This window comes from Aethalodelphis obliquidens, unplaced genomic scaffold, assembly GCF_003676395.1.
Source record: "Aethalodelphis obliquidens isolate GAN/ISIS:26980383/991018 unplaced genomic scaffold, ASM367639v1 scaffold73, whole genome shotgun sequence".
Taxonomy (NCBI): Eukaryota; Metazoa; Chordata; class Mammalia; order Artiodactyla; family Delphinidae; genus Aethalodelphis; species Aethalodelphis obliquidens.
This window is the reverse complement of record NW_020838017.1, coordinates 1,511,463-1,583,551: the sequence shown is the minus strand read 5'-3', so window position 1 is coordinate 1,583,551 and position 72,089 is coordinate 1,511,463. Positions and strand designations below refer to the sequence as shown.

The 72,089-nt window shown below is 35.7% G+C and overlaps 1 non-coding gene across 1 annotated transcript; it reads right to left on the bottom strand.

Annotated features, from left to right (window-relative positions):
• Nucleotides 1–42,768: 42,768 nt before the first annotated feature.
• Nucleotides 42,769–42,893, bottom strand: LOC113612221 (U6atac minor spliceosomal RNA). The gene has a single exon (XR_003429780.1). It is a non-coding gene; the product is annotated as a U6atac minor spliceosomal RNA (small nuclear RNA).
• Nucleotides 42,894–72,089: the final 29,196 nt, after the last annotated feature.

The following is a 72,089-nucleotide window of genomic DNA, read 5'->3' as shown; positions in this document are numbered from 1 at the left end:
CCCAGATCAGTGAGAAGGCAGGTGGATGTTTCACACTAACAGAAAGAACACAATGTGGGAATCAACAGGAAATGGCTCCCAGGTCTCAAGTGTTAGAGTGAGACTTAGGAAGATGCAGATTGGTTTCTTCCCAACAATGCCTGTGGTGAGTGGAAAATCAGGGACCTAAGTTCTTCCTCTGGCTTTGCCCTTTTGTAAGTGAGGTTAGTATGAAAGTCGGTGTCTGCTCTGCCACACTTTCCTCATTTGTAATAGAGTAGGAGAACTAGGTACATTAGTCCTGTCACATGTTCATGAAGAGATTTGTGGCTTCTACCTCTAGATTGCATAGGATTACTCTTGGTTTCTAACTGTAATGTTTTATTTTCAAAATTAGAGTAGCAAAATAAAGTATCTCCCCCACACCTAAACGGCTACAGCATTTTGCCTTTCATGTATCTTGGATCAGCATCTTTAGACTTGTTCTTTTAAAATGTTCTGGTCTCTATTCATTTTCAAACATTTCCTTTAATTCTTAGTTTTTTCACACTGAACAAAATCCATTTTCCTACCCTTTTGCTAAATGTTTTTTCTAGTGCATATCATTCATTAATAAGAGAACAATTTCCAGGGATGTCTTGGAAACAAATGTAAGAAATGGAGTCAAAATATGGTGCTACTAGTTATCACAGCTGAAATTGACTTAAATTCCCTAATTCATAAGTAAAAGAAAATCCATATGCACTGGTTATATTTATATCATGTATTTTCCATTTCAAAGATAAAATAAGAATCAGGAAAATAAATGTCCTAATAATTTATTTGATTCAAAAGAAAAATCATTTAAACACCAAATAATTTCAACAGCAGCAAAAGAAATATCTTTTACAATGGAAGTATTGTTCAGGACTAGACCATTTGACTTGGGAGAAACAACTTGGGTAATGTGACAGAGAATCTTGACAGAATTTGTCCCAGTCAGAGTTTCATTTTAATAACTGTTTTAAGTTAAATATCTACCAAATCAACTGTAGTTGATTCCAGTAGTGCTCCTTTACTGTGTATATATATAGTATAAATAAAAGTATTTAAATATATACATATATATTTAATTTAGCTGTGTTAAATGGCATTATATGTATCTATCAAGCTTTTCTTAGAGTTTCTCTTAGTATTTTCACATCTCCAGTGTTGTGCACTTTGGAAATCAAGAGCAAAGAAGTAAAAAATGAGGCAGTAGGAACTAATTGGGCACCTTCTTTGAAAGGATGAATGAAGTCTTTGACTAGAGGCTAAACCCCAGTGAAATAAGTGAAAATAAGCAAAAAGTACAAAACTCTATATAAACATATTATTTTTACATTCCTTTGTTTTGGTGATTATGAGGAAAAGATACGAGTTTAATACATATTCCAATCCTTCAGATTGTATCATCCCAGTGCAACCACTTCCATCTTCCTCCTTTGTCTCTTTAAATATCTGTCCATTAGAAACAGTAAGCACCTCACTGTAAAAACTGTGAATCATTAGGTAAATGAAATAAAGAGAAGCATAAGTGTAAGTTGGATGCAGAATGAGCAAAGCAGTGAATTGCTAAACAAAGAAAAACAGAAATATTCTCTATTGCTGAATATCAGATCAACTCAGCCTCCAGGAATACTGACCCTTAAGCAACTCTTAGCAGAAACTCAGAAAGACAGACCGTGTGGTCATCCAGAGCACTCAGATGACTTCTAGAGTTGTCGGTGTGTTAGGTGGCCTAATACCAGTCTTGGTTATATTCTAGGAGGTCTGATCTTGTAGATGAAACAAAGGACCAGGACTCTCTGGGCAGTGACAACCCTTACCAAGGATTGTATCGGATTGACCAAAAAGTTCGTTAGGGTTTTTCCATTAACGTCTTTCAGAAAATCCGGAACGGACTTATGGGCCAACCCACTAACAATTGTCATTTGCTTCAGGACAGAACCCACCTACAGCCTGGTAATACAAAGGGAATATTAAAAAAGAATATCAGAGAATCAGCTAAATTATCTACGGCTGCACTGTCCAGTACAGTAGCCACTAGCTACTGGTGAATTTGAATGTTTTAAAACTAAATAAAATTAAAGATGCAGTTCCTCAGTAACACTCTCCACATTTAAGTACTCAGTGGCTGACGTACTGGACAGCACAGATACGGGACATTTCCATCATCTGGGCAGTGCCAAGGCAGAATATTGTGGTCCATGAATCAGCAGCATTGGCATCACCCAGTGGTTTTTATTTATTTTTTTAAATTTTAATTTAATTTACTTTTTAAAATAAATGTATTTATTTATTTTTGGCTGTGTTGGGTCTTCATTGCTGCGACAGGCTTTCTCTAGTTGAGGCGAGCAGGTGCTACTCTTTGTTGCGGTGCGCGGGCTTCTCGTAGCGGTGGCTTCTCTTGTTGTGGAGCATGGGCTGTAGGCACGTGGGCTTCAGTAGTTGTGGCTCGCGGGCTCTAGAGCGCAGGCTCAGTAGTTGTGGTGCGCGGGCTTAGTTGCTCTGAGGCACGTGGGATCTTCCTGCACCAGGGATCGAACCCGTGTCCCCTGCATTGGCAGGTGGATTCTTAACTACTGTGCCACCAGGGAAGTCCCCCAGAGGTTTTTAGAAATGCAGAAACTTGGGCCCTAGTACATCTTTATGTGATATGTGTGTACATTAAAGTATTAAAGAGTAATGGTCTAAAGCTCATTCCAGGACTCCAGTCATTAAAAGATAAATGGAATACAAGTCAGAAAGCTGAGACAGAATAGCTCAGTAGATTGTACAGGAACTATCTATGGACAAGAACTATCTGGGTTCATCCAAATAACCTTGGATGCATAACCTCTTTTTGTGAAGCTGAGATGACTAATATTCTGTCTATTTTGGTCAAGACTGGGTAGGTAACAAATATACTAGCAAACAAATAACAATAACAAATAACAAATTCCAATAGTACTTACTATTTGCTTGACACTCTTTGCTGGGTAAGTTAGGCGTTTTCTAAATTATTCCACATAAGTGACCTTTAAACAATTTTACTGATGATATAATTTAGCCTCAACAAGTATAAAAATCATTCCCATGATCACACAGCTAAGAAATGGCAGAGCCAAATTTGAAGAAAAGAAAAAAAAAGGCTTTTTCCCTTAGTCAACAGAAAATTAAGAAATATGTGCTGTTATTTTTGTTTCAAGGCTTAGAATTTTTAACCATAATTACTACTGTGGCAGAAATTAAATAAACCTTATTTGAGATTCAACTAAGAGAATATGACTAAGAAAGATTTTCTGCCCAGGCTCAGCAGTGGTGAAAAGAAATATTTATAATTTCCTTAAAAGCTTTTAGTCTTTTGGAGAGGCTCTAATCTGCATTAGCAGAGGTTGTACCCTTGATGTGACATTCAGTTTTATCCTCTGTGCATTTAGAAACCTGAAGTTGAGTTTCTCTCTGCCTCACTTAATGGAGGGCCACTCTTCTGCATGCATTAGTAAGTTTAACTCCTACTGTTGTCTCCCCAGAGTTAGACAGCACTATGATCTCCCATTAGCTATGAGAGCAAACTGCAAAGTTCTTAGTGATGCAGGCAAAATTGAATTATTTTACTGGGGAGCATAGAGTTCGGTAGTGCAACCAAGCAACCAAGCATATTAAGATAGTAGTTAAGAAAACGTGTTTTGAACAGTTTTTATACTGACCACCACAAGCAACTACTTTTTCACTTGGTTTATTGATAAAGGCTACCCTTACACAAGTTAAAGTAATGAATTCTTTAAACATAATCAGAATTGCAAAAGCAGCAGTCAAAGCTGGTCTTTTACAAGTGAATTTTTCTTTTTTTTTTTTTTTTGCGGTACGCGGGCCTCTCACTGTTGTGGCCTCTCCCGTTGCGGAGCACAGGCTCTGGACGTGCAGGCTCAGTGGCCATGGCTCACAGGCCCAGCTGCTCCGCGGCATGCGGGATCTTCCCGGACCGGGGCACGAACCCGTGTCCCCTGCATCGGCAGGGGGACTCTCAACCACTGCACCACCAGGGAAGCCACAAATTTTTCATTTTTAAGCAGATAATGCAAGCAACTGTTTTCTCAATGGAGATTTTAAGGAACTTAGAAACCTATAGAGTAAAAGGAAAATTTAATGAAGATTAGCCAAGAAATTCCCATCAAGTATAGAATAGTTCCTACTTATAGTTCTTTGATATCAACTATTTATTATTTAATTATCAATTTTCTCTATCTTACATTTTTGAACACATATTTCATATATTCTAAGTTGGCTTATATAATTAAAAATATTGCAAATATCTATTTAATATTTAAATATAAATATATGATTTTTAAACAACAAAATGATTTGATAAGAGATGGTAGCACACAGTACATTCACATTGTGTGGTGGAAACTAAATTTCAGAAACTGTCATTTGTCCACTTAAGTCAATCAGGTTTGCTGATGAGTTTGGAGAAGTGATTGGGAGAATCAAGTATCTTTAGCCTAACTAATAGAAGTTTAAATAATTAATGGACTTTCATGTGAAGAAATTTTGTGTAGCATCATAATGCAGATCTAGGGTCAGCAAATGATTAAGCAATGGTGGAGACAAATTCTAAAGCGATAATTTCTAACAATACGCTTTAAAAAAAATAATCTAAAAATAATAAAAAGAAATAAAAACATTGGGTTGTAGGTCACAGGCTAATCTCTTGGGTGAGCTCATTTCATTCCATCCTCAGGGAGAAGAGTTGTAGGTGGATCAAAGAAAAATTGAAGTTCTGAAAGACTTCGAATCAGTGTGCCAATGGGTGGGGCTTTAGGGGCCATATCAGTGGAGGTCTGAGTGTTCTTCCTTCTTATAGGTTTTGTTCCTTTCCTCTCCTGGTACAGTGCTGATAAGGTAGCCTGATGATTACTTCTGCCTGTAGGTGTTCTTATCTTTGGAAGGTAAACCAATTGTCATAATAGAGAAGCCCAGTGCACTGGAAATTAGTTTAGGCAAGCTTTGCTCCAGGCCTAAAGAAAAAGATGTCCGTAGCCATCAAGGCTTTCAAGGGAACTGGCATGGAAGACATTCCCCTAGCTAACATCTTTTTTGGGCCTGAAGATGAAGGCAAAGAATAACCATCCGATTTTTTTTTATATTGTCTGGCAATATGAAATATTGACAAGATAGCTTGTCAATACTCAAAAAATGATAAAGAATTAAATTTTTTCCTTTTCTATTAGTTCCTTACAAAATCTGAATTAACTTCTTTGGAAGGCACAATGTCGATATTCAACAAATATCAAAAATAAATTTTATTAACAAATGCTGGAGAGGGTGTGGAGAAAAGGGAACATTCCTACACTGTTGGTGGGAATATAAGTTGGTGCAGCCACTATGGAAAACAGTATGGCGGTTCCTCAAAAAGCTAAAAATAGAGTTGACATGTGATCCAGCAATCCCACTCCTGGGTATATATCTGGACAAAATTATAATTCAAAAAGGTATATGCACCCCTATGTTCATAGCAGCACTATTCACAATAGCCAAGACATGGAAACAACCTAAATGTCCATCAACAGATGAATGGATAAAGAAGATGTGACACATATATACAGTGGAATACTACTTAGCCATAAAAAGAAGGAAACAATAACATTTGCAGCAACATGGATGGACCTAGAGATTATCATACCAAGTGAAGTAAGTCAGAAAGAGAAAGACAAATACCATGTGATATCACTTATATGTGGAATCTAAAATATGGCACAAACGAACCTACCTACAAAACAGAAATGAACTCATAGACATAGAGAACAGACTTGTGGTTGCCAAGGGAGAGGGGGATGGGGGAGGGATGAAGTGGGAGTTTGGGGTTAGCAGATGCAAACTATTATATATAGAATGGATAACAACAAGATCCTCCTGTCTAGCACAGGGAACTATATTCAATATCCTGTGATAAACCATAATGGAAAAGAATATTAAAAAAAGAATGTATATATGTATAACTGAATCACTCTGCTGTATAGCAGAAATTAACACAACATTGTAAGTCCGTATACTTCAATTAAAAAATTAAAAAATTAAATTTATAACTTAACCTTAGGCAACATATTTAGTAGCTCAGGACAAAGTATTATGAATGTTACTCCTCGTTTCATTGTTTCACATACATATGGCAGTTACAAACAAAAAGTTATACTGTGTGTTCTACCCATTAATAAATGATTTACCATTTCAATTTATTTGCCTTAGGAAAATGTAGAAGTTTACGTGCATTTGCTTCTAAAATAAACACTTGAAATTACTAATTGTTGATTAGAGTCTCTGAAGAATTGATTAATTCATTTATTAAATCATCCTATGATTCATTAAGCCAAAGTTTTGACAGAGAATTAAATAAAGTAACTGTGTTAAAAATTTTTTTAAACATTACAGCCATTTTCTCAGTTGTTTTTCATCTGTATGTCTGTCAAATTTACTTAGACATAGTTGAGTTGGTGATACTTTGATATGCAAAGAAATCCCTTGTTTTAACAGCAAACCATCCACTAGAACACATCTAAATTCTCATTATATAATTTGACAGTGAAAAAACGGAAGGCAATAGAGTGACAGGTGTGAGAAAATAGAAGACATTTACAATAATGTAGAACAATAATAGGACTTATTATTGGGTGCTTACTATGCACCAGGTATGGAACACATTTCACATGTGATGACATATTTAATTCTCATAACAGCTAAAGGAAGAAACTACCATTAGCATCACCATTTTCAGATGAGACCAAAGTCACATCTGTAATATATGGCAGTGCTGGACTCAACCTCAAGTCTCTCAACACCAAAGTCCATACTCTGAAAAGAAACCTACTGTTTCTTTTGCAATCACTAATGTCGTTAACGGTATCATTAACAAATACGGACACTTTCAAGATGGGCAAATAAATGGGGCAAAAATCTGTGTAAATATAACCTTAATGTTGCAGAAAATATTACAAACTACCTGCTGAATGTATTAATAAATGTTAGAGATTCGTGTTTTGGGAAAAGGTTATATGGATTTCTACTTCCAATTAGGATGTAAGTACATAAACGAACTTCACTCATATGGTAGCAGCAAGACAAAAATATTATTATACTAAAATGTATAATTTTTATAAAACAATTGAAGAGAAGTGGACATTAAGATGTCTTAATGAACTAAATTCCAGAGAGAGAGAGAGAGAGAGACGAGCCCTTTATAGGTTATCAAAGTGCCACTTCTACACCTGAGGTCAAGCACCTCCTGTGGGAATAGGTAAATGGGAAAGTAAGCCCATCCCCACAGAGAGAGAGCCTTGTAGAGATAATGTAAAATTAGCCAGTTACTAATGGAAGATAGAAAATCAGTAATAAAAAATTTAAATATCTTGTCCTGGCAATCCTCTCACTTCTCTTTGCAGAATATTGCTGAGTAAAGGCAGTGGAGGTGAGAGTGAAAAGCAGAGTCTTTCAGCAGACGTGTGCAGCTACAGGGTGCTTAATATTCCAGGGATCAGCTAGAGAAGAATCCAAAAATGAACCAAAACTACCTAAAATTGCAATCTGAGCCACTTCCAGCTCAAACTCTGACAAGATCAAAGAGATTAGCTGAAGAATAAAAAGAGGGCCTTAATCCAATTTGAAACCACTGCTGAATGCAATCAATTTATGGTAACAGGCCATACAAACTCAACTGAACTCTTCATGGAATCTGAAAAATCATTCCTTTTTACTAGTTGTCCCCTGAGAAAGGAATACTACTGGAACTCCCTAGGAAAAATAATAACACAACAGCAACAAAATATTTTATAGTTTAATCTCTATATAATGTACATGCCCAGCATTAAATCTTTTTTAAAAAAATAAGCAAAGAAGCAGGGAATGTTACCATAATTAAGAGAAAAGATAGTCAATAGAGGAAGAGCAACAGATGACCCAGATAGTGTAATGAGTAGGAAAAGTTTGAAAGGACTATAACTATGTTAAGAATTGCAAAAACAAAAAATGGAAACAGAAAAGAAAAAAAAAATAGTTTGGGACAAGAACTGGAAAATTGTGGTATGGAAAGGAATATATGTAGTATATGAAAGAAAACTTCTAAAACAAATATATGATATTTTAAATGTAAAATTATTTAAAATAAATTTAAAGCAGTGTAGATCACTTACCCCCTCCTATCCTTTGTGATAATTTTGGATACAGTTCAGACACAGCAGAAGAAAGGGTTAGTTATCCTTATACAGATTAATAGAAATTATCCAAATCGAAGCACAGAAACAAAAATGAAACAATGCGTAGACAACCAGTGACCTGTAGAAAAACATCCAGTTTCTAACCTATTTATAATTGGAGTCAAGGGAAAAGAAGAGAAGAGAAAGAATATGCTAGAAAATTTTTTTTATGAAAAAATAGCTTAAAAGGTCCATATTCATTGTAAAAATTCAATATATATTTCCAAGAAACAAAGAAAATTTAAGCTCAATAAATACAAAAATAACCACCTTTAGACACATCAAAGCCAAACTACTGAAAACCTAAGATAATTTTAAAATGTTGAATGCAGACAGAAAAAAAGACACTGCACTGAAGGAAAAACAGAATGATAATTGACTTCTCATCAGACATAATAGAAGCCAGCAGACAACAAAATGAGACTTTTAGTGTGCAAAGAGAAAAAAAGCCAAACCTTCATTCAATATTCAACAAAAATATTCTTTAAAAATAAAGGCAAAATTAAGACATATTTAGATAATCAAAAGCTGAGAGAATTCATTGGCTCAAAAACCACCGTAAAAAATCCTAAAGGAAGGTCTTCAGATCAACAAAGGAATCCAAAAGTATCTTTTAAAAAAAATACTGGAAAGGCCAGGAGACATAAGGTCAATTTACAAAAATTATTTACATTTCTACATAATAAAAAATAATTGGAAAATGACAATTCTTTTAAGTACAATACAGTATCAAAAATATAAAACCCTTCGGAGTAAGTTTATTGAAAAATATGCAAGAACTCTACAATGAAATATAAAACACATTTTGAGAGATATTAAAGATGACTTAAATAATGAAAGCTATGGCACATTCAAAAAGTGGAATCAGTATTGGTAAGATGTTAAATCTCAAAGTAAACTAGTGATTCAATGCTATATAGATCAAAATATCAGCGTTTTTTGGTAAAATTGACAAGATGTTTCTGAAACGTATATGGAGTTCAAAAGGATCTGGCATAGCCAAAACAATCTAGAAAAAGAAAAACAGTTTCAGAGGGCTTTCACTACTTGATTACAAGGTAACATACTGTATCATAAGATACAATTACTTCCTGTTTGTAAAGCTTACAATAAAGCTACATTAATTTCAACAACGTGGTATTGACAGAAAGGCAAATAGATCTACAGAATAGAACAGAATAGGGAGTCATAGGAGCCAATGCAATTCAGTGGAGAAACGGTCTTTACAATAAAGGTGTTGAAACAAGTGGAACAATGAACCTTGACCCTACTTCACACTAAAAAAAATTAATTCCAAATGGATCATATACCTGAACAAAAAAATTAAACCATAAACCTACTAAAAGCGTACACAGGAAAATATTTTATCAAACTTGGGGTAGACAAATATTTCTTAGACTTGTCATAAGAAGTTCCAACTACAAAAGAAAGAAACAGTAAATTGAAATACTGTTTGTCAAAAGACACCAGTCAAGAAAAGGAAAGGAAAAGCCACAGACTGGGAGAAAATATAATACATAGGTCTAACAAAAGGCTTATATCTAAATTACACGAAGAACCCCTACAACTCAATAATATAGAGCAAATGATCCGAATAAAACTGGCAGAACACAACAGAAGATACCTGGATGGCTAATAAGTACATGAAAAGATGCTCAATATCATTACTCATCAGGGAAACTCAAATACACAATGACTTGCTTCACATCCACTAAAATGAAAATAATAAAAAGCCAGACAATACCCGCTATTGTTATGGAGATGAAGCTACAGGAACTCTCAACACTAGTGCAACCACTTTTGAAAAACTGATAGGCAATTTTATTTAATATATATCATTTATTTAATATATATCATGTCCTCGAAGTTCCACTTCTAGTATAATAAACACAAGGGATATGAAAGCATGTGATGACAAAAAAGACAAATACAAAAAAGTTCATAGCAGGAAATATCAGCCAGTATAAGAATGGATAATCAACTAAGGAGGATATTCTGTTCGGCAATAAAAAGAACAAACTATATACACAAAACATGGGTGGATTTTAAACACATTATGTTGACTAAAACAATGCAGAAATAAAAAAATATATACTGCACAACCCTGTTTACATCAAATTCTATAAAGAGCAATATTTAACTATGCTGACAGAAATCAAAGTAGTTTTTGCTCCAGGAGAGGTTTGAGCATTGAATGGAAAGAGGCACAAAGTTGATTTCTGGGGTGGTAGGACTATTCTGTTTCTTGATAAGGGTTTTAGTTACATATGTATATACATTTGCCAAAATTTATCAGACTGTATTCTTAAGATCAGTTACTTGGATGAAGGAAAAAATGATAGACATATAGGTCCCCAAAACCAAGAGTGCTTTCTTAAAAAATGTCCAGAAGTAGTCAAACCTTATTCTTTATTACGTGCATCCCCAGTCCACTTGTTTAAAAGTAATTTGGAAAAACAATAAACAAGTTAACAAATTATGGGAAGCCAGTATTTTTAAAGTAGAAATAGAAAGGTTTTCTTGTATTTTGCTTTACAGCAAAATCACCCAAACTATACGTTTGAGATCATCAGGCTTTCCCTGAAGGGCCAGGGTCCATTAGAGCTCTTGATTAGTGGAAATTTTATTTTTTGAGGAACTCAGTGTCAACATCATTCAATCTCTGATCGCAATTTGGGCTGGTATTGGTATTCTACCTATTTGTCTTTGACCAATAGGACCCGTCCCCTATCTTGCACCCTCAGTTTCTAAGCATTTACCCAATTTCTAAGTGACGACATTGATCTTCCCTACTTGGTGCTCAAGTTTCATCAAGACTGAAATTCTCTCCACAGTTCATGCAACAACTGTTTATTTTGAGTTTACCATGTATCAGACACTAAATGATAAGCACAGGATATACTTCAGATATTGCCTGGAAAAAAAAGCAGTATCACCATTTTCTACTTTTTGGAGGGAATTAGAATTGTGCCTTTGAATGGAGTGAATGGATGTCTATTTGAGTAATTCATCACACATCCTAGGCACATAAAAAATGCAATGACTCCTAATGGAGAGAAAATTGTAAAATCAAAAGTTAAACTTAAAAAAAATCTAGGAAAGAGTGGATATATGTGTAACTGATTCACTTTGCTATACAGCAGAAACTAACACAACATTGTAAATCAACTATATACTACAATAAAAATTAATTTTTAAAAAGCTAACCTTTATTTAAATATCTATAGAATGAAACGTTGTCACCTGTGATTGTCAGTTTGGTATTCACAAGAACTTAATTTTGTCAGGAATTTGTAGTTTAAATTTTTACGCTACAAGGGACTTCCCTGGTGGCACGGTGGTGAAGAATCCACCTGCCAATGCAGGGGACACGGGTTTGAGCCCTGGTCTGGGAAGATTCCACATGCCACAGAGGAACTAAGCCTATGCACCACAACTGCTGAGCCCACGTGCTGCAACTACTGAAGACCATGCGCTTAAAGCCCATGCTCCACAACAAGAGAAGCCACCGCAAAGAGAAGCCCATGCACTGCAACGAAGAGTACTCCCTGCTCGCTGCAACTAGAGAAAGCCCACAAGCAGCAACAAAGACCCAACACAACCAAAAATAAATAAATTAATTTAAAAGAAAAAATTTTTACACTGCAAAAGTTAACAGGTTTATACTATAATTACAGACACATTGCCAGTTGTATACTAAAGGTGTTCATTTAGACATATTTTTGAAATCATAATTGTAAATATCTTTTTAAAAGTTCATGGAAACTATTTTAATATGGAATCCAGGTGTATTTTAACATGTATGATGTATGAGTTGGGATAGACTATGCTGGAGTAACAAAGAGACCCAGAAATAGAATGGGGCAACAAAATAGAAGTGTTTAATTCTCACACATTTAACAGACTATGGTGGGTCCATGTCAGTGGAAGGTGGTGCTGGGAGGAGTCTACGTTCTACTTTATTTCATAGAGCAGAGTGGGAAAAATAAGCTAGGTCATGTCCATGAGTATTCTTTATGGCATCCATTACTTTGACCCACTTACCACTGACTAGAGCTCAGTTATATGGCCATGTACAAGTGGGGACTTGGAGACTAGCTAGAAGAATAGAAAATAGAGTATGGTGGACCACTTATCAGTCTCTTGGTCAGGGATGCCTTAGAGATAAAGAAGTTCATAAGATTCGCCTACTGTTTGTTACCACTACTTTTTAAATCATGCATTTGCTTATTACCTATTGCCTAAGGGTTAGAAGTTTTCAAAACTTGTCAGAATTGGTTCCAATAGAATTTTACTTTAACTGAATGACTACAATGACTGCTTGTTTTATAGCATAGATATTTTTTCCAACTCTTCTTTATAGCAAAAGTATGTCATTGTTTTTGTTTTCCTTATTGAAAAGCAGGAAACTTAATTTCTTCAAAATAGTTCTTTTATATTATCAGTGAGTGAAAACAATTTAAATATCCTCATAACAATGAACTGAATATATCAACTTAAATTCATGTGGGTATGAAATATGACTGCATTTTCTACTTGCATTTTCTCTTTAGACTCTAGCATGGGACCGTGTACCCATATCAACTGTTCTTCCGTGTTTGTTAAACAAGTTAGAGTTGCTTTGCCTGATAAAAAGCAAGCTGTGTGGTGTATTCCAGGATTTTATATCTTTCAAAATTGCTTTGAAAGATTTGTTGGCCATCTTAAAGAATGATCAAATATTACTTTTCCTACACAGTCCCTTTATTTCTTGTTTTCTGTAATGTGAAAGTCACCATACTTGGTACTATGAGGATTACAGATATTTTCAAGATGCTGGTCCTAGATCTCAAGATGTTCACCCTGGAAACAAGGAAGAGTAGGGTGATTATGACAGTGAATGAGTATTTGATCAAGCTAATTAGAAATTGGACAATTGCAAAGAATATTTTTAAAGAAGACTATAAACTACCTACCTTTGTTTTTTAGTTATTTGTTTCTCTGGAGGTCCCAAAATAAAACCAGTCAGTTTGTGAATAGATCCTTGACTTCAAATATCATAATATGCTGTTTCAGTAATACTTTTAAAATATATTTCCCCAACTGTTCTATTGGTTGTAGTATTTTAATGGTTAAACTTACAAACCCATTCACCTCAATTATTCCATTAACTTTAAACCTATAAGGGCTAGTATAGCTAACAAAGTTATCACAGGAGGCTCTATTAATGGAGCAGTAGTTCATAGGAATGCTTTTGAAATTATTTCTCATTTCTTAAAGTGCTCATTGACTTCAGTTAGGGAGGAAGAAAATCAACTCACACGAGTGGCCCTCATTCAGTTTATCCTTAGTAGTATTCCATTAGCAGTAAGATGTGTGTGTGTGTGTGTGTGTATTCTCAATAGCTTAGTCACTTCATGGATCCCCTTAGAAGCCTACTTATGATCTGTTTGTTGACTCTAGGTAGTATTAATTGATACAGTTATACCTAGTCTCATCACAGATGCAACTAAAACTCATCATGTATGTAGATTATAGGTGGCTGCAAATTCTTAGTCATTTTCCCCATCCATAGGTGGAGTCTAGTTCTCTTCCCCTTGAATGTGGACTGGCCCTGTGATTCACTTGCCTGATAAAAAGCGAAAGAACTAAGTAACAGTGTATGATTTCCATGGCTGACTTATATGAGTAACAAAATCTCCTGTTTGGTTCCTTTAGAATGCCTGCTCTTGGAACTCTTCTGAGACCCCAAATGTCATGTATAATCCCAAGCTACAAGGTGAGCCCTTGTGTAGACACTCCAGTCACAGCCACAGCTGAGCTCTGTCTAGAACCAGCATCAAATTCCAGTCATTGGAGTGAGCCATGTTCCACATGCTTCCAGTCAAGGCTTCAGCTGACTGCAGCTTCATCTATGAAATGGAAGACCCCAGTGAGAACCATCCATCTAAGGTCAGTCCAGTACAGTACTAATTCCGTAGTATTCTCAGGTGACTGGTTTCAGGACCCTCCTCAGATACCAAAATGCAAGGATACTCAAGTGTCTTACATAAAATGGCAAAGTATTTGCGTATAACCTATGCATATCCTCCCATATACTTTAAACCATCTCTGTTACTTATAATACCTAATACAATGTCAATGCTATATAAATTGTTGTAAGTATAATGTAAATGCTGTGTAAATAGTTGCCCAGCCTGGCAAATTCAAATTTTGCTTTTTGGAACTTTCTGGATTTTTTTCCAAATATTTTAGACCTGCAGATGGTTGAATTCAGGGCTCTGGAACTTGTGGATATGGAGGGTTGACTGTAGTCCACAAAACTGGGAGAGATAATAATTGAAGCCACTGAGTTCGGTGGTTATTTATTATAAAACAATAGGTAACCACAAGCCAGTGAATTCAGAAACCAGTGTTTCAGTCTAATTTTGTTCTCTTTTCCAAACCCAGGATAACTATGATAAAAACAAAATAACTCATACTTCAAACAGGTACCTTCCTCTTCTGGGGAACAGTCATCTTGATATAATTTTACATGGCCAGTGATAGAAAGATTCAAATGATATTTGAGTTGCTTCATTTAAGTTTGGATTCTGCATTATAAAATAGGTTTGCATGCAAGTACTTAAAAATTTGGAACTACCTTTCATTTTTAAAAATGAAAAACTTTAAACATTTATTATTAATGGATTAGTTAACTGGTAAAATTGAGAGTTTATTATATTTTCTCAAAATGTACCCTGTATATATATAAACAGAGATGCCCCTTTGCCCAAGACCTAGACAAGGTTGATTCAAATCCCCGTCTATTGATTAGTCTCCTTCCCCCACATTTCAGTGTGAAGTAACTGGGCTGAAGAAGGGTAGCTCTTATATTCTCAAAGCTGCTTCTCATTTTAAGCTCCTACCTCTGCTGAATTTCGTCCAATTCAGCATCTTATTCATATAGTCCATCTAATTAATACAGTCCTTACATCGATTTCTGTAGACTAGGTAAACACAGTCCAGTTCCTTAATTTCCCCCCAGAAATTGTATATAGATTTTATTGAGGGCTTACGGGAGATATAGACACATATCAAAAATAAACTAAACAATAGGTATTCCTGTTTCTTAAGAGCAATAAAAATTTGGGCATACTAGAAAATGGATGATAGTAAAGTCATGGGACTAGGTGAGAGTACAGGGTCAGTGTAGATAAGAAGTCTAATGCCTGATCCCTGGGGCATGGTAATAGAGTCAAGAAGATGAGGCAGAATCAACAAAGGAGGGTAAAAAGGGGCAGCCAGTGAATTAAAAGAAACCCAGAGAAGTGGCTATCCTGGAATAAAATGTCTCAAGAAAGACAGTAATGTTTTTTGCGTGCTACTGAGAGACCAAGTAAGTTGGAAACTTACAATTGTGTTTTATATTTAGAAATCTGTAACCAAGATGAAAGTAATAGGGATCTCCATGAAATGATATAATGAAAATCTTATAGAGTAATTTAAAAAAGATTGGGAAGTAAGGAGGTGTAAGTACAGTGAAGGTGTTTTTTTCTCTAGTTTTATTGAAATAGAATTGATACAGACCACCATATAAGATTAAGGTATACAGCATAATGACTTGACTTACATATATTTTGAAATGATTATCACAAATTTAGTTAACATACACCATCTCATACAGATACAGAAAAAGGGAAAATATATTTTCATCTGATGAGAACTCTTAGGATCTATTTTCTTTACAACTTTCAAATAGGCCATACAGCAGTGTCAACTATAGTCATTGTGTTGTATGTTACATAATATTAAATATAAAATAATCAGATTGTTTGCTATTGTTATATGAGTTCTTTATATATTATATATTTAACAACTCATCAGAAATAAGATTTGCAAATTTTTTTCCAATTTGGTATGTTATATTTTCATTTTTTTGATTGTTTCCTTTCCTATGCACAAAGTATTTAGCTTGTGTTTAGCAATAAACACTTGTTTATTTTTTATTTTGTTGTCCATGCTTTAGGTGTCATATCCAAAAATAACACTTCCAAGACCCATGTCAAGAAGCTTTTTTCTTATGTTTCCTTTTAGGAGTTTTATGGTTTCCAGACTTACATTTCAGTCTTTAATCCATTTCAAGTTAATTTTTGTGAGTGGTATAAGACAGGATTCTAGTTTCCTTCTTTTACATGTGAATATCCAAATTTTTCAGCACCATTTATTGAACAGACTGTTTTTCCTCCATTGAGGATTCTTGGCTCCCTTGTCAAATATTAGTTGACCATATATGCACAGGTATATTTCTGGGCTCTAGATTCTGTTCCACTGGTCTGTGTGTCTATTTTTTATGTCAGTACCACACCATTTTGATTACTCTATCTTTATAATACAGCTTTAAATCAGAAAGTATGGTGCCTCTTGCTTTGTTGTTCTTTCTGAGGATTGCTTTTGTGGGTCCATATAAATTCCAGGATTGTTTATTCTATTTCTGTAAAAATATACCATTGGAATCTTGATAGGGGTTGCATTGAATCTATAAATGGCTTTGGGTAGTATGGACATGTTAATATTAATTCTTCCAATCAATGAACATGGAATATCTTTCCATTTATTTCTGTTTTCAGTTTCCCTTATCAGCCTTACAGTTTTCAGTTTAGGTATCTTTCAACTTTTTGGTTAAATTTATTCCTAAGTATTTTATTGTTTTTGATGATATTGCACATGGGATCATTTTCTTTATTTTTTTTCAAATAACTCATTGTTAATGTATAGAAATTCTACTAAATTTTGTATGTTAATTTTATATCCTACAACTTCACTGAATTCATTGATTAGATCTAAGTTTTTTGGTAGAGTCTAAGAATTTTCTATATATAAAGTATGTTATCTGCAAATAGTGACAGTTTTACTTCTTTCTTTCCAATTTTGATGCCTTTTACTTCTCTTCTTGCCTGATTGCTCTGACTAGGGCTTCCAGTACTATGTTGAATAGGAGTGGTGAGAGTGGGCAACCTTGTTTTATTCCTGATCTTAGAGGAAAAGCTATTAACCTTTCACCATTGAGTATAATGTTAGCTTTGGGCTCCTCATATATGGCCTTTATTATATTGAAATATGTTCCTTCTATTGTTAATTTGTTAAGAGTTTTTAACATAAATTATGCTGAGTTTTGTCAAATGCTTTTTCTGCATCTATTCAGGTGATCATATGATTTTTTTCTTTCATTCTTTTCATGTGATGTATCACAGTTATTGATTTGCTTATGTGAACCATCATTGCATTACAGGGATAAATCCCACTTGATCATGATGAATGATCCTTTCAATGTGCTGCTAAATTCAGTTTACTAGTACTTTATTGAGAATTTTTGCACCTATATTCCTCAGGGATATTGGCCTGTAGTTTTCTTTTCTCGTAGTGTCCTTTTATGGCTTTAGTGTCAGAGTAATGCTGGCTGCATAAAATGAGTTTAGGAGTAGTCCCTCCTCTTTTATTTTTTGGAAGATTCTGAGAAGAATTGGCATGAATTTTTATTTAAATATTTGGTAAAACTTTCTAGTGAAGCCATCTGGTCCTGAGATTTTTTTTCCACTGACAGATTTTTGATTACTGATTCAATTTCCTTACTAGTAATTGGTCTGTTCAAATTTTCTATTTGTTCCTGGTATAGTCTTGGTAGTTTGTATGTTTCTAAGAATTTTTCCATTTCTTCTAGGTTGTTTGGTTTGTTGGCATATAGTTGTTCATAGCAGCTTCTTACGATCTTTCATATTTCTGTGGTATCAGTTGTAATATCTCCTCTTTCATTTATAATTTTGTTGATTAGGCTTCTCTCTCTTTTTTCCCCTTGGTTAGTGTAGCTAAAGGTTTGCCAATTTTGTTTACCTTTTCAAAGAACCAACTCTTAGTTTTGTTAATAGTCAAATCATTTTTAAGGGTCATTTTTTTTTAAGGGGAAAAGACACTAGATCAATATGTACAGTGCCAGGAGTTTTTGGGTTTTGTTTGGTTTTGTTTTTATTCTAGAGATATCATAGTTGTTTTGAATTTACTCACCACTGGCTCATTTACATTATTAGTGTGAAAGTAAACACACACACACACACTCAAAATCAAAATAAAATCATAACTATTTGTGAACTGTAAGACTTCTGTTGCCTTACCTTGTCCAATCTATTCTACACTTCATTTCTTATCTTACTCATTCTGTGATTAAGCAGGAAATGAGTTTTCCCTTTCCTTTCACTTGTCTCATCCTGTCAATGAGTCAACAAATCAAACACAACTTGTCAGGCTCCCTTGCTGACACAAAAACCAAGAAAAGGAAGTGGTAATTATTTTCATCTACTGAAGTCATCAAGCTCTAGTAGCTGAAACTTACAAAGTCCTTGCTAAAATCTTATTTTACAGCAGAGCACAGGCATCACGGTTAGCAGCATGCAACGAATGTCAGACGAGAGGGAAGGGCTAATAAGATAGATGAGCTCAAGAAGAGAAGACAGCATAGGAAGCAGTGGTTCATGCATGCTGTTTCTCTAGTCATTATTACTAATAATTTCTGGTTTGGCCTTTTTATGTGTGTGTGTGGTACGCGGGCCTCTCACTGACGCAGCCTCTCCCGTTGCGGAGCACAGGCTCCAGACACGCAGACTCAGTGACCATGGCTCATGGGCCCAGCCACTCCGCGGCATGTGGGATCCTCCTGGAATGGGGCACGAACCCGTGTCCCCTGCATTGGCAGGCGGACACTCAACCACTGCGCCACCAGGGAAGCCCTGGCCTTTTTTAGTTCAGCCTCATTACAGGTTATCAACTTTATTAATATTTTCAAAAAATCAACTTTTGGATTTGTTAGTTGTGTTTATTATTTATCTGCTTTGGGTTTCATTGTTTTTGTCTTCTTTTTATTATTTCCTTTATCTACTCTGTTTTACTTTAATTTTCTATTCCTTTTCAAACTTCTTATGGCGGAAGTTTTTCAAACTTCATTAATTGAAATTTATTTTCATACACACATATAAAGCTATAAATTTCTTACAAAACACTGATTATGATGATGTAGTCCACAAATTTTGATGTATTTTATTTTCATTAACATTCATAATTTACAATCACTTGAGATTTTGTTCTTTGTCTATCAGTTTCTAAAATTTATGTTATATAATTTTCCACTATTTGATATTTTCCAGATAGGTTATTGTTATTGATTTCTAGTTTAATTTTGTTGTGATGAGAGGACATATTCTCAGAATTCAGCATTTCATGTACTCCTATGTTTTCTCTTAAAGTTTTATAGTTTTATCTCTCACAGTTTTTTATTTATTTTGAGTTAATTTTTTATATGTTGTGAGAAAGGGGTCCAACTTCATTCTTTTCATATAGATATCGAGTTTTCCAAGCATCAATTGTTGAAAAGTCGATTTTTCTCATTAAATAGTCTTGGAACTTTTATTAAAAAATGAACTGACCACAAATATGTGTTAATTTCAGGGCTATTTTATTAATCTCTATTTGTATTCTCATTTCAGTAGTACACTGTCTTGATTACTGATTACTGTAACATTTTAGTAAGTTTTACTATGTGGATGTTTGAATCTTCCAACATTATTCTTCCTTTTTAAGATTATTATGGTTATTCTGAATCTCTTGCAGTTTTTGATAAGAACTGTGTTGAATCTACAGGTCAATTAGAGGAGTTATAGCATGATAACAATATTGTTATCCCTATCTATGGATATGGAATGTCTTTCCATTTATTTTGACCATAAATATTTTATTTTACTCCATTTATTTTGAGATATTCCAGCTCTTTTTTGGTTACAGTTTCCTTGGTATATATTTTTTCTTTGATTTTACTCTTAATTTATTTGTATCTTTAAAGTATGTCTCTTACAGACAGCACATATATATTGTATCCATTCTTCCAGTCTTGATTTTTATATGAAATGCCTGATTCATTTACTTTTAATGCAATTACTGATAATATAGGATTTATATCTGCCATTTTGCTATTTTGTTTACTATATATCATATATATGATAAAGATTTACTGTATATCATACATACACATTTACTGTATATCATATATAATAAACAAATATATCATACTTATTGTTCCTTCTTTTCCGTTACTGACTTATTTTGCATTAACTAAATATTCTCTAGTGTACCATTTTAATTCCGTGTTTCTTTTACTGACTTTTTTGACGTATATTTTTAGTAATTTACTTGGGGACTATAATTAAAACCTTAATTTATAGTCTATTTCATATTAAAACCAATTATATAAATTTCATATTAATTTCAATTATATATAAAGATTTCCCAAAAGAGCTTGATCCAATCAATCTCCCATTCTGTGGAGTGGGACTCTTGTACGCTGTGGGTCATACCTTCAGTGCTCTGGCAGTTAACACCTCCACCTTAGGCTTCTCTCCCTACTTCTGCATAGCCTGTGGGTCAGCCAGATGTAGGACACTGGGGCCTTCTTAGGGCTTCCCGGAGCATACACACAGACCTGTATACATGCCTCATGTTGGAGATTTTCAAAGCCCTTGTGAATCTTTCACTCCCCAGATATTCCTTTTTGTTTTTTGCCAGCCTCTTTTTTGCTCCTATGGGTATTACTGCCTCATGCAGCTGCAGTGTTAAACATCTGTGTCTGTTTTTGGTGTGTGTGCTGTATGTGTGTATGTGTTTGGTTGTTGTTGCTGTTGTTTAACTCCCTGGGAGTAGGGCTTTTCTCACTGAGTGAGTGCTGATTCTGATCAAATAAGAACAAGCCTTGCAAATGGGTTTTATGTCAGGAGATCAAATGGTGACAGTTCTCTCAGGATGGGCTTTTTTGTGAGCTCCATACCCAGTTTGACTCCTCCATTGGCTGCAGGGATGCTGGTTTTTACAACTACCATGGAGATGGGGAGAAGAGGCTTGGGATGGGACAAGATAAAATGCCAAAAAAACTCCCTGTTCTCACTGAGATTCAACCAGTTTTCTTGAATAAATGCTCTTTTGATGATTGCAAGTCGTTGGTTAATTTCCTGGGCTCTGAAAAACTTGAATTTGACTACAGTTGACGCTTGAACAACATGGGTTTGAACTTCAGGGGTCCACTTATATGCAGATATTTTTCAACAATAATTACTATAATGCTACAGGTTGGTTGAATCTGTGGATGAAGAGGAACCACAGATACAGAAGGCCAACTATAAATTATACATGGATTAATCCCTGCCTTGTTCAAGGGTCAACTGTACTTTTTTTGCCAGATTTTTCTACTTTTATTGAGTAGCAGATTCCATTCTAAATGTGCTGCTGCGTGATAATTTAATCTTACGTTCACTGTATATAGCTAAACTTTATACTCTCCTATTTTACTTGAATATTTTATATATTTGAATTAATGTCTATCATATTATATTTTTACTTACTCTCTCTTTTATTTTTATTCTCCTTTTCTGCCTTCTATTAAGTGTTTTTTGTGTCCTGGAGTAAAATTTTTACATGTTTTAATTCTTATAAGTAAATCTTAAATATTTAATATGTACATTTGACTTTATTAAGTATATTATCAATCATGATCTCCAACTTTCTCCAACTAACAGCAAGATCTCAGAATGCTACATCTCTGATTACCCAACTACAATTTTTCACATTATTCTAGTTTTATACTGTATTTATCCTCTTGGTTATTCATCTTCCAGAATAGTTCATATTATCATTGTTTTCTTGAGTCAATGATAATTTAATTTTATACTTAACAACTAATTTTTTTAACTTTTTATTTTACATTGGAGTATAGTTGATTAACAATGTTGTGCTAGTCTCAGGTGTACAGCAAAGTGATTTGGTTATACACATGCATGTATCTATTGTTTTGCAAATTCTTTTCCTATTTAGGTTGTTCATAATACTGAGCAGAGTTCCCTGTGCTATACAGTAGGACCTTGTTGGTTATCTGTTTTAAAAATAATAGTGCGTACATGTCAATCCCAAACTGCCTATCTATCCCTCCCCTCCCACCCTTCTCTGGTAACTATAAATTCGTTCTCCAAGTCTGTGAGTCTGTTTCTGTTTTGTAAATAAGTTAATTTGTATCAATTTTTTTTTTTTAGATTCCACATATAAGAGATATTCTACAATATTTGTCTTTCTCTATCTGACTTACTTCAGTCAGTATGACAATCTCTAGGTCAACTAATTTCTTAATGCACAATTTTTTTATCCTACTGCAAATTTATGAGATAGATTTCCATCCCTCTTTCTGAAGTACAATACATTTTAGTACTGTTTTTGGTTAGTATCTGGAATTGGTAATATCTTTCATTATTGTGTATAATGTCTTTATTTCCACCACACACAGTGATCCTTGGATTACAGCTTAGCTAGATATATAAATTGACAGTTGTTTTCCTTCAGCACTTTGGAGCTCGTTTTCTGCTACCTTCTATCTTGTATTATTGTGTGGTGAACCCTAGTTTCAATCTAACTATTACTCCTTTGTAGGGAATGTCTTTTCTTTCTAGTTCCCTTATCTTTGTTCTTGGCTTTCTGCAGTTTTCCTGCACTTTGGCTAGAAGTGGATTTATCTCTATTTTCCCTAATATTTCAGCTTAATCATACATTTAATTAGTCCTTAAAAAAATATTGGCATATTATTTATTACCCATTATCTTTATTTGCTCCTTCTCAAACTATTGTTAGACTACGTATGTTGAATGCTCTCATTCTACTCTTTCTGCCTTTATCTCCACTTAGTGTCTCTCTTTATCTCTCTTGACTAAACTGTAGGCAGTTTCCTAAAACCTATCCTAATGTTTAACAATTCTCTCCTCATTCATGTATACATGTTATTTAACACATTCTCTAATATTTTCATGTCAGTTGCTCTATTTGTTTTTGGTTATGGAAGTTCTAGTTCTGTCTCAAACCATGTTATTTTTTGCCAATAGTGTTTATTTTCCTTTCCAGAATTTTTTATTCTTTCTCTTATATCTTTAAACTTTTAAAATATAATTATTATATAGCTGTGTGTGTTTGTTTCATCCGTGCTGAAGCTCTTAGGATTGAATCCTTCTGTGTGCTGGGTTCACTTGTTCACATTCATATAAGATTTTTTTCTTATATTCTCTGCAATTTTGTTATTACATTATCTATAGCAGGGCTTTTTTCTTCTATGGTAATATCCCAAGGACTGGTTTTTGAAAAGTCCTTCAACTAGTTCTGTGTTTGCTTCTACCAGATGCACCAAAGTTCTTACTTTGATTTTAGAGAATCCTGACACACGGTTAGCCTAAATTTACTCAGTCTATGTAAAACACATGATTCTATTCTTCAGAGGATACTTTTTTAACACTCAATACCCAGACAGCTTGTAAACTTCCTGGACCAAGAGATGGCTTTGTTCTACTGAGGGGACAGCTGTCAAAGGATCCCACATTAATATGTGGTCACAGGTACAATTCCGGCCTAACAAGTACCAAGGCCTCGTCTTCTTTCCTGGCTACTGATCAGATCACCTCCACCTCTTCTCTAGCCCTCTATGACCATGTCAATTCACCTCTGATTGTTCTGGTTTCTGTTTTTCGCCTCATCTTTGTCACCTGGATATTTCCTATCCTTATTTTCTTGGCTATCATTTACTAAGTGCTTCTAGATGTCTTAAGTGAGAGTTTTAGCTGAGTCCACCAATTTGCATTCACCATATATTTTCCTAACCTAACTTTTAATTTAATTATGGCAGCTGTGTGGGGGAATGGATTAGATCAAGGTAAAAAATAAAATTTGCAGGGATAGGCATTATTCCTCAATATGAATGAAAGGTCAAATAATTCTCAAAGTTACATCTTTTCATGCAATTTACATTCAAGGCAATAAGTTTGCTATTTTCCGAGTCCTCTGGTACTTAATAGTGAAAAAGTAAAGGCATATGTTCCCAGGTTTTAGCCAAATTTCATAACAGCCAATTTAATCATACTTTACCTGTCCTTTTTATTTCCTGGACTTGAAATAATGCACTGCTTTGCTGGAAGCATGACAGATGACAGGATCAATTGGAGCAGTGCATCCATTATTAAATTAACTCTGCTTGGTAATCAACTTCTTAAAACACTCCTGAGAGAATAAAAGTTGTGACAGTTGACATGTAGTCCAAAAAAGAAAAAAAACAAAAAACAAATGTAAAAGGCCCTTTTTAAAAAAAAAATGCTTCTTTGGTCAATAGCAATTTAATAGGATTGTTAGGGTGCTGTCCTCATGTTTCTGGGCTGCTGGTGGACATCAAAGTCATTATTTTTTAAAGCCTTTTTATCTTCTCTCTATGCCTGCTGTTTCAAAGAATCATATGGTTTCTCTCATGTCCCTGAACTCTTTTTTCATAGCAGGGAATGTCCTTCAAAGATAATATGAGCTCTACCTCCACGAGCTGGAGTAATAGGATGTAAGTTTTTCTTTTTGTAGCACAAGGGAAATGTTCAGATGAATTCAAACATATGTAGGTGGCAAGCGCTTCATATATTATCCAGAGCAGGGAATTACAAATAAGTAGTTGTGAGGTTGCAGGAAGTCTACATGTATATTTTGTAGGGTATCCCAATTAAAGGAAAACATTCACTAAAGGAGTTAGACACTTACTGTAGAGATTTTCAACAGAGCAATGATTTTCTATCAGTCCTTGTGAGTATGGTTTATGATTGAGGATAATCACGTATAACAAAGAGGTTATAGTATGACTCCCATTGATAACAGAGAAAATCTCACCAGGTAAATTTGAAATCGAACCTTGGTTATCTTATATTAGGTATGAGGTTTATGGATTTATACTTAAATTCATTAAAAAACACATCTATTAGCCAGGAATTATTATTAGTTCCTCAAAACATGATGAAGGTAAGAATGTTCTCCTATAACTATAGTATTTAATAGTACAATGGTAATAAAAATACATTAATATGCTGCACGTGCAGGCAAAATCCTGCCCAAATTGATGGAGCTGGTACTGTTTATGGACAGGGAAAAAGAGAATTCCTTGATTATTAGTTCAGTGGCTTAATCTCAAATAGGTTTCACTAATAACCTTATTATAGACTGAATATTTATGTCCCCTCAAAAGTAATATGTTAAGCCCAACTCCCAATGTGATGGTGTTTGGAGGTGGAGCCTTTTGGAGGTGATGAGGTCATGAATGTGAAACTCTCATGTATGGGACATGTGCCCTTTTACAATAGGCCCCAAAGAGCTTTTTTCCCCATCCCAGAATGTGAGGACATACATAATTAAAATAGTCAAACAACTAAAATGAATGAAAATTCTGGAATTTGGCCAAGATGCTATTGAGAAAACTGGTACTAAATAAGAAATAGCGTTCAACATGGGACAGGAGGGGAGCAGTGATTAGATCAAATAAAACCTTTTCTTCTTTATACCTCATCACATTGAGATCCCTCATTAAACAGAAACTTATGCTACAGGGTGATAGGGGGAAAAATCAGAAGTTTTACACATCAATGTGTGATCCTAAGTAGGGATGGACTTCAAGAAAACAGAGAGTTTTGTTTTATTTTATTTCTTTAACCGGATATTACTACAAGCAAAATATGCTTCACTCTGCTGTAAATGCATCATTTAATTTATTGATATTCTTTCCTACTTCACCAACCAAAGACATATTTCATAATCCTTTCTCCATTTCCTTTTCAAAATACTTGATATTACTACAATACAATAAGGCATAAAAAAAATTCTCAGATGATTTAAGGAGTCAATCTCAGTATTTTATTTTCATTCCTTATTTTTTTCACCTTGGATATAAGTAATGATTCTAATGCATTTTTTTGACTTATGAATCATAGGAAGGACTTAGCTAGAAGGACTTTAGATTTTACTATAAAATATCCAAAAGCCAGTTAAAAAGTCAGAGTTGGTCACTTATTTATTTGTTCACTGAACAGATATTTATTCACAAACCAAGTATACTCTACTAGACCCTGTGGTACCTTCAGTGACAGAGAAGGTGATGTCTAACAGATTACCACAAACTTAGCGGCTTAAAACAGCACAAATTTATTACTTCACAGTTGCCATGGGTCATGATGGTAGTTACGAGTTAGATGGTTTCCTGGCTTAGGCTTCCACCAGCTGAAATCAAGGTGTCAGTGGGGACTGTGTTCTCATCGGGGGCTCAGGGTCCTCTTCCTCATTCACTGGTTTTGTCAGGATTCAGTTCCTTGGAATTGTAGGGCTGTATTTTCCATTTTCTTGCTGGCTCTTGCTGGGGTTGCTCTTAGCTCCTAGAAGCTGCCCTTGGGTCCTAACCATGTGACCCCCTCCTCCCACAGTAGGACAGCTCATTTTTTCAAGGCCAACAGGAGAAATTCTTTCCTGTGGAATCTATCCCTGCAGTCTGCTAAGGCAGTCTATATAACTCAACCTAATAGAGCGACTGCTCCATGTTCATAGGCCCCACCCACACTGAATGGGAGGAAATTATACAGAGTGTATACTCCAGGGGCCAGGAATCTTAGAAGTCTGCAACTACACCTGCTCTCAAAGATTTTTTCTAGCAAGGAGAGAGGATGTGTTTCCAAATAGCTATGATACAAAATCCAACCCCTCTATTGATACATGCTTCCTATATTTTCAATTAGAACATCTGAATATTAGGATTAAATGTTTTAAATCTTTTACTATGTAGTAAATATACTATAGTAAAGTTGGGGTTGACATATCTAATTAGTATACCATTTTTTCAAACTGAAAATTAAAAATGCATCTTTTACATAGTTTGCAAATATGATGTATGTATTCTGGTGAACTCTTTTTCTCATTTGACCTATTATGAACATTTTCCATTGTACTCTATTGCATTCACTGTTATTATACTTACAATGCCACATAGGAACTTTTTAGATTGATTTGTCATCACATTCACTTTTCCTCACTGTTAAACAAACAGGAAGTTTTTCCCCCCAAAATGTTACCATTATCAATAATATGATTGATATTTTGTGTTTAGATACGCTGTATTTGAAATGCAGTTTTATCTTATAATTTAAATATTCACTCAGATAAATTTTCATGAGCGGTTTATGGTTATTTATATATACTGATAAATTGCTTCACAAAGGCAGTACCAATTAGAGCCCTAGTTGCTATTTAAGAGAACTAATTAATTGTTGTTATTTAAGTTTGAAAAAAATACACTGAAACTTAATGGGTTTTTAAAAATTACAAAATGCCTACCTGCTAAGCCCCATAGAATCATTGAAAGATATCTAGAAATTCATCAATTTGTAAATGTCTTAATTGTACAGATGAGGAACCTGAGTTCTCAGGAGGTTTCTTTGGGACTCTTGAAGGTCACACAGCTAATACTTGTCAGAAACAGATAAAGAAAAAAACCCAGCTCTCACATCCAGCTCAATCCCTTTGCACTGCAGACATGCTTCTTAGAATTTGGTGGTCTCCAGATCATTTCCTGGGGGTTTAAGAAAAAGTAATAGGTCCACTCTTGTGGATTCTGAACCAATCTATTTTTATTCTATAAAAGCACTCATTTGATTCTGATACAAACTATTTGGAAGGCCATTGTACTCAGCAATCTGCTAATAAATCTATTATATGTATAAAGAAATTCCAAAAAAAAGATACAATAGAAAAAAAATACTAAGGTTTGGAGCCTTCCCTTCATTTAAGCTTAACTTTTTTTCTTCCTTAAAGAGTCTGAGACACACAGACCCAATATACTTATTTATTATTCTTGTTTTTAAAGGCAATAAAATTTCTAGTTTTATTATATAAAAGTAACACATCAGTTATAAAAAAAATTTCAGCACCATAAAAAGATATAATGTGAAAAAAAAAAATCCCCTTCCCTACTACTCCAAGGACACTTCCTAAAGATAACCTCAGGGAATTGTGTATCATTTCTTTCTTCTAGGTATCATTTCTTTCTTCTAGGCATCTTTTTCTCAGTGAAATTTAAGCATAAATTTACGAATGAATTTTTCTTATATGAATGTCAATATACTATATGAACTGTTCTGCAATTTCCTTTTTCCACATATATCAGGCTTCATCCCAGTATATCTATATATTTTCTAAATGGCTTCATAGCATCTCATTACACAGTTACATCAAAACTTTTTAAATCAGTGCCTACAACAACATATTCAAGCATTTGTCCTACTTTTGTGTTTTTACAAACAATGCTTTAGTGAACATCACTTTGGATATTTACTGTTTCATCTTTCTACAGCTATTTTTTTAAGGTAGACTATCTAGAGGTCAAAGTGTTTATCATTTAAAATTGCCGTTCAAAACAAAAAATCCCTCCACTTTCAGTAGAATTTGAGAGTGTATTTTTCTTTCATTTTTACCAGTACAGTATACTGTCAGTCTCTTCAATATTTATCATGATTGTAGATAAAATATAACATCATAGTAATAGATAATACATATGCAGTGCTTACTGCGGCTGAACATCTCACCAGTGCTTAAGAAGGTTAACTTATTTAATCCTGGAAACAACTCTGTGAATTGCTACTATCCCCATTTTTCAGATGAGGAAATCGAGACACAGAAAGGTTAAATGATGGGTCTGAGGTCACAAGACCAGCCTGGTTTTAGAGTTGAGATTTGTACATAGATTGTCTGATTGTGTGACTCTACAGTCCTCATTTTTAAGAAGAGCACTATAACTATTTTGGGTTTCATAAACTTTAGGGTACTATTTAATATTCTGTAAGTTTTATAAGGTTCAATAAATATGAATTTACTCATCGAATTTTGTATTTAAAATTCTAGGTCATGTCCTAGCCCAGCAAGCTATTGTTATTTATCAGAGTTATCTGTAAAAAAGGAAATTAGAGGGACTTATCTGGCAGTCCAGTGGTTAGGACCCTGCGTTTCCAGTGCAGGAGGTGTGGGTTCAATCCCTGGTCAGGGAACTAAGATCCCACAAGCTGAGCAGCATGCCCCCCCCCAAAAAAAAAGGAAGTTAGAAAATATGTTCCCATTGTGTTATATCTCTTTTTCAGTTTATTTAAGCTAATTTTCTGCAGTACAGTCATTTTAATCTTATTTATCAGTCTTTTTATTTGGGCATCTGGGTATGGTTTTACATTATAAAGACATTCATTTATATATTCTGTTAATATTTTTAGAATAAATTCTAATTTGGTTATAAGTAAACATTAAAATACATATTTGTGTGTTTTAATTTCTATTAAATTTATTGTTAGTAATTATTTTTAAATGTGTTATAAAATGTTATTATGGTCAAATATTGGTGTTGTTATGACCAAAAAGAGAAATTGATGTAAAGTAAGTAATATTCCAATAGCAAATTCAATATAAATTTGATCTAATTTAATTTAACCATGTAAGGTATATTATTGAGAAAAAATTTTTAGAAGAATATACACAAACATCATAACTTCTTAGAGTGGTAGAATTATGGGCTCTTTTTACTTTCTTCTTTTCTCCCACAAACCATCTCTAATATTTTAAAATTCTCTTGACTTTTCAATTAATTTTGCACTGTAATATAGGTGCAGAAAAAAAAGAGATTGTTTTCCTTAGCTAGTAGTAAATGCAATAGAAATATACGTGGGCTTCCCTGGTGGCGGAGTGGTTGAGAATCTGCCTGCTAATGCAGGGGACATGGGTTCGAGCCCTGGTCTGGGAGGATCCCACATGCCACGGAGCAACTAGGCCCATGAGCCACAACTACTGAGCCTATGCGTCTGGAGCCTGTGCTCTGCAACGGGAGAGGCCACAACAGTGAGAGGCCCGCGCACCGCGATGAAGAGTGGCCCCCACTTGCCACAACTAGAGAAAGCCCTCGCACAGAAACGAAGACCCAACACAGCAAAAATAAATAAATTAATTAATAAACTCCTACCCCCAACATCTTCTTTAAAAAAAAAAAAAAAAGAAATATACGTACTTACTCTCTAATACATGAATCTAAAATAACTAGTTTTTTCTTAAAATGTCTGGATATGAGAAATAGTGTTGTATAATTTTCTTGTTATTTTTCTGTATTCTCTTAAATTGAAAGTCTGGCATGCCTATTTTTAAAAATAAAACATTTCCTGAGAAGGAAAACATAATTAATAAATTGTAATTTAAAGTAATATATGAGCTGCATGGCAGAGTGAGGAATGCAGCAGATCTGGCTTCCAAGTGAGACCCAAGCGATGGTGTATAATGACGGTGTGTCAGCCTTGATATGAGTTGGCCGACACCACACACACAAGCAAAGGAGGGAGTTTAAAACAACAATGGTGAGACTTCCCTGGTGGTGCAGTGGTTAAGAATCCGCCTGCCAACACGGGGACATGGGTTCTAGCCCTGGTCCAGGAAAATCCCACATGCCACAGAACAACTAAGCCCATGCGCCAAAACTCCTGAGCCTGCGTGCCACAACTACTGAAACCCTGCACGCCTGGAGCCTGTGCTCTGCAATAAGGAGAAGCCACTGCAATGAGAAGCCTGTGCACTTCAACAAAGAGTAGCCCCCGCTCGCCACAACTAGAGAAAACCTGCACGCAGCAACAAAGACCCAGTGCAGCCCCAAAATTAATTAATTAATTAAAAAAAAAAAAAACAACAACGATGGTAAAGCACAGTGTAGCTTTCCAGCATCACTGAATGCCGTATTCTGTTCAGGAAGACCATATTTATTATGAAGTAGGAAGAGGCCCTCCCATCATCAAAGCAGCAACTCTGTATTCTTAAAGATGCAGGGATCTCCAAACATTAGGTAGGGCATCGTCATTTTAAAATATTTTACACATACATGCATATATGTATATGGATACAATTTTAAGTACAGACATGAATAAAACCCTTGGCTTCCCGTGCCTGCCTTTGTTTTATAACTCCATTTTTGTATATTCAAGGAACTCCTTCCTCATCTATGAAACTCTGTGTGTGTGTGTCTACTCTGAATTTTTAGTAATTTTCCTTATGTGGCCTTATTAATTTTTTTCCCTGTGCTCATTGGCTCTTACTATTAAATAGGTTACCTATATCTGTGCTAAGGTGAGAATAAAGATCAGAAAATTTAGTGAAACAAAGCAAAGCAAATACTAGTGCAATCACTACCATTGTATTTTTCCATTTATGTATTTCCCATCTGACCAGAGAGTTAAAAGTTCTTTTACAATCAATATACATTTCCTCTGTCACTGGAAAGAACCATAAGACTTTGGATTTACCTGTTTTACAAGAAACATACTTGGAATACAGAAACCAAATCTCCTGGCTTTAAACTAACCCATGTCAACATGATAACAAATATTCTAGGATGGCAAAGTAGCAACTGCTTATTTGGCGAAGATGGTGAGAAACGTTGCAGATCTCAGATCCCTCACATATGTCTTGCTTCATTAAAATTTAGCTACTTTGCGTCTTAAGTCCCCTGGTACTGTGTGCCTCAGTCATTTAAGTCAACTTGACATCTGCTCAGAATTAGTCACTGTGCTCACCAGGTCTAATGAGATTCACTCATGTGGAAAGTAATCGGCCCTCTTAGGTAGACGGAGAGCCTGCTCTCTTCTCCTGACCAACCTACAGGGGAGAAATGCCTCCCAGTCGCAGAATATACCATTCCCAAAGGAAATGTGCAAGCCTACAAGTTGGGTGAGTAAAATTGCAATTTTCCCACAGGTGTGTCATATCGTGAAACCATACTCCATAACAAAAATTTTAAAGATTTTCTTCTCTTACCAAATTCACTGAAAATAGTGAGAAGTGAAAAAAAAATCAGAAATAAGCAGAAACCAAATAACAGACAGATGCTCCACAGCCAGACTAACTAAAGCAATCTTGCAGACTAGTTAAGTAAACCAACAGAGCATTCAGCAGTCGGAAGCCTTTACCTTGATGTAGTTATTCATTCCATTGGATACTATTATAGGCTTTGGCTTAAAAATTTCTTTGCCTACAATGATTGTTTCAATTATTGGTCAGCGTTATTGCTTGCTTTCTTTGAAGGCTGGACATTATCAATTCCTATGGATTCTTTACTGAAGAGGCATGGAATGCAAACTTAGATGAAAGCAAATGTCTTTAGGATGGAGCAAAAGTTTTGAAAAACGGAGGAATCAGTGGTAAACTGTACTGACTATGCAAGTTGCCTGGATATGTAGCTTGTATGTGATCCCACCCTCATATCTGGGAGATTGGAATAATTAAAATCTTCTCAGTCCAGGTTGCTACACATTTCTATATATAGTTGCAGTGTAGCTAGTGAGACCAGGAGGTACCCAAAAGGATCAGTTGGGTTCCACAGATATTTCTCTCTGTCCTCATTGTGTAAAAGCAGCCCTACTGCCCTCTGGTAAGGGTCAATTATACATGGTGATATGACATTTCCTCTTCACCTACTGGTTCTTGAACACAAGGTGTTAAACATTTCCTGAGGGCAGTCCTAAGACACAGTTCAGTGGGACCCTTGCTGTGTCCCCTGGCAAGAGTGTTCTCCCTTTGGGGGCCAGGGCTTCTAAATCTTCAGAGTTTAGAGTTGCAGGCCTGAGAAAGACAAAATATGCCAGTAGGTCATTGGGAAGGATGGTGAGCATAGCCACTCCTGCTTCAACTCCTTGGTTCCTGGACCGACCTATTCTCCTTATTGAAAAAAACAAAAAACAGAGCACCATATACCGCTCTTTAATTAGAAAGGTCACTCTGTCCTGAAGTTTGGTACTCCGTGCTTTCAGCATGTTTCCTCCGTGCTGGCACTTCATTATTCTGAGAAACTGGCTACCTCTAGATGGTGGACACATGTGATGACTAATGGGTCACATGGTCATAGGCTCAGTCCTACCCCTCCTTCTTTGGCCAAAGCCTATGCTGTGCAGGATTCCATGTCTATAGATCAGTCACTCTATTAGTCCCTGCATCCTGGTGATGGCTGATGCTCTGCAGGCAGAAAAGGTGACTCCACACCAGGAATAGGTATCTATTCTTGTGAAGATAAATCACCAGTACTTTTAAGATGCCAAAAGGCCTACTGTATTCACCTTGATACCAAGTTGCCGGTTGGTTTTCTCAAAGAACAGGGTCTCATCAGGGGCCCAGGGTTGGTTTTGTTGCTGACGAATTGGACACTCTCAGGAGCAGCAGTATCTATATTGATAAGTGGGGTTCCATCCTGTAGGGTCTATGCACAGGGTTTTTCTCTGCCTCTGCTTTCACTCTGTCCATGTGATTATGTTGTCAGTTATGGAGTGGCCAGTGATGGAGGTTGGCTAATGTCATTGGCTGAGCCATTTCTTCTTTGGTATTTCAGTGTTTTTTTTTTCCACGAGGGATCCTGGGTTTTGATAACACGTGATAGAAAAATCTTTACACTCTCTTGTGTCCATCCACATGCCTCTTCCCCGAGTCTCCTTGTTTCTGATGCAACTGTCCTTTTTTTGTCCAGGTCACTGACCACATGGGCTTTTATTTCGTGTATATGTTAAGCAGCACTTTTCCCGACTGCCCATCTCTTTTGTGCTTTATTAATCATTTCCACCATTCCCCCTTTCAAGGTCCCTTAGCTATCCCTTGAAGATGGTTATGGTAATTGAGGCCTCCTAACTTCTGTTGTTTAAATGACTCTATTCCTCTGGGGTTCCATCATCCCCATGGTCATTAATGAGCTTAGATCCATGACTAAGATTATAGCTTCAGGAATTAGAGACACAGTTACTCACTGTAAGTTAAACTTGAAAGGTAATCACCTCAAATTTCTCTTTCATATACTAAGTCATAGTTTTCCAGTAGTAAAAATAAAATGCATATCCTGTCACACTTTCTGTGAGTAAAATTCTAAAGTCTTATGCCCTGAAGGGTCCTCAGGAGACGTATTTTCTCTACTTTTACTTCCAGCGCTCCTGTGCTTCTGAACCTTTTCCATGTAATGGCACACATAGAAAATGAAAATACTCTAAAGATCACTGAATATAGTAGATGGAGAAGGCTGTTCATGGCCTGATGTTACAGAACTACAGCTCTGAATCACAGATCCTGGTCAGCTGCCCTGATAGTGAGGCAATCAATAAATGGTACATGTAATCTGTATGTCATGGCACTGGTGATTGAGAAACTGTGTTAAACAAGCCCATACCAGTCACTTCACAAATACCAAGTGACACGTTTTAAAGCTGTCTCAACATTGTTAATTGAATAAATGTTTATTTAGCAGGCACTGTCGTACCATGGACGGTGACAGTGATGCTGCTGTGGGCCTGTGTCCCGCTACCTGGATCTCCCTGAGGACCATACATGTATTTCTCCAGCCGCTGGGAAAGGTAGCGGTTGGCAGCTCACAGATGAGTCTGTCTTCAGGGATTGCCCTCAGCAGAAGGGGCTGCCTCACTCACAGTTATGTCACTCCTTCCCTAGAGGCAGCTCATATCCAGTGTTTGTTCAATAGGGGAGGAGGCTAAGAAGTTCATGACTTGAGCCAACTCTGAAGAGTCATCCTAGCTCCCGAGCTCTCTGAGGGATCAGCTGAGGGCTCTGTTATGACTGCTGCCCAGACTCCTTTAGGGAATTTGCTGCAGAGAGTACTCCCCAACAGACCTTTTAAGTGGGGGTCTCTGTTTCAGTGTCTGTTTCCTGGGGGATAAGCCTAAGATGGAAATAAAGATAAGTAAGGCTTGGAGTGAGCCCCAGGGAGCTTAGAGTACAGAGGAGGGAGCAGCATGCAAACAAGTAAATATTATCATCATGAAGGATGCCATAGTGAACGTTTAAATAGGATATATTGAGGCAGATGACAGAGTGAGCAATAATACCCAGGTAGACACAGTAGGAAAGAGGGCCCTGAGGGCATCTGGGCAGCAGAACACAGCGTTAACGCTCTGTGTCGTCATTCTCCCTGGCCACGATATGCCAGTGAAAGCTAAATAAATATTTATTGAATCAATAATGTTGGCATAGTCTTAAAGTTTATCATTTTATTATTTATCATTTAAATCACATCATCAGTTTAAAGGAAAGGTTGACAGTATAGTAGATGTTGGTGGTTGGTACAGAACGTGTAAAAGGCCATTTCAGTCAGGGAGAATACATTTTCAAAACCCCAGATGGCTATATTTTCAGAGAGGTACAAGTAGTTTGGTATGACTCCATCAAGGAGAAAATGAAGCTGGTGTAGGAGGTGAGGGTTATATTGGAAATATTGGCCTATGATGTCAATTTACATGCCAAGAGGTGTTTTTTTTTAAAATTATTTCCTTCACAAAATTTTGAAAATATATATTAAATGAGTTACTGTATTAGTTAAGTAATCGTTTTCTGAAGCAACACAGAGTTCTCAGAATAAACTGGCTTAAATAAGATTGAAACGTTTCCTTCTCATTATCAGTTCAAGGTCAGTGGTACAGATTGGCAGGATGCCTGGCTTTCAGAGACACAGCTTCCTTCAGTTTTTTGCTCTGCTTTCCCCTAATTTACATTCTGGAAGCTGGGACAATGCCATATCTGTGATCTATCACAGGAAAGAGGAAATAGAGGAAGAAAACAAATTCAAAAATGTTTTAAGGTTAAACCTGAAATAGGCAGTCATTTTTACTCACACGCCCTGTGACATTGAACCCAGTGGTATGACGTGTATTTATAGAGAGAATAGGAGTTGGATGACCATGGCCCTAGCTTAGTAAGGGAGAGACAGGGAAGGTTTTAAATTTTTTAGCTAATGGAAAATGAGGACAGAAGACACCAGTGCACATCAGTGGGTTCCATCATAGCTGTCAATGTTTTAAAACTTGTAGATTTCACATCTTAAGCAAGATACCTGGCCTCTATTGAAAAATTGGGCCTGTGTTTTTATCCAGCATAAGTCAGCTAGTTCTGGTAGATGTTAGCAACCTCAGGGTACAAAGTTCCTGGATCAACATTGGCATAAGCAAAGAAAAAAGTAGATAAATAAAGAAAACCTTTAATTAAAAAGGCAATGTATATTTTAAAAAATACAACAGAATTTATTTATAATACATACTGTAATTAAAATTGTGATAAATAAGGAAATTATCTTTAATAAAAATTTATGAATTAAATAAAGACTCATTCCAAACAAGTGCTTTAAAATGCAGTTATGTAGTAAGTAAAAAATACATGAAGCAAAAAATGAGGTGAAAATACTTTTTTTTAATGATGGAGCTTTTATAGTAGTATTTATTTAGTCCCAAAGAAATTATGTATCCTTAGCAGGAATGAGCATTTGTAAATATAAGTTAAATTAGAAATACAGTTGCTCAGAATGTTAAGATATAGTTGGATTTTTACTGGACATGTTGGTAAAACATTTAAACCATCTGTGTCATTTGCTCTTGCAAACAGTAATGGTATAGGTAATATATACATATAGAACTGTCACACCTACTCCACCTAACGTGGGAGATAGTTTCGGGTTTGGATCGGCATTTTCCTTCACATAACTATGGGGCATAATCTGGCACATGTTCACTTTAGTTTAGTGCAGAGATATGGGCAGGAATCTCAACATAACTGACAGCTTCAGGAGCATTGTCTTTAAGAGGAATCCTTATAGGATTTACGAACACATTGTTCAGGCCACCCAAGCATCAGTTCTTTTATAAGGTATGAGACCGTGTATGTTGAGGAAGAAACCACCCCGGATTTGATTAGTCTCACTCAACATTGGATCACTATCTCATAACATCCTTGAGCAAAACTTTCAGGTATCCTAAGGAACAATTTGATTAAAAGCTGTCCGCCACGCGCAGGGATCTGAGACCTGTGCCTCAATAGGTTTTAATAGCTCACTCCCAGCCCTGCAAGCCCAAATGCAGTTAACCAAATATGAATCACTTTTACAATAAACATCATTTCTTAGTAACAGAGCTTATATGCCACATTTAACTTAAACCATTAGGTTTCCAGGGAAACAGTGCTAAGAGAGGTAATTCCGAGGTCATTCTTTCCACAGAAAAAGCATGCAGACTTGCTGTTAACCCTTCACCTCAAACACCCATTTAACTATGTATGTACAGTTGTAGTTTTGATGAGACTTTTGATGTTAAAAATACTTTAGAAATGGGACCTAAGACAGTCTGAGCAACATGAAGCATCTTACAATTCTGATGACAAGAATCTTGAAAATATTAGGACACATTGGTCAGTATTCTGGTTTTGCCTAGATAATACTCCGGTGTTCCTCATTACCTCATACCACTTGTGCAAAATCATCATCACAGACTTTTTTGTTTTATTGTGCTTGGTGGACAGTAATCATCCTGTTATTTAGGATTAGGATCAGCGTACATAACGATTCTTAACAGTTGACATTAAAGCCAAACCATTTTATTTTATTTTATTATTTATTTAATTTATTTTTTGGCTGCATCAGGTCTTAGTTGCAGCACGCGGGATCTTTGTTGAGGTATGTGGGATCTTTCGTTGTGGTGCATGGGCTTCTCTCTAGTTCTTTAGCTGTGAGCAGGCTCCAGGGCACGTGGGCTCTATAATTGTGGCGCGCAGGTTTCAGAGCGTGTGGCTCTGTAGTTTGTGGCATGTGAGCTCTCTAGTTGTGGTGGCATGCAAGCTCAGTAGCTGTGGCACGCCAGGTTAGTTGCCCTGCGGCATGTGGAATCTTAGTTCCCTGACCAGGGATTAAACCTGCATCCCCTGCATTGTAAGGCAGATTCTTTACCACTGGACCACCAGGGAAGTCCCAAGCCAAACCATTTTATTCTCTACGTACTCTCCTTCTCCCATAATTGTATTGCCAGGGTGTGTGTGTGAGTGTGTGCATAGATTTATGTGCTTAGCAAATGAAGGTAACATTTAATCAAATAAAGAAGATTCAGGAGTTCTCAAATGTAGTTTTAACTCTTCTTAGACTTAGAAGATGACTTCTGGCAAAATGGTATCCCTTCTTTTATGGACCTGGGATCAGTTTTCAGGAGAGTTGATTTTGGGGCCAAGGTGCTGAGATGAGTGTGAGGTTACTAATGGAGCTAGGAAAACCACCTGGAACATCCTCCGTGTTATGACATAAATTTAACCTGCATTAACTTAAATACTTTATGTACTGGGAGGGTTATAGAGACTCATTTCTTGAGCGTGTTTGCAAGCCTGCACAAACATGGATACACATGCTTCCACAGTGTTCTGTCTTCTTTATTACATTTTCTGGTCCGTATGGGCAGGTGTTTTATGCTGAGGTCAGTCCCTCCCTTGCAAGACTGCTGGAACAATTTTTTTTCACTGATCTGACATCTGACAATGATAGTAGCTGGCTGTTTCAATTCTTTTTGACTTTTGATATTTCAGAACTCACTAACCCCCAAAAAGGATCTGCTGCTAACCTACGTACCACTTTCAGAACACAGCACATAAATGCAGGGAATAAGGTACCCTGTGGTACTTGTATGTCTGTGAACTCCTTCTTAAAGTGAATCCTGATAAAGGAGAGGATACGCAAGGGTGATGTAATTGGGTAAAGAGGAGAGACTATGTGGAATCTAGAAAAATGGTATAGATGATCTTAGTTGCAAAGCAGAAATAGAGACACAGACATAGAGAACAAATGTATGGATGCCAAGGGGGAAGGGGTGGGGTGGGAGGAATTGGGAGACTGGGATTGACACATGTACATTATTGATACTATGTGTAAAATGGACAACTGATGGGAACATGCTGTATAGCACAGGGAACTCAACAAGTGCACTGTGGTAACCTAAATGGGAAGGAAGTCCAAAAGGGAGGGGATATCTGTATGTGTATGGCTGATTCATTTTGTTGTGCAGTGCAGGCTAACACAGCATTGTAAAGCAACCATACTCCAATAAAACTTAATTAAAGAAATAATAAATACATTTTTTTTAAAAAAGAGGAGAGATTAATATTATAACAGTTTTCCTTCCCCCAGTGCACCCAACTTTTGAGACTTGCTTCACCCTGATATAGAAAGGGAATCTCATTGATCACTTTACTTGATTTCAGAATCAGTCAGGTTATGCTAACTGCTGTAAAATATCAACCACAAAATCAAATGAATTTATTCAGTAGAAGTTGTTTTTAATTAATTAATTTTGGCTGTGTTTGGTCTTTGTTGCTGCACACGGGCTTTCTTTGGTTGCAGTGAGCCTGGGCTTCTCTCCACTGTGGTGCGTGGGCTTCTCATTGCAGTGGCTTCTCTTGTTGCAGAGCACGGGCTCTAGGCGCACGGGCTTCAGTAGTTGTGGCACGCAGGCTTGGTAGTTGTGGCCTGTGGACTCTAGAGCGCAGCCTCAGTAGTTGTGGCACATGGGCTTAATTGCTCTGTGGCATGTGGGATCTTCCCAGGCCAGAGCTCGAACCCTGAACCCATGTCCCCTGAATTGACAGGTGGATTCTTAACCACTGCACCACCAGGGAAGCCCTATTCAGTAGAAGTTTATTTCTTGTTTGCATAAATTCTCAACGGTGGTGAGAGAAGGGAAGAGGCTCTACTCCACACAGTCATCCGGGGACCCATTGTAGATGTCAGTGCTCAGAAAAAAGGCCCCAGATAAGGGAGAAGAAAGAGCATGGAAACATGCAGGAAAGGCTTTCCATGGGGGCTGATTCCCAGACCACATGCCACTGTGTGTGTACAGCACAGTCACTGTGAACTGCAAGGATGCAGGGAAATGTGCTCTACGTGGTGCCCAGAAGGAAAATAAGATGTGTTTTGGTGAACACGGAAATCTCTGCTCCAAATTTTTGACAGCAGGCTTTCTTAAAGCTCCTCCTCAGTTAATGCTTACTCCTTCAGAGTGTTCTTTGATGGCTGCTTCTTTGACAACCTCCTCTAAACATTGATTACCTAGAGGATAGCCTGGACCCTCTTCTCTTTGCTTACAACTTTTAATTATAGTTTTGAAATTTTCTTCTGAATCACATATCGTGTCTTTCTTTCCTTTCTTCCCTCCCTCCCTCCCTCCCTTCCTTCCTCTTTTTCTTCTCTTTGTTTTAAATGTCTGTCTTATATGTAGAAGGCTTGCTCAAATATTTGGAAGGGTAAGTTACTAAAAACCAGTTGGATTCTGTATGTGCATGGACCATTAACTGGGAGCCTATCTGTAAGGTAGTCTGTCAGAAAACAAACATAACCGTGTATGTTTATGCATGTGCGTCTGTGTGTATGCACACAGTGTATGTATACGTGTGCATTTAGGAAGGAGGGTTTTGTGGGCTTCCATCATACTTGGAAAGATGTGGAACAAATGTGGTAAGAATGGGAGTCTCATCCTCCTATATATAGACATTTTCTAATCCTCCTCTTGCAAGTATGGCTGCTTTCCATCTACTATACCTGTAAGGGAAATCACCCTGGCCATTTTAAACTGAGGGAATTTAACACAGCAAGTTTTATGTTAGAAAAAGACATTGGGAAGATTGGAGAAGTAGTTCCAGGTAGGATTCTCAAAAATTATCCCCAGAAAAACACTCTAGAACTGGCCTGTGAAAGGACCCACAATCACTGTCATGCTTAAGAAGGTCAGGAATCAGGGAATTGTAACTGGCTCTGTTGATCCCAGGAATAATCTCTCTTACCAACATTCCTGGGATCAGGAAACCAGAGCCCAGAGAATATATTGTGATATCAAGAAGCAAGAATCAAGAGACCACCTCACTGTTGATTCTAGAACAAACCATACCTGCTAGATAAACATGGCAAATTTGTATGATCTGCTGCTTGTCTTTTGACACTCACGCAGCTAGGGACTGGACATGGAACCTTGTTAACAGTCTTGGAGAATCCCTACTCCTCCTTGCTGATGTGTGTCATCAGAGGTGAAGAAGCGGTGTAAGTGTGGCCTTTACATTGAGCCTCAGCTGCAAGGGAGTCTAGCAAAGGTAGTTTCTCGGCTTCTGAAATGCAAGATAGTATGGTACTAACCAAACCCTTCTTTAACTCTCTGTGATCTACATAGTTTCCTGGTTAAACTTTTCTAGAACAGGCTGAGGAAGGGGATTTGAAGTTCTAATTCCTCTCCTATCCTGAAGAATTCCACCAATCTTCTTATTTTCAACTCCCTACCTCACCTGTAAATTTTGCAGTAAATAGTTCCTCTGATATTTAAGCCTTCCTAGAGTTTTCCAGAGGAATAAATTGCTCTTATTGGCCTCACCCTTCAGGCACTTGGTATCCAGTTTCCCAGTCCTCCTACCTCCTTCATGTGCTTTCTAGCTTCCAGAAATTATTGACTGCACTTGCACTTGCTGCTTGCTATTTTATCTCTTGATAGCATTAGTAGGGAGAGAGAGTTTTAATTATGTTACCCTTATTTAGTGGGGCTTTAAGAGAAAATAGAGATAAATGTGCTCAACAAAACAAGTTTAATCTAAAATACACTCACAGGGCTTCCCTGGTGGCACAGTGGTTAAGAATCCGCCTGCCAATGTAGGGAACACGGGTTCGGGCCCGGGTCTGGGAAGATCCCACACGTGCAACAACGAAGACCCAATGCAGCCAAAAATAAATAAATAAATAAATAATACATTCACACTTATCTTTACTTTTCCCAAGGTGACTTATTTTTAGTCCACTGGTCATAAATATCATACACATGCCAATAGCTCCTAAATTTGTATTTTCACCCTGAGTTCACCACAGAATTTCTGATTCATATATCCCACTGTTTACTTGGATGCCCTTTTGAATATTTAAGAGATATAATGGATATAAACTGCACCAAAATAGAATTCTTGATTATGTTCTGTTCTTGCCTGTTTTACTTCCTAACATCTAAAAGATGTACAGATAATTAAGGAGGTATAAATTCCAGCTCTTTGGATAAGAAGAAAACTCACTCATTACTCAGTATGAATCTTCCTGTTTCCCAATGGGAACAATATTCATTGTCTTTCAGCTTGAGCCATTGATTTTAGTGTTTCAAGATTCCTCATAGCCACTCTTCAAAACACACACACACACACACACACACACACACACACACACACCCCATAAACATTTTGCTTTTGCTTTTCTTTCTCCAGGTAAAAGAAGTCTTCCACATTTATCAAATAAGTCACAATCCTGTAGATAATTCAGAATCTTTACAAGTTATTATTATACTTTTTTAGTTAAAAATCTAATTTGTTTATCTGTTTTAAATATTCATTTGTCATTTATTTAACTGTCGAGGATGGTTTGGGATTTTTTTAAAAACTTTTATTGGAGTATAGTTGATTTACAATGTTCTGTTAGTTTCTGCTGCACAGCAAAGTGGATCAGGTATACATATATCCACTCTTTTTTTTTTTTTTTCCCCAGTACGCGGGCCTCCCACCGCTGTGGCCCCTCCCGCTGCGGAGCACAGGCTCTGGACGCACAGGCTCAGCGGCCATGGCTCACGGGCCCAGCTGCTCCGCAGCATGTGGGATCCCCCCGGACCAGGGCACGAACCCGCGTCCCCTGCATCGGCAGGTGGACTCCCAACCACTGTGCCCAGGAAAGCCCCACTCTTTTTTAGATTCTTTTCCCATATAGGTCATTACAGAGTATTGAGTCGAGTTCCCTGTGCTATACAATAGGCCCATATTAATTATCTATTTTATATATAGTACTGTGTATCTGTCAATCCCAATAAAAACAGTGCTTGATGCCATGAAGTAGGTGGCAATGCCTTAACCATATGCATATTGTCAGGCCCAAGGGCCTTTCCATCCTTGTCAAGGGGAGTGCTAACGTTCTTTCCTTTCATACAATACTAAAATCTAATTTTAAAACAAGTTTGTTTGTTTATCTTCTGTTCAGTGTTGCAGAATGATCCCTAGATTTATAGTGAGGACATGTGTTTTATTGCTCTAATTTATTTTGCTTCTGATTTCCTTGGGAATGAGACTTTGGGTTGCAAGCCTCAAGTAAATATTGCGTAATTATGTTTTATTACATAAAATCATACCATCAATAAACAGTATTCACATTTTAAAAATATGCTTAGAGTCAGAAAAAAATCCAAAAATGATATATTTTGGAGGTTAGGTATACTTGTAATTAAGATATGAATTTAATAATTTAAATATAATACAGATATATTAAGGAGCATAACATAAATTCATATTTTGGAAAGAATGTTTTAACTAGATGTTAAAATTACCTACATGTTAAAGATGTTATATAAATAAGTTTGGTTAGAATTTCTTCATGTTACTAAAAAGCAAAATAAAAAGTACTAAAATATTACAGGAAGAAAATCAAGTCAAATGAATAGTCAAGGTTATAACATGTTCAATATTTTATCTGAAAATGATGGCTATCTAATTCAAATGGTGTGTGTTTAGCAGGGCCACATCAATTTTCTCTAAAATTCTAATTAAAATTCTTCTGCAGACATGGGAGGAGGGAGACAGAATTTTCAAACTATGGAAAATAAAAATTGGCAAAACACCTACTGGTAAAATCTTGGAAGATTTGACAGTAATTATGAGGCAGACAGATATAGATTGAGAATAATCTTCTAAGACTTGAGCACAAAGTGCACTTTGAGTCTGCTTTTTGAAACGAAGTGTACCTGAAACAGGTAGGAGAATGTTGAGTACCTCCCTCACCATATATTATCAGGCTTAAATACACAGGGTAAGCACTCTCCTGTGTTTCTCACCTATGGAAATAATTTTAAATCCAGGCAAAGAATAAGAGGCCCATTAGATAACTAAGGGAATAGTCAGGTAAACTGGTCGTTTATTATGGGAGTACAGTCTCTTGAGAAAAGGCAGGCATGTGCCTTCAGGAAAAACTTTGATAGCAATGCATGCTAGGAAATTATTATACCTATCCAGAGGACTGGGGTGTCATGCAGTGGGAAATGAGGCTCATTGGAGATAAGACTCTCAGAAGTTCCATTAGAGCAGGATCTTGTTTTCTTCACTGACCCAGTGCCTCAAACAGTGCCTCCTACATAGTAATTATTGACTATATGGATACAGAGAATTGACAGGAAATGTGGTCTTTAGCTTCATTCCACTGTAAATCTTAAAGTAAATCTAAAGGATATGGGACAAAACATACAATCATTATCATAATTATTATAAGCACCATAATGTAGTATAATTATATCTAATATTCATAGAGCTCTGTACTTAGTGCCAGACATCTTCTAACATTATTTTATGTTCTTCATATGACAACCCTGAGGCTTAGGCAATAGCATTATCCTCATTTGAAACAAGCTTGCCACCGGTTACTAGAAGTAGCAGACCTAGGGTTTGAACTGAGGCATTGGCTCCATAACCCAAGCTCTTGTTTGCACTAAAAACAAGGTCATCTGGTAGTAGATACTGCTCTTTGAATATTTTTCTCCTCAATTATAGTGTAATAGAACCCCCAGCCTTTCTTTTGGCATACGGTTGCCAGAAATAAAGCCAACTTTTGACTGGCTCTGTTAAAGGTGGGTGTAGTCATATGAATATGTTCTATCCGATGTAATGACGTGCAAGTGATATGTACAGTATTAGAAACCTTAAGGGAAGAGATTGCAGAAAATATTCTTTGCTCCTTCTACCCAGCGTTAGCTCTGTAGTTGCAGCCTCAGCAGCTGCTACCTTTCCTGTTTAAGAGTTCCTTTCCCCTTAAGCAAGTCTTCCAAGGGAAAGACAAAGTTAGTGTATTGTCTTTCTACCCAAGGCTATTGTTTTGTAAATAAATGATATAGCTTCTTTGGGAAAAAAAAAAAAAAAAGGATAAGAAGGGTTCAGGAGTCAGTATGTGTAAGATCAGCTTTTAGGCTTAAAAACTATGTCTAGGCAAAAATACTTAGCTATGGTTTCTTGTATATGGAACCAAGCAAACAAATCAAATGGCTTCTAAAAGGGGCATTGAAGGTAGCAAGAAATTCCAAAAATTTGTGAAAATTCATCCTTTAAAATCAAACTGTGGGGCTCCCAAATCTGCACCATCTGTAACTTTGGACACTCTAAGGGCATCTTTAGATGGGGCCATGGAGGATAATGGACAGGGGACAACTTCTTAAGGACAGAGACTGGGACTACAGATGACAAAGGAGTTTTTCCCAGAAAGTAGAATCAGGGGCTGCCAGCTGGACAAGCTTAAGAACTTACTCTACCACCAGGCTGCTAATTGCTTATTATTTGGAAAATTGTATTGTGATTACCCTTATGACTTTCTACCATTTTATAAATAACTAGGCCATTGGAAGTCATATCACAGCTTGATGGAAAGAAAGGAACATCCCTAGACATCCTGGGCTTGAAGTTGGGTACAGTATTTGGATGCAACTTTGGAATTGCTTCTTTGGGGGTGAAAGTCAGTATGTTCCATATGCAAGGATGGGTGTTCATGGATGTATTGTGTCAGAGACTGATGATTCTTCCCCAGTTTCAATTTATTTTTATTTACCAATAGGACCTTTGAATATAAATTGGGCACATGATTACCTAGCTGGTATTTTCTAACATACCTTGAACCTAAATGTTGCAATGTGGCAATGTTCTAGTATGTATAACTTCTGAAAGGTTGTAACAAAGGTAGTATGTATAACTTCTAAAAAGTCTTAGCAAAAGTCCCAATGTTATCTTTTTGTGTTGGGTTCAGTGCCAGTGTGACAGTTGGAATTAGCACAGCCATCCTGGACTGTGAAGTAGAAAGCTGGTGCGGAGAATCCTAGGTCCCTGATGATATTGAAGCCAGCATACCTGTCTTAGAATGACTTTGTTACGTGAGAGAGATAAACTTCTATCTTTTTTAAGCCTGTATAAACCACTGTTCTTTGGAGTTTTAAAAAAAAATTCTATCCAAATTTTATCCTACCAATTCATGTTGAATGACAGTTTAATGAAAGAGACTCATCTTGATAAACCCTGGGAAAATGTGAAGTCAATAATTAGGAAATGTATAAAAAGAAAAATATATGAGTAATTTTGGATGCAAAGAACTAAATTAATTTGCTGTTTTTAAATACTGTGTACTAAATGATCAGAGGAACTTTTCTGGGAACGCACCTAGAAATACTGGTAGAGGCTGAGCTGATGTGAAAGAAAAGAAATTCTTCAGAAGTGACACACTTTAAATCCATTGGGGCAAAGAGAGTCTTGGGGTTATTGGGACACATTTGCTCATTCCTGTTGGAACCACTGAAAGTCCACATTCACAGTGGGCTGACTAGATTCAAAAAAAAAGAACTCTACAAAGGACAATAGTGTGATCTATAATTATGTTGGCCTTGAATAGAGTGGAAAAATATTTCATTTGAAAACCTCTAAAGAAACGCCTAATCTTACTTGGATTTAGGGCAATTCATATTACCTATGAGGCCAGAAAACGTCCAAATTAAAAAATATATTTTAATTGTCCCCATGTTTAAGTGCTTTTAGAGAATTAGCAAAAGAAAACTAAAACTTCTTTAGGGGATGCATTTTAATTGCAGACCTGAAAATTTTTCTAAATAAAGTGGTAAGAAACTTAAACTCATGATCAAAAATCTTTAAATATATCAGGGAAAAAAATGATCATAAACAAAACTAACAAAATATACTGTCACAGATAAGAAAAATTTTTATGTAATGAATATAATGGTGACTTTTTTTGTTGTTAAACTACAAAAAAAAGGAAATCAAAATTATGCTTAAAAAATAAATATGTATCAATATGACCAGGCATATTTGATTAAAATCAAACAGAACTTTAAGAAATTAAAAATGTAAGAATTGATTTTAAAAAATCAATCAATGGATGAGGTAAGCCAAAGATAAGTAGGAGAGAGTAAACTGCATGACACATCTGAAAAACAAGAAAACCCAAAATAGGAGATAGAGAAAAGGCTGGGAAATGTGAAGGAGAGTAAAACTGGAATAGAGAAGAGAGCAAGAAATATTTTGCTATAAAATGCAAAATATACATATAAAAGATATACAAAAAGCCAAAAGAAGAGGATAGCAAGAATGGAAGACCCAGAATTTTGGAAATGTAGAACAGCCGATACTAGTCCAGTATTGTTGAAAGACACAGATTCTTAGTTTCAGGAAGCCTGATGAGTCCCAAACAGGAGTTAACAAACACAGATCTATACCTAGAGAGGTAAAAATGAAACTCAGAAGATATTCAAATCAAAGAGAAGATTTTAAAAGTAGCCAGAAAAAAGGGCTAAACTGCCTACAAAGGCAGGGCAATTAGTGTGATAATTTCTTGTTTCTTAGTAATAACAAAGGCAGCCAGAAGACAGTGGGATGATAACTGTACATTATGAGAGAAAATTGTCCTCCACTTAGAATCTTATACCCAGGCACACTATCTTTCAGAAACAATAAAGACTTTTATGAAAAGTGTATTATTAAAAGATCCTCTCTAAGGGAACTTTTAAAGATTTGCTTAAAAAAGCAGACATTTTTTCTTTTAGGAGAAATGTTTTAAAGAAGGAAAGAATGGAGTGAAAAAATGGTGAGCTAACGAAATGCTATTCTTTGTGTAAATCTAAAACAAAAGTGATGGTTTCAGTTTTTGATGTAACATTTTCTTAAAATTAGTAGAGCCATACTAATAAAGTTTAAAGAAAAAGATTAACATTTAAGGGTTTAATCACATTTTTTAAATGTATAAAGTTAAAGAAAGGTGTTTTAATATATAACATATTTTTAACCCTACCAAAAAAAAAATTTGGCAAGTATAGGTAAGAATGAGAAAGCCAGGGTATAAAAAGGTGATCTGTGAGTACTTAAATCATTTAAAATAGAGATTGTTATGAGAAGGCAAATGTACAATTTTTCCCTGTAGAAGTTTTCTGTAATGCAAAACTATATGGGATAATAAATGTAAATAAAACATTTTAAAAAGAAGTAACAGGTGGTATGAAAGCAATAGGGATAGAGGAAAAACTTGATATTTACCTAATTAGCTGGAATATAAAGCATGTTTTGCATTTGACTCTAAATTGTAAAAAACTTCAGATAATAAATACTTCTGAAAATGTAAAATATAATTATTAATAAAAACACCCTGTAAATACACTGTAGAAACAGGAGAAGTTGAAAGCTAAGAATTATGTCACAGGAAAATTATAAAGCAATAGAAGCAGAATAATAAATAGAACAAAAGAGAATGCAATAAATAAAATCAAATATATCTAATGTATCACTTACAAGGTCTGGCTACCATATAAATAAAGAATTATTTAATATAGCTGCTCTTTAATTCATTCACCCCATGATGATTTGCTTATTTAAGAATTTTTTCACAAAATTGCTAGGTAAATTAAAAGTGGGAATTACTAAAATATTTATATTTATATATCAATTACAGAATCTGAATCATTAATAAGATTTTTGATATTGGTATTTATAAATATATATATAACTGACACATATATTTATATTGATGTCATTCTGTCCTACATATGCAGACATTTGTTCCAAATATTAAAAAATAATTTAAAATATTTCCATAGAGAAATATCAGTTGATTCCAACACTAAACATTGAGCAAGTCACCAGATATTAACATAACATTAAATCTAGGAATCAGGTACAAATGACAGAAAGATCTCAACAAAATTATAAAATGCATAAGAACATTAAAACAAGAATTGTTCAGAATCTATAGAGAGAAATATCAAGTTTTGCTGAGCAATATAATAATTTAAAGACTATTTAACTATTTAAAGACTATTTAACTATTTAACTTTCCTAGGATTTGATGAAATTCTCATTAAACTAGCAAAGTTTTCTTTTTCTTTACAAAATAATTATCATATCTATTTGGACAAATAAATAAAATAGAATAAGAAAAAATTTTTAATTAAAATTGCCTTCCCAAACATCAAGTCCTATTAACAGGAAGAGTAAAATAATCAGGTGCCAAATATATTTCAAGAAGAGAAAGTGTTACACAGATCTTCAAAATGTATGGTTCTAATCTGTAATAAAATAGCATCTTAAATCTATGTATGAGATTGCATTATTGGTTTTATGAAATTGGGAAAATATAGACTAAATTTAATAGTCTAATTCCTCTCATATAATTTACTCAAATAAATACTGGATAAACTAAATATTTATTACATGTAAACAGAGAAACCATAAGCATATAGAGGGAAATATAAATGTGGTGGGGAAGAACTGTGAAGCATGAATTCAAAGGCAGAACATTGAAAGTATATATGGAGATTAAATGCCACTAAGTGAAAACCTTCAAAGTTGGCAGGGTTGTGCCACAAATTCAAACACATGTTAAAATTAAGAAAAAATTTTAAACATCTGTGTAATAAAAAGAAATGCATGTACTTGTTGACTATCATTGCAGCACTATTTACAATAGCCAGGACATGGAAGCAACCTAAGTGTCCATCGACAGATGAATGGATAAAGAAGATGTGGCACATATATACAGTGGAATATTACTCAGCCATAAAAAGAAACAAAATTGAGTTATTTGTAGTGAGGTGGATGGACCTAGAGTCTGTCATACAAAGTGAAGTAAGTCAGAAGGAGAAAAATACCGTATGCTAACACATATATATGGAATCTAAAAAAAAAAAAAAGATTCTGATGAACCTAGGGGCAGGACAGGAATAAAGACACGGACGTAGAGAATGGACTTGAGGACATGGGGAGGGGGAAGGGTAAGCTGGGATGAAGTGAGAGGGTAGCACTGACATATATACACTACCAAATGTAAAATAGATAGCTAGTGGGAAGCAGCTGCATAGCACAGGGAGATCAACTCGGTGCTTTGTGTGCACCTAGAGGGGTGGGATAGGGAGGGTGGGAGGGAGACGCAAGAGGGAAAGGATATGGGGATATATGTATACATATAGCTGACTCACTTTGTTACACAACAGAAACTAACACAACACAACATTGCAAAGCAATTGTACTCCAATAAAGATATTTTTTTAAAAAGCACTTACACATAGTAATAAAGAAAACCACAAATAAAAAATAAGAAAATAAGTGATTCATAATTACATGGAGATGTTCCAGTTCAAAAGTAAGCAAAAGATAAATTAAAAATGTAAGTGGGATTTTAACAGAAATGCAAAAATTTGAAAATTATCTGTATTGATGAGAGAATATATAAAATCCCTTAAACTATATATATGTATGTATATATACATATACAAATATATTTTGCTGTAGGAATTATAATGGTATATATTTGAGCAATTTGATAATAAAAGTCAAAACACTTGGGCAGCAAACGTTATTTTACGTTTGATTGCCACTCTTCTAATAATGAGTGAATGTAATAATGAGTGATAAAAGATTTTATGAATCTTACCTCTCTTACTAGCTATAACTAGCCACAATTTTATTGTCCATAACATGAGAATAATGATAGTATTTTCCTCTTATGTATTGTATTTACTGATATAGAAAGAAATTACCTTGTTATAAAATCAGAAAATAATACCTAATTGTATGTATAAAGGTTCCCATTTATGTACATTAAATATAAAAAATGGGTGGAATACAAACAAAATTTATCCCTGATTGGATAATATGATTTTTTACTATAATGAACTCATATTAATTGTGTAAGTAAATATAAAATGAAACCAACAATTGACTCTAGGAATATTGAAGCAGAAATTGTACTTTCCCACTCAATTGAGTATAATCAAATGATAGTACCTTTTACTGACCAACTTCATAACATGTTCCTTATTGTAATTTCTACTTATTGAGAGATTACTGCAAGTCTATTTTATGGATCTAAGTCAAATCAAATATGATGACATCCTTCTCTTTCTATCTGTATGCTTCTCTACCCTGTGGTATTCTATTGGAATAAATGTTCCTCACAGTTTATTGCTCTTAAGTGTAATGTCAACCCTAGTCTATCATCTTTCAGAGAGGTTGTGACTTTCTCTATTCATTTATTCTCCCTTTTCTAGCTTCTTACCATGTTTTCACATTTCCCTGAACTCTTGATTATTCTCTACTCTGATGCTAATAGATTTAGTGGCTGCCTCCTTTTTTCAGCTCATCCATTAACAAACCAAAATATTTAACCAAAACATTAAAGCATTTAGATAACTTTTGCCAGCTGAGTTATCAGGTGATAAAAGTGTTCAGATAGAGGAAAAGAATTTTGGTGATCATGACTTGAGTCTTTTTAGCTGCACCATTTAAAATACCACATCTCCTTGGTGAAAAATAATATATTGCGTGTTTGGAGAAGTTTTATATGTGTGATACTGTATGTTGCAATTCTATCCACGTTATACTCAAAAGAAGAAAAGAAAGGTTATAAATTAAGAGTCATGTAAAGTAGCTACAACAGCAGTTACTTGCCATTTATTAAATTTGTTTAATAAACAATGTTTTAATAGACATGAAGTTATACAACTGTAGTGAAACAATACAATACAACATAGAACTAAGGTTTTTATTGTACATATATCCTAACATTTGACTTTCAGTTGTATAAGAACATCTGTCATATGCTGTCTAATAAAACTCAGCATACTAATACCAAAATTTTAGTCAAGTTCCCTGTGGTTAGATGGTGATATATTTCGTCAAATATTTTTATGCAGGTGGCGTGATATGTGAGATTGTTTTAATAACAGTGTATAAATAGCAGTTTAAATACAAAATGTTGTTGCTTAAGAATTGGAATGGCAAGATAGAATCTAGGGTATTTTCAACTAGAGAAGAAAAATATAATAACAAAATCAGAGTACAGCCACAAAAGGAACTCAATTTTTTAACTATGCAGGGCAAATTCTTTTTAATTTCCCACTAGTAAAATAAAAGAGTTGAAGCATGAACTGTTATCAGGATGCTTGCTGAGACTTTTCTTTTTTAATTTTGATTCACATTGCCACAAAGGGTGGGAAAAAAAGAAGTTGGATTAAGCACCATTCCCAGCTTTCTGCTCCTATTTCTTTATAGATGTCTGCTTACCTTCCTGAGTTTGGATCTCAAGAGATGATGCTAGATTTACTTCTAAAAGAAAATGTTACCAACAATTTCACATTTTTGAGCAACACTATCACAGCACATAGACCCCTGACACTTTTGTCAGTGTAGCCATTCAGTGTGCGAGGCAATGACCTCAAAAAAACACGCTAAGTCCCTAATTAACTAACTGTGAACTGTAGGTAGTAAACATTTGACAAAAGGAAACCATCAAATTTAAACTCCTAGACCATTGCTTATTAGGTCTTTATGATTTGTTCATTTAATTTTAGTAAAAATATTTTTGAAGATGCAAGTAATTTTATGAAAAAATATGTTTTGGAATAATTTAATTTGAAGACAAAATTACATCTGTCCATTGAATTTCATGTTGAGTTAATTCAGAAACAATTTATGAATTATCCAGCTGTTTTAAAGTTTTTCTAAATAGTTTACTTACTTACCTTGAAACTCTTAGTTATAAACTAAATTTTGTCTCACTAATACATATTTTGAATGGAATTGAGACTTAACAATTCATGTTTGCTTTTATACCTTCAACTAGAGCCTGTCTGAATTAAATGAATGGTAAAAAGATCTTCAAATTGAGACAATAGTATATACTCTAATAGAAATAATAGTTACCTATATTTAATGTCAACCAAATAATATCTGTGCTTATTATTAGATAACAAAATCTGCACATAATACAAAAAGATCTTCCTATTTTTAATATACTTGCATAATTTCTAGCTAGTTGGTTCTCAAAGCTCTAAGAGGAAAATCCATATTTTAGACTCAATATTGTATATAATATTTGAATTCAGAAAATGTATCAACTTCTTTGTACCACCTACATTCTAGAAGATAACACACATAAAAGAGTCTAGTTTAAAATTTTTTAGGTTTATTATATAAGTTTATTATGTGAAGAAAAAAGATCATTTTTTCTTATTGATATGGTCTGAATTTTCTCTAATTAGTGTAAAATAACAGACCTATATATTTCTTTTAATTTGTAGTTTGCTTTGTTTGATTTTGTATTTTTATTCTCAGTGAATTATGCCTGGTCAGATTGGTTAGACGAATTTTTGTGGTTCTTACTTTAAATGTTGCATATTATCACTCAGTGATTTTATGACTGCAGCAGTGCGTCAAGGGCACTATCCCACCCTTTCAAAGACAAACAATCTGACTACATTGTAATAATAAAAACAATAAGGACATCAAGAACAATAATGATATCTAACATTTATTGTGAAAAAATCTCCAAAGTCTTCAATTAGCTAAACAGGAGCTGTATTTTAGTGAGCTGTTTCATTGTAGGTTTACTATGTTCCGGGAACTATGCTAGAAACTTGAACTTTAGTAAATCTTTTAAACCTCGTAGCAATGCTGTGAGGAGGATACTATCATTATCAACCTTCCGTCTTTTCTGCTCTGGTTGCTGAAGGATCACTCCATCCAGCAGCCCTTGATAAGGTCAGGAGAGACCAGTTAATCACCAAGAAAGAGAAGCTCCAGCCCTCTCTCGCCTCTTGTGTCTTCCTTCCTTTCCTTTGTCTTTCTCATTCTTTTCCCTTCCTCTTTATCTTTCTTGCAGGAAAGTGAGTCTGAGCCATTATGCCCTTCAAAAATACAAAAGTAGCAAAATTAATACTAAAGTTGACTTCGCTTCTCTCCAAAGTAGGTTTTCTTCTTATCATTTCATGTCAAGGAATACTTTTGCATTGTGGAACAGAGCCTTCGTTTGCCATATCTTCTCTTAGCATTTTTGTCTTTGTCTTTTATGATGAGCAAATTTTTTTTTTTTTTTTTTTTTGCGGTACGCGGGCCTCTCACTGCTGTGGCCTCTCGCGTTGTGGAGCACAGGCTCCGGACGCGCAGGTTCAGCAGCCATGGCTCACGGGCCCAGCCGCTCGGCGGCATGTGGGATCTTCCCGGACCGGGGCACGAACCCATGTCCCTTGCATCGGCAGGCGGACTCTCAACCACTGCGCCACCAGGGAAGCCCATGATGAGCAAATTTTGATTCTAGGCCAGATTGTACTGTTAGACGTGGATTATTTTTTCATTTGAATACTGTTTCCACACTACATTCCTTCCCCCACCCCCCGCACAGCATGCAGGAATCTTAATTCCCCAAGGAGGGTGCGGATCCATGCCGCCAGCCCCTGCAGTGGAAGCCCGGAGTCTTAACCACTGGACTACCAGGGAAGTCCCTGATTTGACTTAGATTTATGAGCATCTAATACTTTCTAAGCACAGTGTCGGTTCCTGTTCACTGGAGAGGCCATGGTGCAAAGCCAGTAACATTGTTTCCCCCACAAGCCTTAGAGATTCTGTTGAACTCATCCTATGAACTGAGATAAATTGTGGGAACAAAGGAGCATCTAACAAAACACATTAACCCAGGCTAGGAGATTTAGGGGACTCCTGTTGTTGAGCTGAGATAGAGTGAAGGAATTGAGAAGAGCTTTCCAGACAGCAGGGAAAAAAGATTTTGCATTTTCTATACCTGCAGCCTCTCTTATAAAGTATATATTTGTCTAACCTTTATGATCTCACAGGTTGCAAGCTAGTTCTTTAAAGCTGGCATGAATATATGTGAAGCATACCATCAGTTCTGTTCACACTCCCCTCTCAAGCTACAACTCTTAAAATTCTAGCTACTCAACTCTGTAGGTTAAACTCAAACATGCATGCCTGCACATAGACACACAGATAAAATAATGGAGGTACTTCTAAGGAAGAAGTAAAGGGTTAACTGAATTATTAGGTTATGCTGCAAAACAGGTTATTACTGTGTTCTGAATTTTATTGTTTTATATTAAGAAGTATGGCTGTATTAGGAAGAAATGTTGAATGCCTTAATTGAGAATATAAGTCTGCCTCCACAAGAGAAATAGATATGACAGGTTTCTTTATAACTATCCATTGTTAAATTATAAGATATATTTGTCATTTATCACTTATACTCGATCTTTGTGTCTTTGCTGATTTAAGTAATCGTGGATTTCAGCTTTTTCTCTTACATATTCTCTCTCTCATATTCTATACTTTTAAATCTGAGACATCAAAATCACCCTCAGTTTTTGTCATGACAAAATCATTTTGGGAAAATAGATTCATGAACATATTGTCAAAGAGAGGTTATACTTTCCATTGCTTAATCTCTGTTTCATGCTTTCGAAATGCAAAAATGGAACAGGAAATGGACATTGTCTTCCCCCCAACCCAAACCAGCACAACCTCTCAGTGAAACAAAGCCTTGCTAATGTCGACAGATGAGTGGGTAAGCAGACTGCATTTATAAAAGTGCTTCCAGTAATCAGTGGGCAAACCAGTTTTAAACTGGGACTGAAGCCAACACACATCTTTTTTTTTTTTTTTTCTTTTTGCTCTTTAAATGTTTGACAAGCGAAGTACTGTAATGTCATGAGAGAGATGGTTCTTGTCATATTTCCAAATTGACTGGGTAGAAAGCACTTCCAGAAGGCTTTAATTCTATCAAGATCCCACTATAAATTCAAGACCCAGACTACCCAACTTGTCTCTCTGCTCTTCTGTTTTATTGTCATTGGCTTTTGTTTTTATGATGGCCAAAACATCCCTGTCAGATGTGGTAATTTTGGAAAAAAATATTTTAAAGTAGCCATACAAAACAGTTTGTATATTACCTTTGGCATCCATAACAGCAACATTTCATCTTAAAATCTTGCATGCTGGGCCCCTCTGGTGGCGCAGTGGTTGAGAGTCCGCCTGCCGATGCAGGGGACACGGGTTCGTGCCCCGGTCCGGGAAGATCCCACATGCCGTGGAGCGGCTGGGCCCGTGAGCCATGGCCGCTGAGCCTGCATGTCCGGAGCCTGTGCTCTGCAACGGGAGAGGCCACAACAGGGAGAGGCCCGCATACCGCAAAAAAAAATAATAATAATAAAAAAAATAAATAAATAAAATCTTGCATGCCCTTTAATAGGATTCATATGGGTTTAAGTAAATGAGCTATATGCAGAGGCATAAAAAAAAAGTGTTATATTTCCTTAAAACAAAAAAAGTTGAGTTTTGAAGGAAAGAAAAAGGTGAATTTTGAAGAGAATTTTGGTGTAAAGAATAAGCCCTTGGACAATAGGCATATCTGTGTTCAAGTATTTTCTCTGCCACTTATGAGCTGTATGACTTAGAAGCAATTTAAAAAATTTTTTCTTGGGGCTTTAGTCCCTCATGTTTAAACTGAGAATAATATCAACTTCTAAATGTTCTGTGATAGAGAAGATTAAATGAACATACAAAAAATACAGCTGTTGAATGCAGTATTTGTTCAACTGTATTTTTTCTGCTGCTGCTGCTGTTGTTTTCATTATTTTTCATGAAGCCATCCCAAATTTAAGGTATTGGGTGTTACCTACAAGTTCTACATAATGACTAACCTATGATGTCAAACATCTTTCTGTCAAATGGCATTTCCAATTATATGAATGTTAAGACATTAGAAGGAATGAAGCACTAAAGAACAGATAATCACAGAACAAAGAACAGATCAAAAACACAATAGATTGCATTTTTTATTGAAGTGTAGTTGATTTACAATGTTGTGTTAGTTTTAGGTGTACAGCAAAGTGATTCAGTTTTATATATATATATATATTTATATGTGTATATATATATTTATGTATATATAAATATATATATAAATGTATAAGTGATTCATATAAGACATTCTTTTTTAGATTATTTTCTATTATAGGTTATTACAAGATACTGAGTATAGTTCCCTGTGCTATACAGTAGGTCCTTGTTGTTTATGTATTTTATGTACAGTATTGTGCATATGTTAATCCCAAACTCCTAATTTATCCCTCCCTCCCTTTTCCCTTTGGTAACCATAAGTTTCTGTTTGTGGATTTATTTTTGTTTTGTAAATAAGTTCATTTGTATCAATTTTTTTGGATTCCACATATAAGTAATATCCTATGATATTTGTCTTTCTCTGTCCAGCTTACTTCACTTAGTATGATAATATATAGGTCCATCCACGTTGCTACAAATGACATTATTTCATTCTTTTTATGGCTGAGTAGTATTCCATTATATATATTATATGATATATATATATCATGTAATATATATATATGATATATATATCACATCTTCTTTATCCATTCATCTATCAGTGGACATTTAGGTTGCTTCCATGTCTTGCTTATTGTAAGTAGTGCTGCAGTGAACACTGGGGTGCATGTATCTTTTCAAATTAGAGTTTTCTCCAGATATATGCCCAGGATTGGGATTGCTGGATCATATGGAAAATAATGTGGTGAATCATCATGGCCAAATTTTTACTGACTAGAGTCTGCCCTTATCATAAGAAAATATATTACATTCATCCTATGGTCCCTGGACCAAGAAAGGAAATACAACTTGTATTATTTTACCTATCTTTTCCTCAATATAAATTTTACCATTATGGATAAAATCATTCTAAAATGGCACTTAAAAGAACTCTGAGTTCATTTTGGAAGTATGTTTGACTAATAGAAAAGTAGGAATTAAACTCTTGGTTAAATTGGAAAAAAATGAACTCTCTTTATTTCATGCCTGTATCTGTTAGGGTCTGGTAAAGTGACATAAAATAAATAATTTACTACAGGCTTGAGACCTTACACAATTATGGGAGAAGTAGGGGAAATCAAGCTCTGAGTGGGAGTGGCTGGTGGAGCAGAGAACATCCACCAACGAGGAATGACAGAGGGAGCTGCAGAAGTCTCTGAAGGGCTGTGATCTCTGCTTTTGCTGATGAGCAGCCCTGAATTAAATTCATCAAGGCAGGCCATTTCCAGGTAGCGTAAGGGAGGAAATCAGGAACAAACTGAGACCTGCAAAAATAAATTGTAATCTTCGAGGGAAATCAGGAACCCACAGGCACAATTTGGAACCCCTGTCTGTCTCTCACTGCATCTAACCCCAACCATATAGGTGACCTGAAGAAGAAGCTGCTGCCTTTCAAGGTTGCACACACACCTGGTCCAAAGCTCGGAAAAGTGTAACGAGGAGATCCAGTGGGAAGTAGAGGAATGAGGGCATGGCTGTCCCATGTCACCGACCTGAGCCAGCCAGTCAGCAACAACGTGTGGGATTTTGCCTGTAGTGTAAGGCCTACTGCTTCACTCCTGCCTTCCAAATCTCCTGCTAATTTCTCTTGTGGGCAACACTTAACCCAGAACCGTATAAGGAAGGGAATCTAGAAAATGTAGCTTCTGTTTAGCAAAATTGACACAGTAAAAAACCACATCAATGCCTTAAAGATAAAGCCAGTAAATTCTGTTGGTTTTCCTCTAACAAATTGAGCAGCTCAATCAAGAAAAGACACATTAATCATAAGAGGTGTACTTGAATATATCTGATACACATTTGAGGTTCCTATTGTTTCTTGCTGGGCATTCTTGTTTCTCCTGCGCTATACTCATGTCAGAAACTTCCTTAAGACTTTCTGATGGCTCAGTTCCATCAAACATAATCTCTTCTACTCAAGGCTCAGAGTGAAACTCAGAGATACTGTGAAGTTAGCAGCACATGGGGCTGGAATCTCTGAGCTCTACTTTTATGTGTGTAACATTAGGTAAGCTAATTGGTTCCAGTTTCCTAATCTATAAAACAGAAATATAGCACCCCTTGAATCTTTAAAATGTTGTTTGGTTTTTTATTGTAATTCATCACAGCTGAGCAGATTTAATCTCTGTGTTTTGGTCCCGATGTTCCTGTTTTCTTCCTCATCCACGTGCTGTAAACTAGTTCTGTATCCTTCCCATCTCTCAAATTTCAGGTCACATCTTTTTATATCTAACCAAACTACAAATTCTTGTGGAAAGAAACATGCTTTTATTCTTTTATGTCTGACCTTACATATTACGGAGACAGGCGGAATGTTCTCTTAACAGAGGTCTATGCAACGACAAATGAAACTAGCAGAAGCCTCTGTGGGAATCTTTGTCCTGTACTTTAATAGAAAATACACACATAGTTGTGTTCTGCTTTCATTTGTGCTTGCTTGCAGCTTTGCAAGTATTTAAAACTCTTTTTCCAAGGTGTCAGTGTTTATAAGGATCATTGGGTTCTTCCAATAGCATCATTACATTCTTGAGCTTTTGAACAGTATCTTCTAATTTTACTTTATTTTTCCATTTTGATTTCCTTTGATCCCATGTTGATACAGAATTAGTGGTGGCACACTCATCTTTCTCTTTTTATTTACTTCAAATACTAAGTGTATGCAACTAAAGTATTGATTTTCTAGGAGGGTATTCCCACGTTTTTAACAATTACCTGCACTTTCTCCATTTTACAGTGTTCCTTGGTACTTAATATTGTTATCTTATTCCAATTCTTAGAAATAGATAAAGAAAAATGTTTCTCAAGGTTTGCTTAACCTAGTCACTAGTTTAGTTAAGCTCAGCATTTAGGAAGACTATTAAGGATTTGTTTTCAATTATAGAAAGAATCAAATTTAAAAATATTTTATTATTTTAAATAATCCTTAAATTTTCACAGTTAACAATATTATCCCCTTGGTTATACAATCCTTCGAATGCTAATTTCACTGTTTTGTTGGCTTATGTAACATATTCAGCATTTCAGTGTGTTCTCCAGACTAATCTAAGTTAGAAGAGTTAGAAGGTAAAGCTATGAGATAAACTTGATGAAGTCAAGGAAGTCAATTCATATTGATTTTACACCATTCACTTTAAAAAAATATATATTTATATATTTATTTTTGGCTGCGTCGGGTCTTGTTGCTGCACGCGGGCTTTCTGTAGTTGCAGCGAGCTGGGGCTACTCCTCATTGCGGTGTGCAGGCTTCTCATTGCGGTGGCTTCTCTTGTTGAGGAGCACAGGCTCTAGGTGCACGGGCTTCAGTAGTTGTGGCACGTGGGCTCAGTAGTTGTGGCTCGCAGGCTCTAGAGTGCAGGCTCAGTAGTTGTGGCGCACGGGCTTAGTTGCTCCGCGGCACGTGGGATCTTCCCGGACCAGGGATCGAACCCATGTCCCCTGCACTGGCAGGCAGATTCTTAACCACTGCACCACCAGGGAAGTCCCACGCCATTCACTTTTATACCGCCTGTTTCAGTAGCTACAACTCTTTAAAATTAACATTACAGAAATTACTCTTTGGTTTTATTTAGTTTTTTTAGCACAACTCCAAAGAAAAGTGCTGTCTTGTTCTTATCAGTAGTAATCTGGCAATATAAAAAAGGAAATATTTGAAACTAAAGTGCAGTGTAAATCACTCGATGATTCATCTAACATATGATATATACTTAAAATAAATTTTTCCGCTGCTGAATAAAATAGGACAAAGAAAGAAGTTTTGCTTAAAATGGGATTTCAAAAGATACAAAATTATGTGGTTCATACCTTTTTAAAGTAACCAAACCTATAGTTGAGAAAATATATCTCTGAAAATAGACTAAAGAATTTCTCTAGAGCACATATGATCAGGGCTACTAAAATGAAATATAGAATCTCAAACATGAGTGATTTTTTCCCCCAGTTTTAATTAAAATGACCTTAACAGTGCCGATATGTCTCTGTCTTTATATTAAGCAGAATTTAATATGTACATCTCTACAGTAATGACCTCTTATGAGTAATACTTAAAACTTCTCATCTGCATCCTATGACTTAAATGGCTTTATCTTTAGGGACACATTCTACTTTATTTGATTCATTTTCTCCCTTTCTCAACACTTATTCACCAAAAATCAAAAGTTTGGAGTCTCAGTGGTTATAGAAAAAAAATATATTAATGTAAATGAAATAGCAGAATAAATGAGGATATCTCTTAAGATCTTTTTCTCACATTTCTCTTCTCACCTTTCATTTACAAACCACATTTATGTTCATGGCTTGAGCCACGATCTCAGTGTGAGTGATTCTGCTTCCACAAAACCAACCTCAAACCGTTGCCTGATTGTTGATTTCTCTACTCCTCTTTGTATCTGAGTGTTCTTGAGCTTTACTACTCTAAGGGAGCAATAAACACTAGTGATCAAATCACAGTGTCTTTTGTTCCCACTACAAAGTCTCACCCAGTTATCTCTGGGAGTCCCTGCAGATTGTCACATGCAGATTCAGACAAGCTTACTTATGGTCATCAATGTCCCGTAGGACTCCCCATCAGACTACCTCACCACCTCTGTTGCCAGTGCCAGCTTCTCCTTGAGAAGCTCAGCCATGTAGGACCAAGCACTACTGCTCTGCCTCTGCCCTCAGGGTGCCCCACTGGCACTGTGGCTCCAGAGGCACGTGGCAGAGCGGTGGTAAAAATGGGGTTCTAGTCAATCTATGTGCTTCTTATGAACCAAAAATCTATGCTGGTTTTTAGATATTTAGACATCCATGTAATCAGCTCCTATGTTTGTTTTATTTAATTTTTATTTTATGTTGGAATATAGTTGATTTGCAGTGTTACTTTCAGGTGTAGAGCAAAGTGATTCAGATATGTGTATATATATACATATGTATATATATATTCTTTTTCAGATTCTTTTCCCATATAGGTTGTTAAAGAATATTGAGTAGAATTCCCTGTGCTATACAGTAGGTCCTTGTTGATTATCTATTTTATATATAGTAGTGTGTATATGTTAATCCCAAACTCCTAATTTATCCCTCCCACCCCACATTTCCCCTTTGGTAAATGTAAGTTAGTTTTTGAAGTCTGTGAGTCTGTCTCTGTTTTATAAATAAGTTCTTTTGTAACTTTTTTTTTTTTTTAGATTCCACATACAAGTGGTATTGTACGATATTTGTCTTTCTCTGACTTACTTTGCTTAGTATGATAATCTCTACGTCCATCCATGTTGCTGCAAATGGCATTATTTCATTCATTTTTATGGCTGAGTAATATTCTGTTGTATATATGTATCACATCTTCTTTATCCATTCCTCTGTTGATGGACATTTAGGTTGCTTCCATGTCTTGGATATTGTAAATAGTGCTGCAGTGAACATTGGAGTACATGTATCTTTTCAAATTATGGTTTTCTATGTATATATGCCCAGGAGTGGCATTGCTGGATCATATGGTAGTTCTATTTTTAGTTTTTTAAGGAACCTCCATACAGTTCTCCATAATGGTTGTACCAATTTACATTCCCACCAACAGTGTAGGAGGGTTTCCTTTTCTCCACACCCTCTCCAGCATTTATTGTTTGTAGACTTTCTGATGATGGCCATTCTGACTGGTGTGAGGTGATACCTCATTGTAGTTTTTATTTGCGTTTCTCTAATAATTAGCGATGTTGAGCTTCTTTTTATGTGCTTTTTGGCCATCTGTATGTCTTTCTTAGAGAAATGTCTATTTAGACCTCAGCTCCTTTGGTTTTGATATCTTTTCCTTGGCTTCAAAAATCAGCCTATTAAATGAATCAGTCAATCTTTAATTAATTAATCTTCTCATACCTCTCATTCTACACAAATATTAATTTCTTGCATCTAAACAATAATAAAAAGAAACAAATGACTTAGGAAAATCTGAGCTCACAGGCTTCATCAAGTGGCAAAATCTATCTCACATGGGCTCAGATTTTGTATTCTACTACTTGGTAGTATTAATATCCTTGCATTTTCTCTGCCTTAAATTCTGAGTTCATTGACTCCTTTTCAAATCAACTGACATATACCATCAATCATTTTCAATACAGTGACTTCTTCTGGCCCTCTCTCTCTTAAAGTTGCCACCCTATATAAGTTTTGCATTCCCCTGACTAATGTGTTAGTTTTCTGCGGTATGTCTTCTAACATTATGATAGTGGTTTAAAAATAGAAGAAGAGGAGGAAGAAGAAGAGAAAGATGTTAATAGGTCTAGAGCGGAAGAAATCAGTGGTCAGGCTTAAGAGGCCCATGAAGAATTAAAGAATAGAGCTAGTCTAACATACAATTTCTAACAAACCCAAGTAGGTGAAAACAAAATGATTCCAAAATTACCCACTGTTTAAAGAATAATATGGCTAATAGTATAGCTTAAACCACAGGCAAAGTAAGCTTGTAAAATTTTCAGGTAAGGGAAAATATAGAACAGTCAACCAGAAAGAGTGGATTATTCTAATGTAATCAGGTGTTACTATTTTATGCAGACAGTTGGAAATGAGAGAGATTTCTGTTGCTACATTCACATCTGAATAGAATTTTAATATGAAGCTTAAGGTATAATTGTAGAGTAGTGATTTACAAAGTAGGGATCAGAAAGATTGATAGTGGTGTAGAAGCAAACATCAGAACTCCTGTTGATATTTATTTTAATCTAAATAAAAAATAAATTAAGATCTACTAACATTTAAACGAATTTTTAATTAACACGATGACACTGGCCCTCTCTCCTCGTCTGAATGCTGGATGGTCTCATACCATGTATGTTAAAAGGTTGATCATATCCCAACCCTGAGATGAGTGCCTCACTCCTTCCTTCATGTTTGACAAATAGAAGCATCCTGCACAACACATGCTCAATTCAGAGTACCTACAGATTATATTTTCTAGTCTCAACTAACTTAATTTTCACACATAAAAATTCAAATATTTTCCTCACACAAAGAGGTTCCTCACACATAAATAGAGTTTGCAAATATTCTTATACTTTACAGAACTTTCAAACTTTTCCGATGAGAAACTACTGTTAGTTAAAAGTTTAGCATACGTATTAAATGATTAATGTGCAGTACTATGCCAAATATATTTTGAAAATAAAGCACTAAAGAGGGATTAAAGAAGGAATCCTAAAGAAGGATGTATTTATTTTTTTTTTACATCTTTATTGGGGTATAATCGCTTTACAATGGTGTGTTAGTTTCTGCTGTATAACAAAGTGAATCAGTTATACATATGTCCCCATATCTCTTTTCTCCTGCGTCTCCCTCCCTCCCACCCCCCCATCCCACCCCTCTAGGTGGTCACAAACCACCGAGCTGATCTCCCTGAGCTATGCGGCTGCTTCCCACTAGCTAGGTATTTTACGTTTGATAGTGTATATATGTCCATGCCACTCTCTCACTTTGTCCCAGCTTACCCTTCTGCCTCCCCGTATCCTCAAGTCCATTCTCTAGTAGGTCTGGGTCTTTATTCCCGTCTTGCCCCTAGGTTCTTCATGACCCTTTTTTTTTTTTTTTTAGATTACGTATATATGTGTTAGCATATGGTGTTTGTTTTTCTCTTTCTGACTTCATTCTGTGTGACAGATTCTAGGTCCTCTATGAGACAGACTCTAGGTCCACCCACCTCACTACAAATAACTCAGTTTCATTTCTTTTTATGGCTCAGTAATATTGCATTGTATATATGTGCCACATCTTCTTTATCCATTCATCTGTTGATGGACACTTAGGTTACTTCCATGTCCTGGCTATTGTAAATAGAGCTGCAATGAACATTTTGGTACATGACTCTTCTAGAATTATGGTTTCCTCAGGGTATATGCCCGGTAGTGGGATTGCTGGGTCACATGGTAGTTCTATTTTTAGTTTTTTAAGGAACCTCCATACTGTTCTCCATAGTGGCAGTATCAATTTACCTTCCCACCAACAGTGCAAGAGGGTTCCCTTTTCTGCACACCCTGTCCAGCATTTACTGTTTGTAGATTTTTTGATGATGGCCATTCTGACTGGTGTGAGATGATATCTCAGTGTAGTTTTGATTTACATTTCTCTAATGATTGATGATGTTGAGCATTCTTTCATGTGTTTGTTGGTAGTCTGTATATCTTCTTTGGAGAAATGTCTATTGAGGTCTTCTGCCCACTTTTGGATTGGGTTGTTTGTTTTTCTGATACTGAGCTGCATGACCTGCTTGTAAATTTTGGAGATTAATCCTTTGTCAGTTGCTTCATGTGCAAATATTTTCTCTCATTCTGAGGGTTGTCTTTTTGTCTTGTTTATGGTTTCCTTTGCTGTGCAAAAGCTTTCAAGTTTCATTAGGTCTCATTTGTTTATTTTTGTTTCTATTTCCATTTCTCTAGGACGTGGGTCAAAAAGGATCTTGCTGTGATTTATGTCATAGAGTGTTCTGCCTATGTGTTCCTCTAAGCGTTTGATAGTGTCTGGATTTACATTTAGGTCTTTAATCCATTTAGAGCTTATTTTGGTGTATGGTGTTAGGGAGTGTTCTAATTTAATTCTTTTACATGTACCTGTCCAGTTTTCCCAGCACCACTTATTAAAGAGGCTGTCTTTTTTCCACTGTATATTCTTGCGTCCTTTGTCAAAGGTAAGGTGACCATATGTACATGGTTTTATCTCTGGGCTTTCTATCCTGTTCCATTGATCTATATTTCTGTTTTTGTGCCAGTAACATACTGTCCTGATTACTGTAGGTTTGTAGTATAGTCTGAAGTCAGGGAGCCTGATTCCTCCAGCTCCATTTTTTGTTCTCAAGATTGCTTTGGATATTCGGGGTCTTTTGTGTTTCCACACAAATTGTGAAATTTTTTGTTCTAGTTCTGTGAAAAATGCCAGTAGTAGTTTGATAGGGATTGCATTGAATCTGTAGATTGCTTTGGGTAGTAGAGTCGTTTTCAGAATGTTGATTCTTCAAATCCAAGAACATGGTATATCTCTCCATCTATTTGTATCATCTTTAATTTCTTTTGTCAGTGTCTTATAGTTTTCTGCATACAGATCTTTTGTCTCCTTAGGTAGATTTATTCCTAGATATTTTATTATTTTTGTTGCAGTGGTAAATGGGAGTGTTTTCTTAATTTCACTTCCATATTTTTCATCATTAGTGTAAAGGAATGCCAGAGATTTCTGTGCATTGATTTTGTATCCTGCTACTTTACCAAATTCATTGATTAGCTCTAGTAGTTTTCTGGTAGCATCTTTAGGATTCTCTATGTATAGTATCATGTCATCTGCAGTGACAGCTTTACTTCTTCTTTTCTGATTTGGATTCCTTTTATTTCTTTTTTTTCTCTGATTGCTGTGGCTAAAACTTCCAAAACTATGTTGAATAGTAGTGGTGAGAGTGGGCAACCTTGTCTTGTTCCTGATCTTAGTGGAAATGCTTTCAGTTTTTCACCATTGAAGACCATGTTGGCTGTGGGTTTGTCATATATGGCCTTTATTATGTTAAGGAAAGTTCCCTCTATGCCTCCTTTCTGGAGGGTTTTTGTTATAAATGGGTGTTGAATTTTGACAAAATTCAGCTAAAGAAGGATTTATAAAGAATTTGATAAACACTATCTTAAAATAGCTCGATAATGGCAGTGCCTCATACTTTTATTAGCTTATATCTTAAGAGCAAACTGTTCATCCTTAAGAGTAATGATTGCAAATGAAAATTTCAAATAGTTTGGAAAACGTCCAAATATTTTATGCTAAGTTATTGTCATATCATATTAGATCCTCATTATTTATTCCTCCTACAAGCACTGGAGCAGTGTCAAGTCTGCCTTTATGTCTTGATAACGTCTTTGTTGTTGTTACAATGTTCAGTCCATGATACATTTAGAAAAAGTATGTTTAAGGTACTACTTTGAGGCATAATCTAGCTAATATATGACAATGTAATCCATGAAGCTCCTGAATCTCACTCTTTAAATGTTTGACACTTTGTAACAACTTCTAGATAAAAAACTTTTCAAATTAAAACTCATAGTTTTCTATCAAATTGATAAAGAAGCCCTCAGTCTGGCATCCAAGGCTTCTATAACTCTGGCACTGATGTCACACTTTAATTTAGCCTCTCATTACAGTCCTTCAAGCCCTCTGCTACACACTCAAACAGATCTCCTTATCATTTTTTTGCTACATTTCTGGTTTAAGACTTTTGTTTAAATTATTCATGATCCTTCTGAGGCCTTACGCACCCTCCGAACTGTGAGTTTTGAAATCCTATTATCTTTCTAGAGTCCCTCAAACGTGACCTTTTCTGTGAGGCCTTCTTTGATCACACCAATAAGGAGTCACCTCTCCCTTCTTTGTAGTCCCACAGCACTTAATACATCTTGTATAGTGGTCTCGACAGTCTGCTTTGAAGTAAAGTTGTTTATGAAGATTCTCCAACTAAAATGTATAGCTTACTTGTTATGTGCCTTTCCACTCTGCAGAATATTCTCTCAGTAAATGAATGTTATCAAAATGAATAAATAAAACAAACATCTATGTTACCATTAAAAAAGGATGATTTAAATCAAAATATTCTTATTTACTCTGGATTCTACAACAAAAATACTAATGGCATTTTTTTTGATTCCATGCTCCATATAATATTTTGGACAATGTTAAACTTGTCATGTGTGCTCTCCACGTCCTCTTGGTGTGATTTTTACCTTTTCTAATTTAGATTTTTTTTTAATTTCTGTAATTTTAATTTATTTTCATTCTCATCTAACTTTCTGCAGTACTGATTTTTCTTTGAACTAAACTTTAATTTCACTTACTTTTGCTGAGAAGATTTAACCCATGTTTACAAGTTTACACAGTATTAAATAAATATCAAGTGTTCAAAGTCAGGCTTCCTTTTTTAAAAAATGAAGGGTTTCACAAGTTTTCAAGTTACCTTTCAGCGGGAATTATGCTAATTTTCTTTGGCCTTGGTTTAGTACAATTTTCATTGAAACAAGCATGCCCTGTGTCATTTTAATGGAAGCTATAAACCCTAGAGCAATAAAGACAAATACAGCATAATGAACTTAACTATAAACATTCAGAACAGTATCTATAGGGCATAACCTCAGTATTGTAAAATTTGTTTTAGAAGTGTCTATAACTTGGAAAAGTAGACATCATTGGCGAGGTATGAGTGTGTGTGTGTGTGTGTGTGTGTATATATATATCCATTTGCATTTATGCTCTTTATAAACTAAGCACCATGAGAAGTTGTATGGCTAAGTAGATAACACATCTATGAAACTCCTGTGGTGAAACCAATAAAAATTCTTGGCTAATGTTCTAACATTTGTGTATCTGTGTTTATAAATCAGTGTTAATCCTTAGCATTTAAGTTGATTTAAAATATTAGTATATTATTATTGCTTGAATCATCAACTTGCTCTCAGAAATTTTGTGTTATTATATATGTTTATTTAAGAGGTATTCACTTTCATATGTAAACTAAGCTCAGAACATGCATGTGAGAAGGTTAATTGAAGTTAGGGAGGCAAAAAAGTGGTTCTTTACTTGTTGGGGAAAAAAAAGAAACTTTTGTTACAAAATTGTGAAGGAAAAGTATTATGACCCAGGAATCTCACACTTTGCCAACCTACGATTCGCATGCAGTGGCAACACAGAGAAGTATTTAGAGATGAAAGCATCCTTTTTGGAAAAGAATTACAAGTAAATCTTTTATCTAACAGATAAATTATTCAAAGTAAGAAGAAAAGGACAGGGACAATGTGATGACAAGATAATGATGCTGAGCAATAATTATAGGAAAATATGTATTGTCTGTGTAAGACTGATTAAACTATACAAGTGCTAGAAACAGGTCCCTTATTAAATACATGATTTGCAAACATTTTCTTCCCTTCTGTGGATTATCTTTTCACTTCCTTGGTTGTGTCTTTTTTAGCACAAAAGTTTTTAATTTTAAATTTTTTTTACAAAAACCAAGGACAATTATCTACTTTTTCTTTTATTGCTCATGCTTCTGGTAGCATATCTAAGAAACTACTGCCTAATTCAAGGTAATGATGTTTTACACCTATGTTTTCCTTTGTTTATATTCATAAAAGATGGTGGTCTATAGGTTTTTGTTTGTTTGTTTTTGTCCTTGTGATGTCTTTGTCTGGCTTTGGTATCAGGGTAATATTGTCCTCATAAAATGAGTTAGGAAGAGTTACATCTTCTTCAGCTTTTTGGAAGAGTTTGAGAAAGATTGATGTTAATTCTTCCTTAACCGTTTGTTAGAATTCACCATAAAGCCATCTGACTGGGGGCTTTTCTTTGTTGGAAGTTTTTTTGGTCACTAACTCAGTCCCTTTACTTATTGGTATATTCAGATTTCTGCTCAGTTTTTGAGTCAGTTTTGATAGTTTTATGTGCTTCTGTAGATTTGTCCATTTTATCTAGTCTAATTTTTGGGCATATAATTATTCATAGTATTCTCTTATAATCCCTTATATTTCTGCAAGGTCAGTAATAATGTCCCCTCTTTCATTCTTGATTTTGTTTATTTAAATCCTCTCTCTTAAAAAAAAAAAAAAAAATTGGTTAGTATTGCTAAAAGCTTGTCAATTTTGTTTATCTATTCCATATTTCATTATTTTCCTCTAATCCTTATTATTTCTTCCTTTTTTTAGTATAGTTTGCTCTTTTTATTTTTTTCTATGTTCTAAGGTAGGAGATTTTGCTACTGATTAGAGATCTTTCCCCTTTTTATGTAGGTGTTTACACATCTAAATTTCCCTCTAAGCATTGCTTTAGCTGAATCCCATACACCCTGGTGTGCTCTATCTTCATTTTTATCCATCTCTTTATGTTTTCTGTTTCCCCTTGTGATTTCTTCTTTGATTCATTGGTTAATTAGGAGTGTGTTGTTTAATATCAAAGTATTTGTGTGTTTCCCAAATTTCTTTCCGTTACTTATTTCTAATTTCATTTTATTGTGGTGTGAGCACACACTTTGTGTGATTTCAAACCTTTTAAATGTATTGAAGATTGTTTCATGCCCTAACATATGGTCTATCCTGGAAAATGTTTATGTGCAATTATGAAGAATTGGTATTCTGAGTATTTCATTGAAATCTTTTTGCCCTTCATTGTGAAGCCTCTGATACTGATGCTCCGAGGGTGCAGCCTTGGGTATGCACACAACCACACTGAGATGACTGGTTTTTGCATGACCATCTTTGACTATGTCTTTTCCTGATCTCTCCATGAATCTGTCTGCCTCTGCTGGTATTCCACTCAGTTTCTCTAGTTGCAGGCTGATTGTTCTGTTGTTTTTGATGATGCCTTGGGATTGCTCCATATTCTGATCCTATTAAACTCAGGCTTCTTTTAAAGATTTAGTCTTTGAGCTTTATACTGACCCTAGAAGGGTTCATCTTAGCTGTCTCATTCTCTGATACTTTCTGGTAAACTATATGGACTAAGGTTTAGCCTGTTGCTCTTACTGTTTACCACTGAAATCTCCATTGTTTTGGGAGTAACTTATGCTTGAACTTCACCACACTCTTTTTCAAATAAAGGCATTTTCCATGGGAGAGCTTCAGAGTTTTCTTCTATTATAGACTGCCTGGTCCCCTGGGAAAAAATTTTGAGTCTTTGTCTAGGGCCGTGGGAGGGAACAATGACCCCCTTCTCTTTGAATGATACCCGTCCTCTATAGTACAGTGCTGAATGGGGACAGTGGCTGTCAGTTCTCTTTGCTTGTCTCTCCCATAATGGTAACTTACCCCATCATTAAGTGGGAATGATAGTGATCAGAGACCCAATATTTTCAGCCTGCCATTTCTGGGAATATAACTCTGCCTTATGAGTGGGAGCTAAGTGGAGGAAGGAAGCCCCCATTTTCTTGGCAACACCTACCAAGAACTTAGCCTCTGCAACTGGGAGTTTAGAAGGATGAGAAATCCTGGTCCCTGATCCTCCTGGGAGGGATGCCACATCACTTACTCAGAAAATGAGAGGAGAGAGAGCCCCATTTCCTTGGCCACAGCTGCTGCATTGGTGATGGACGAGCAGGAGGGGTCAGGTCATTGCTCAAGTGCCACAGATTCTTGCTGTTCTTAATAAGAGTTAACAAATTTTCTTGAATAAATATTTCTTCTTTTGCTGCATGCCCTTAGGACAATTTCCAGAGACCTTAGCCACCTATGGTTGTTTTATGAAGAGAAGGTCCCAGAGCTCCTCATGTTGACATTTTGGCTCAAAGCGTTTTTATTTACCAGAGAGTTTGGATCTAAAACACAGTAATAAGATCAAATACAACCAATATGGTTTTGTAGATGAATAATTTGGGCATGAGGTACTTGCTGTTTGTCATATAAAGAATTATTATAAAGTTCTGGGAATTAAAATAGGATAGTGAGTGAACATGTAATAGAGACCTAAAATAGATACATTAATGTATAATGTAATGTATAAAAAACAGGCATCCCTTATTAGTAGGAAAAGGTTAGACTCTCAGTATAATGCTATAGGAAACTGATATTACATATAAAAATGATAAGTTTTAATATTTTTGAAAAAAACATACGAATTCATTAAATCATGCTTTTATTAAATGTGTTAGTTGTATACAGTGGTCTATGTTCTATGAGTACTTCCAGAGATACCTTGAGGATGAAGGAAGTGAGTGGAGAAGAAGGAGGAAGAGACTATGTAAAGACTGCTCTCATGGAGTTATCTGATAGCAGGAATTCATAAAATTATTTGCTAATTCTTTAAATAAGAATTACAAAATGCCTAGCTTTCACAGTTATTTGGGGCACTTTAACAAATAACTTGCTTGATCTAGTAGTAAATATGGTAGAACCTATGTTCTTCTTCAAGAATCATTTTCTCCTGTTCTTGGGTTTGCAAGTCAACTGTATTTTAGGATCCCTTGCAGGTAGTTGTGGCCATTTGACCCTGTTCTAGTCAGTAGATTATGAGCAGTTTTTTTTTTTTTAATATATATAAATTTATTTTATATTTATTTATTTTTGGCTGCGTTGTGTCTTTGTTGCTGCATGCAGGCTTTCTCTAGTTGTGGCGAGTGAGGGCTACCCTTTGTTGTGGTGCACAAGCTTCTCATTGCAGTGGCTTCTCTTGTGGAGCACGGGCTCTAGGCATGCGAGTTTCAATACTTGTGGCATGTGGGCTCAGTAGTTGTGGCAAATGGGCTTAGTTGCTTGGCGGCATGTGGGATCTTTCCAGACCAGGGCTTGAACCTTTGTCCCCTGCACTGGCAGGCAGATTCTTAACTACTGCACCACCAGGGAAGTCCCAATTATGAGCAGTTTTGAGGTGTTCCTCTATCGTGCCTGGTGTATAAAATCTTCGGTGCCCCTTTTCTGTCTCTTCTCTCTTCTGTATGATAGAGGCAGACTATGATGATCCCTCAAGGATGGATAC